Genomic DNA, 72,089 nt, shown 5'->3' on the forward strand with positions numbered 1-72,089 from the left:
AACGTCCTGTACAAACAACATCTATTTATAGTCTTTTGGGCAGAATTGGTGATACTACGTTGCCTTCTCGTCATCCACTATTGCTTGAACCTTCTTCTTTTCCCCCACTTACTGGGATCTCAAGCTAGTTTCTCTGAGTTTTCTTGTTATTGATAATCTATTTCAACAATGGTTTTTTCTTAGCTTATTAGTTATTTCAAGACTTGATATTTTTAATGACATTTGGGATTTTTGGTATCTTGTTTAAATATTTCAGATAGTTCACTGGAGAACAACTCAGTGGGTTTGGATAATATGTTTCGATCCTTGAGAAGTGGACGCCAAGCACAACATTTGCACTTGTGGACTGATAATTACCAGCACAGTGATGGGACAAGTGTTGTTGTTGTTCCTTTTTCTCGAAGAACTGTAACTATTAATGATGGGAGTTTCATTTTGCCTTTACTTCTTCTCTGCCAACATCAAAACTAGACCGATAAAAAAGGAACCATCTTGCACATTGTTTCTATGATTGTGCAAATTAGGGTTTCAACTATCAAATGAGATATATTAAAAAGACGAAAAATTTAAAGTTGCCCGTTGAAAAACTCACAACGTTCAACAATACAGACAAGAAAATACAGCCATACTTCAAAAGGGTTTTTCTATTCTGTACTAATGGTGCTCAAATCTATTAATTTTTAATTACAAATTGATATGAAAACGAATGACAAAGCAAACAGGGAAAAGTGTAGATCTGAGCGTGTGACATTACAGAACCCATGGAAGGAAGGTAAATTCTACCCACAATAACAAGAAAAGATTCAAGGATCTGTAGTTTAGTATTGAACATAGATGAAAAAAATATCATAGGATTGATAAATGCTTAATAGATAGAAGCAGAAGACTCCAATAAAGAGAAAGGACAGAGTCTACAATGGTGAAATGACTAATAATCATAATAATATTGGTAAAAGGGGTTAGTTATTTGCTTCTTCATCACTTCACAGTGCCACATAATTATCAAACAAAAAAGTTCATTCAGGTTTGACCACGGTGACATCTGCACCGTTATGATTTTAACGGCGTTAGAAAAAATGACCTTATTGAACATTTTTAAACGAAATATGGGACCTTACTGAACTTTTTCAAAAAGTAGGATCAGTTTGAACTAAACCCCCAAAAGTAGGGACCAAATGATGTATTAAACCTATTAAATATATGGGTCATTGAATGAAAATGTATCTTTTTGGGGAGTAGGGAACTAACCCTAAGGGAGAAGCGACATAGGCACATTCAAGAGGCTAGACACACTCATCATCTTCTTTATTATCATCATCTAACCTTTTTCTAGTGCTCAAAATGTCTAAGAACCCTTATTAATTGGGATTGGATGTAATTTACCTTTACTCTTTGTGATTTCTATTATTTAATATACCTCTTTTCCATTATTCTTGTATTATGTTCTTGCTATTAATTGCATGATTATTGATTGCTTATCTGATGGTATCTGCTTATTCGAAAATAATTTAGATCCTTGATTAGGATAGAACAAATTTTGCTTTTAGACATATAGTTTTATCAATTAGTCATTTTAAACCACTGAATTTTATGCAAACTTTTGGTAAAGATATCTAAAGGATTGGAGTTGACTTGTCTATAAGGAATTAGGATTTGTTAGCTTGTGGTGTAAATGTTAGAGTAAAAATTGGAAATATATTGTTTAGTGTTTTTTTCACATTGAATTGGAAGTGGTGTAAATGTTAGAGTAAAAATTGGAAATATATTGTTTAGTGTTTTTTTCACATTGAATTGGAACATGGAATCCAACATCGATGAAGTCTTAAATTTAATTCTTTTCTAGAATTTCAAATTATCTTATTAAAATTCATTTCTTTCATTATTTCAAAGTGTTTTAGCCTCAATTAGTAAATAATTATAATTTCACTAAACAAAATTTTTTTCTTGGAAAAACTATATCTAGATTTCTATTTTATTACTTGTACTTTGTTACTTGTACAATTTGGTACAATTATCAATGTTGTAACATTGGGTCAAGATAAAACAGGCTGAACTAGCCTGTTTTGCCAACACTAGCAATATAAAAAATATATTTACATATTTAACCTAAACACTTATTTCTACTTAAGCAGCCTTTATCCTCTACTAATGTGAAAATACACGATCATCAGAAGTGGATACCACAATACACAATGTAAGCTAGGGTAAATTATTAATAAACTACTTTTTATAGAAATATAATTTATAACATTCATACCACATCATTCTCAACTCAAGCATCAGAAATAATATGAACATGTCACACGCAGATAACCTTAATGGCCTAAGCCCTCATGGCATAACTTGACACAATACATAAAATTCTAATTTCAAAAGTTTAGTATATTGAATTGATTCGGGAACCTTGCACTTGTCATCGTTCGATACCTGTTAACACCGTGAACTATAGTTATACTCAAAGAAAAGTGAAACTTTGTTCTTCATCACACAAGTATGACAAGATAAATTTGTACATTAATTTTGTATGGTTCTGCCTTCCCCCATATCTAAATGAAAAGACCTCCTTCAACTCCCATAACTAAGTCTTTTCCTCTATTTAAGTCCATTACAAGTAGAGTTAGGATCAGTCCCTTCCAAAATCTCAATTCAATACACCTACTGATATGCTAGGAATATAAACATATAAACATATTAAATCACTTGTATACATCTAATATAAACATATTAAAGCATTAATCAAAGCTAAGAATCCAAGAATTTTCGCCTAGCTCCCCTAGAATTTCTCTTAATGTAAACCAAACAGGGGGCCTCTAGAAGATATGTGCCTAATGCAACTAAGGTGGTGCTCATCACCCTTCTGATGCCTAACAAAATCTAAATTATGTCCAACACCTGACTCCTTGGAGCTCATTTGAAGTTAGATTCCAAGTTGCACCTAGTGGTCACCAAGTGGCACCCAATGCTAACAAAACAATAAGCTCATTGTCTAATTGAGATAATGGGCATTGTTTGGTTGGCTTCAAACAACGATGTAGGGGTGCCTAATGCTGCATTACAAAAGTTGAGTTTCTTGGTTATCAATTTGACTCTCTTTGAGCTATTTACTACTTATTATGTTTCATTTGAATACAATATAACTCTATTTCAACTCAATAAGCACCACTTTGATCAATTTGATATCTCACGAAGAAACTCTCATCAATATCCATTCAATACATGAGTAGTTCAACTACATATTTTTAACTTCTAATCTAACATTCAAATTGTCTATCCAATATGCCTAAGTGTCGCTAATCTCTAGTCATTTGTAACTCAAAGACTATAGCAGACCACCTCAAGCAATCAGATATCCAATTAGATATATTAGATTAACACACATACAAACATATGATCAAATAAATAAATTTCATTTTACCAATCACAATTTCACAACCAGTCATCATATCAAACAAACATTTAATAGTACTATTTAAATTTAATCTAACTTCCCTTACTTAGATTGATGCTCCTAGAGTTCTCAAAGTACTCCTCCAATAACTCAACCTCATAGATAATTCTATATACACATAATCAATGATATGAACACACCACTAACACCAGACACATAGTGAGAGTCACTTTGAATATAATGGAGAGACATGCAACAAGTATATATCCACATGCAAAGAGTACACAAAATTGACTTTATAAAAAAGTAAAAAAGAACTTATTCTATTCACAAAAATCTGATTAGATAGAGTAGTAGAATTCTTTGGTGTGAGTCTAACAACAACCTCTGATCAAGAAACAAATGAAGAATGACTCATAAATCTTAGAGAAATGTTAAAGGAGGGCTTAAAAAGGTTTTTAGAGATGATAAAACTTTATAAAATGAAACTTGATTAATAAAAAAATTATTTATACTTAAAATTTTTATTATTAAATAATTGATTTTTTTTAATATATTATCACTCTAAAACTATTTTATAGATCTTTACATTAATAAATAATCATAATAATAATAATAATAATTATTGTTTTCAATGTAAAATAATTTTAAAAATACTTCTCATTTATTTTTCTTCTTTCTTCTTTTTTTTTTTCTCTTATCTACTCCTTATTTTTTTTCTTTATTTCTTTTTTTTCATTAAATATTTAAAGGAGTAGATGTTTATCTAAAATTTGCCAACAAACTTATGGTCTTACTGATCTTTTAGACCGGATGAACAATATTGTAAAAATAAAAACTTAATAACATTCTTATGTATTATTATTCTTTAATTATTAATTTATTTTAGCTTATAAAATCAAACTTGGACTCAAAAGTTTCCTATATTCTTTAAGGAAGATGCAAGAGTTTATGTATGATAAAACAAAATAAAAACTTAATAGAATGCATAACATAATAATAACAACTTTTTGGTTTAGCTAATAACAAACATTATATAAATAGAATTAATTTATTTTGTAATTTATTTGTTATTCTCTCTTAATTAGTTTATAAAACAAAAATAACAATGCTTAAATTTGAAGAAATGAATGTTTATCACTTTAGTCTAAATTTGACCTACTTAAGAGACAACTTCCAAACATTATTTATATCCATAATATTATTGATAATGTTGTCCAAAATAAAATTACTTATAACAATTTCAGTATTATTAAGAAAATAGACAAAAATTTTAGTATGGGTAAAAACAATCCAAAGTGTTGATTACCAAAAATTTTAGTATGGGCAAAACCCTCCAGAAAAGCTAACCTCAAGTGTTGATTACCAAAAGCAAAGGCCTAAGCTTGAAGAAAATTCACCATTGAAGGAAACCTATGCTATTGAACACATTCAGAAGGAGCTGAATTCTTACTATAAAGCCTATAAAAATAAAGCATCACTCTGTTTTAGAAAAATAAAATTATATCAGAACATATTTCTTTAGTCTCTTTTTAGGTTCTTTGTACTTTCAATAAAACTCTCTAAAGAGACATAAAAGATGCATAACAACTCCAAAACATATTTTATATGCATTTAAAATATTATACGCGTAACAAAACATTAACATTGGTACATTTTGGAGATAAAACTCCATACAACTTAAAATTTAAATATGCTTCTTAAACGAGATGATCGCAGATCGTGTTTACACGCGAGAGACTGGACGATCATCTATCAATCATATGCTGAACAGTTTAATTATCAAAAAATTATCATTAACAATAATTAATTTAAAGTAAGGAATGATTACCAATAATTAAATTCAGAATGAAAAGAGATCAAGACAAAAATTTTGAGACACGGACTAAGATATAAATTACACGATAAAACAGATATCTTCGATATCATAATGAGTGGATAAATTATAATAAATTTAGATCACGATTAAGTATTAGACGTAATTATTAAATTTAATTCATGTTTTTTGCGTTTATCATTTAATATTCACGCAGTTGAAATAAAAAGTAATAACCCATGATCTCCACTAATTTAGATATTTTATGTTTCCACTACTTTTTATTGTTTTTATTTGTTTTTATTTTGACAGTTAGATTTACTAATAAATAGTTAACATTTATTTAAATGAACTCTCATATTAGTTTTAACGAAGGTTATCCAAACTCAGTTACAAAAACAAATAAAGTACCAGCTTACCTCCTTCATTTTATTTTTCCTTCCTTGTTGTAGGATGGAGAATAATTAAACAGGTTGGAGAAATTGATTGCATAACATTTATTAAATATTCACAAAATATAAAAAAGAGTTTTACATCATAAAGTCATATAAATTATTATTTAATATATCACATTGATGGTGGAAAGCAACGACAGTCAATAGCTTCTCTGATCTCTTTCGGGTCTATTCAATGCACGCTTCGTAATTCTTTTATTGGGTTTCAAAATAACACGTCAAGAGTAAATGCACGCATAAAAGACACATGAGAACAAAAGAGCTAAAAAGAAAAGTTAATTATATAATATTTTTAATTATTTAATTTTGAAACAAGTTTACCATTATTTTATAAACATAAATTAATATTTTAGAGTATAATTTTAAAAATATTTTAGTCTTTTACTTTCAAATATTATAGAAATTTATTGGATAAGTTAACTTGACATCTTGTAACTACAACTATTTAGTGGTTATTGCATTCAAAATTTAGGGACGGAAAAGTAAACCGAGGGAGAAGAGAAAAGAAAAAAACTTGAATATTATTGAAAAGAAGTAAAAAAAAGGTACTGGTTCTATGTGAACTTATATAGAAAAAAAAGGAAAAACAGGAAAAATAGAAATGGGAAAACGAGAGTAACAACTATGAAAGCTCTGACTGATATGTAGTCGAATTGTGCTACCTAGTAGTGTTGTCGAGCTATACTACCTAGCTGTATTGGGTTGTACCAAACTTATCAACCACCCTCAAGTTGGGCATATATTATGCTTGCCTAGCTTGGAAAGAAGACCATGAAAAGTGGTATGGTGAAAATGTTTAGTAAAGATGTCAACAATTTGAAGGGTGGTTTATATGGAAAGTAATTTGAGGAAGTTATTGAAAATTTTATCACGTATAATGTGACAATCTATCTCAATATGTGCTTAGTATGTTCATGGAATATCGAATTTGAGGCTATTTGAATTGTTGATTGCTTTTCATAGTAAAGAAGAGCAGGAATTTGAAGAGAAACTCATAAATCTTAAAGAGGAAAGGGTCAACCAAAGAAACTTGCAAGTGGTGGTTGCAAGGGCTTGATGTTCTACCTCATACGAACTTCAAGAAACAATTTGTTGCTTCTTTTAATCTCCAGGAAATAAGAAAGTCACCTAAAAAGATAGAAGACCTGTGATAGATTTGCGAGTGTCAAGGCTCATTGCCTAGTCAGAGTCATTGAAAGCTTTAAGCTGAAGAACTGACTTACTGTGAAAGAAAATTCCAAAGCCAGAATAACCTTTTATATAACCTAAGTTTAGGTGTGTCACATGTTGATGAGAGGTCGTTGGAATTGAGAGAAAATGATTGAGATAGTGAATGGGGAAGGTGATGTCGGGACGGGTAGTAGTGAGATAACTTAATTTCTCGATGACATCTTATAACAACCTTGTTGTATGGAAGAGTTGTTAAAACCCAATGGTTGTTGGCATGTAAAGCATCAAGCCCGTCTTTCATGGCACCAACCAATTCAGAGTATCTAAATGCATTAAAGGAATTATAAAGATGATCATATGATACATAATTTATTATTGGGTATCGGGAAATAACATTTATGTGAAAATCATGAAGGTGTGTAAGTGTTTTACGTTATCTGGTGGATTAGCGAGATTTGAATTGTTATCACTAGAAATGTCAATAGGTGGGCTAATTGAAGAATTATCATAAGTAAGTTGTTCAAGAGGAAATATATCAGTAGTATTAGATGTGTCATGCAAATGAAGGTTAACAGTAATGTTAGAAGGATGAAAAATGTCACCATAGTTATGGTTATAATGATTTGGTATAGGGAGAGACAAAGAGTTATTGGTATCATGTTTTTGTTTATATGGCAAATTATGTTCATGGAAAACAATATTACGAGAATGTTGGTTGCAAAACCAACTACAAGTGCATTAATTGCAACGTAACAAATGATAAATATCATTATCTCCCAAGGTACTTGTGCAACACTTAACAACTCTTGCATTCTAACTCAAATTAGACCACAAAGTTCAAAAAAATACAAGAAACTTTTTTTGGTATTTTTATCAAATAGTTGTTGTGCAAAGAAATGTAACATAGATTATTTACAAATTGTTAAGACTAGAGTTCATCCACTTCACTCTCATGCATTAAAAAACATATCAATTCCATAATCAAGTCAAAATCAACTCACAAACATACTAAAATTCTATCCATAGTGACTTTGAGCCTATATCAAGTTTAAATACCTTGAATCTTCAATAAGAAATCATGCATTAAGTTCAAGAGTCTTAAGATTTCTATTGAAATCATGTTCTATTCTTATATACAAGCATCCTTAGGCATTTATTTTCAATTATAGATTCAAGTTATATTTCCCAATACATCAAGAACCACAAATCAAGCATTAGAATAATCCACGTCAAGCATGAAGCATGGAAATTGAATACAAACATGAATTGGAAAAACATATATAATTAATAACATAAAATTACACAAGAGTTCCATGTTTTAATACTAATTTCAACAAATAAGGCTAGACCTCCATGGTGGAGAACTTAGGGTTTTATAAATTGAAGAGATAGGGAAGAAATGAAAACCAAAGAGAAGATGCAAGCTCTCTCCCAAGGTTCTTGGTAGTTGCTCCAAGCTCTAATTGCACATCTCCTTTGCATAAACTCCTTTAATTTGTAGTTCCTCTCCCTCATCAATCCTAAAGAGGGAGAAACACCATGGATGAAGATCGAATACCCAAGGAGGAGTGGGGTAGCTTCCCAACACCCTAAACAATCTGCAGGGGTCTTTGTCAATCACCTTAGGTCGAGAGTGAAATATGGGATGAAGAGAATTTTTCGAAGCTCGCGATAAACATGTTTAAATATCTCATTTTGACATGTCAGCAACGTTGTTTCTCAACGCCATATCAACACCATTCAACACAATATCAGTTAAAACACGAAAAGGGGCTCTCTGTCAAACTAATGCAATTCCACAGCTCAATGGCAAGGCTGCTGGACTAGATGGCACGCAACACCACTTTTGTGTCGCTCATTGTCAGGCTCATCTGCAACACTGGTTGCTCTTTGACTTTGCAGCGCTTAGCGCAATTTTGGTGCCACTCAACGCGGCTATTTGATAAAAAATGATTAATTCTTTTTAAAAACATGCTCCCTTAAGTTCTAGCTTGTTGTCCTTCATAAAAAAACTTTATATCAGTTTATCTTACACTTATAAACTAGGAGATTATAGGTAAAACAAGCATAAAACATCTAAAATACAAAACAATAAAAAATACACTAAATTTAAGGATAAAAAAAGATTAAAGCTAGGAAAGAGTTGATTTATTCATGACAATAGAAACACAAAAATTGGTAGAAATGAATATTATCATAAAAACATAAAATTTATGCATTGGAAGGTTAAGAAAGAGGTAACCTTTTGTGTTTGGTTTGAAACTAAGAAAAATACTAGGTGTAGCACAGTTGTCAAACTTTATTAAATATAAATAAATGAAAATAAGTGAAACAAGTATAATTTTATTACCAATATAAATAAATATCATTTATGAAATTTTAGAAAGATGAGTATTGTTTCGTTAAAAATATAAAAAAATATATAAATATGCATTTTAAAATTAGATGTCTGAGTGTCATTCTCTTCAAGATATGTACTATTATTTGAAGGGATAGGCGAGCGGGAAGAAAAACATTTTTAAAATACATAAAAGTAATGTAATGCAAAGTTGGATTGGCAATAAAGAGTTTATATAGTTTATGTAAAGAGTTTGTATTATACTTTTGTATTGACTTAATAAAATAATAGAATATAACACTTATCTTTTACTGGGCAATTGATAGGTTCATGTTATGATATAATTATACACCATTATATTAAATTTTTTAATATTTGAAATAAATTATTTAAAAAAATTTCAACAATTTTAAATAATTAGCAACATATATTTTTCTCAGAAGAATATATTTGATACGAAAATTGACCACTGCATGAAAGATCAGATGCTGCGACGGAAGAAAGAAACAATAAATGCGTTAAAGAAATTCTGAATTCTCTTTTTGATCGCTCAATGCATGTTGCTTAATTCTTCACTTCAATATTAAAAGGACACGTTAAGAAAATAATACATGCAAAAACGACACGTGGAAACAAATATAAGGAAAACCCTAATATAAGATTCTTTCAGTCTATACAAGGTTACACTTAAGTAAGAAAACTGCCCTCTTAAACAATATTTTATGGTTCTAACCTTCAAATATTGTTAGTATTAAAAGTCCATTCGATCAACTAATTAAAAATCATATCAAACATACTTTTAATAGGAGTGAACAGGTTTAATTATATAGAACCAAATTTAATGTTATATTTTGTCAATGAAATTGCTTCAATATGATTTTCCATCAAACTCATCTATCTAACTTTAAAGTTGAAACTCTCTAATATTAGCTAAAAAATTACATTATACAAAAATAATACTAAACGACTTTGGATTCCAAATTTTCTTAAATACGTCTTTCAGAATTTGGTGGGAAAGAGACAAGACCAAACAGTTACATGCGAACAATTCTTCTGCAATGTAACTGGTGTGGTAAAGAATCTGAGACAGCTGTTGTATAAACGAAGAGTTTTTGTGGTCGTTAAATAGAGATGTTGTGGTGTGGTTTTGCTCCAGAGAGATACTTTTGAGCTATCAGAAATAATGAGTAGTGGAAAATGGAACTGTGCATGGTGGATTTCATCGGAAGACCTTCAAACGATAAAGATAGCGATATTGATTGTGCCTCTGTTCGTGCTTACAGCGATTGCCACTGCGAAGACTTCACACATTTGCAGATGGAGTTTGGTTGTAAATTGTTATCAAAGAGATACCGGAGCTGATGTTCCATCTCCTCCCACCTTTGTAAGACCTCACTTTTCTCTTTTCAATCTTTCAATCTTTCACTCTTTCACTATGCTGATTTTCTCTCATTCCATTTTTTAAATCATTATCATAATACTCAACAAATTTATTATATTTTCTTTCTTTTTTTCATGTCAAGACTGATGCAAAAGAAAAAAATAATAATCCCAAGATAAATGTCATTTTAGTTCTTTGCTTTTCTATTCATTTAATTTTCTTTACTTTATCTACTGTTTTTACTTAACACAAAAAAAAATATTAACTAAAAATATCTGAAGACAAAACTACTTAACACATTGGATAATTGAAGAAGTATATGTTTGAAAGGATAAATAATTTTCTAAAGAAAAGTCACTAATTAAAGATAGACCCAACACTAATTTTTTTTCATGCATGCATGTGCAATAAAAACTAGATAATAAAAAGGATCATTTTAATTAGATGTAAATTCAATGTAATTTGTTTTTTAATAATTATAATGTAATATGAAGTGATTGATATGTCACCTGTTTCTTTAACCTCTCATTTCAATTTTTAATTAATAGTAATAATAATAATTTTTTTGCAGTGCTATGCTTAAAAAATAATACTTTCCGGTGAGTTGTCAGACCTTTCATATTTGTGCTGCTAAAATAGTTATTGTCATAAAACATTGCTGCTGCTTTAATGATGTAGATTTAATGCAGTTGCCAACTATTTCTTTGCATATGAAAGATTTGACCTATGAAAAATTAGTTTTTATGTACTGGTCTATTTTAAGGTGACTTATTTTGTTCAGTTCTAATTTAATATAAAATGTAAAAAGAACCAGATATTTTGTATGTTAATTTATATTGATTTTTGTAATTTTATTACTGATAAATTATTGAATATATTTTACAAAATGTAACTTTTTCAAACAAAAAATATTAAATATTTTATAATAAATTTTTTAATTGAAATGACATACTATAATTTTTAAATAATAACTATTATACTTATAATTATTTTTTAATATTTATAAATAAGATATAGTTAAAAGTTATAAGACAAAATCAATTATTATATTCTAATAAATATAAATATATTGTAATTAAAATATAGTAATTTTAAAAATATATTTATATATTCTTATTAATGTTAATAATTAATTATAACATATAATTTTTTAAATATAATTAGAAATATTTTAATTTATTTTATTACATAAAATTAAAATTTAGTTACTTTTAATTATTTTTTAATAGTTCAGGTTTGATCATAATTAAAACATAAATACTTTGGTTTAAATTAATATATATATATATATATATAATCCTACATTTTGGTTTAAATTTTGTAGACCTTTGGGATTGTCTACATAACAGTTATATAAAACCTTTTATAAATATTTTTAATATTATTTTATAAAATTATATTTAATGTCTTAAAATGCATGATAAATATTTAAGACTTTTATAATAAGAAGTGTAGACAAATTTATAATTAATAACAAGTGGGTTTTAAAAAATGTGAGTCACAATGTGTGACATCTTAAATGTAGGTTTTACTACTAATGCTAAAAGAGGAATTTAAATGGATTAAAATGTTGTTAACTCAACTATCATATATTTATTTTTAAGATACTTTTTTTATCAGCATTTTTTAAAAATACTAAAAGAAACATTAATTCGTTAAATCGAAACCACATATCTAACACTTAGAAATAATCTGTAATGATTACCAGATCATCAAGTTCCAAACACTTTTTTTTAAACACTTTTTTTTAAGCTTTTATATCAACATATATAATATTAATATTTGATAGTTTAACTAAATCACTCACTTGTGTTGTTTGAACAGAATGAAACAGGAGGTTTCAATGACTCCAAACCTTCGTTCAATGAACCTTATGTGGACGAAACTAGTGAACCTCACCTACTACTGGAGAAAACCAGAAAGTCAAACATCTTAGAAAAAACCGAAATTGGTTTAGCACAAGTTCGAGCTGCAATCAGAGAAGCCAGAAATGGAAATAGAACACAAGATTCAGATTATGTTCCCTTAGGTCCAGTCTATCTGAATGCCAAGACATTTCACAGGTACAATTATTTCCATGCATTGCTGATTATAATGACCCCTTAAATGTTTAGTAATGAGGAGAATGACCAGATGTTCATTGTTCATAGCAAATTACTCATTAATCATTCTCTTCTTAAAAACTTGCTATGACAGGAGCTACTTAGAAATGGAAAAACAGTTCAAAGTATTTGTGTATGGAGAAGGGGAGCCTCGAATTTTCCTCAATCCACCATGCAAAAGCATATACTCCATGGAAGGTAACTTCATGCATGCTATTGAAAGGAATGACCATTTTCGAACTAAAGATCCAGAGAAAGCACATGTGTTTTTCCTCCCATTTACTGTAGTAACGGGGCTTCGATATGGCTACGAAAGAGTCTCACAAGACTCTAGTCCCCAAAGAAACACTGTGACAGATTATGTCAATGTCATTGCTGCAAGATATCCTTATTGGAATCGAAGTCTTGGAGCAGATCACTTCACCCTTGCTTGCCATGACATGGTAAACACCTCAGTACCACTGTTCATTTTCCTTGCATTGTTGATTTAAAAGGCATAAATATTTAGACTTAAAATTTCATTACATTTTATTATAATAGTTAGATGATTACATGCATCTGTTCATCTTTTCTGTTTGTTTAGTGCCGAGGGACATCATTATCCTTATCTGATCCGCTCAAGAACTCTATTAGAGTACTTTGTAATGCCAACACAGCTGAAGGATTTAAGCCTGCAAAAGATGTTTCATTTCCTGAAATTAATCTCAAAACTGGTTCAACAAACAGTTTCGTTGGTGGGCCATCTGCATCTAAACGTTCAGTTTTGGCTTTCTTTGCTGGGGGAGTTCAGGGCCCCATCATTCCAGATCTTCTTAAGCATTGGGAAAACAAGGATGAAGGTATTCAGGTTCAAAAGTATCTCCAAGAGGGTATTTCTTACCATGAGATGATGAGGAAGAGCAAGTTTTGCCTTTGTCCAAGTGGGTCTGAGGTGGCTAGCGCTAGAGTGGTGGAGGCAATTTACAGTGGGTGTGTTCCTGTGCTGATTTCGGAGCACTATGTCCCTCCTTTCAGTGATGTTTTGAATTGGAAGTCATTTTCAGTTCAGGTTTCGGTGAAGGACATTCCTAACTTGAAGGAGATCTTGAAGAGTATTTCTCCAGCACAATACATGAGAATGGAGAGAAGAGTGAAACAGATTAGAAGACACTTTGAAGTACATTCTCCTCCTAAGCAATTTGATGTGTTTCACATGATCCTTCATTCTGTGTGGCTTAAGAGATTCAACTTCAAAATTTTCAATGATCAAAATGTCTTAAGTCAGTAACTTTGTTATGTTTGATGAATCACTCAATACAGGTTCACTCTAGCAATAATAATGTATTGAGTTAGTCTTATTTGTTCATGTGATTTTGTCATGTTTGTTCCTATCATGTTTGTTCCTATCATGTTTGTTTTTGTGATGTTTAGTAAGAAGAGTAAATCATGAACCTTTTCAAGAACTTCACTTGTAATTCATGTTGTTTTATCTTAATATATTTGCATTTACTATAATTCTTTTAGTTTTTTTCTTTTATTTATTGCTTGTTGTTTTGTTTTTGTTATAAATTTTTTATTTCTCTTACCAAAAAATTAGTATGTACAAATTTAAGAAAATTAAAAATATAATAAATAATAAAAAACTAATGAAGTTTTAATATGATAACCACTTTTAATATGAAGATTATTAAATTGGAAGTTGTCTTTTCCAAGTCTAATTTTACATAAGAATTTAGAGAAGAGTGGAAAAAATTAGAAGACACTTTGAAGTACATTTTGTGTGGCTTAAGAGACTAACTTCAAAGTTCACCATGATCAAAATGTCTTAAGATAGTAACTTGGCTATGTTTGATGAATTACTCAATACAAATTCACTTTGGCAATAATAATATATTCAGTTAGTCTTATTTACTTATATGGTGTTTGTTTTTGTCATTTTTATTTTTATCTTGTTTGTTTCTATCGTGTTTGTTTTTATAGTGTTTAGTAAGAAGAGTAAGCTATGGAACCTTTCCAAGAACTTCACTTGTCTTTGATGTTCTTTTATCCTAATATATTTGCATTTAATTTAATCCTTTTAGTTTCTTTCTTTTATTTATTGCAACACTTGTGGTTTTGTTTTTGCTACCATTTCTTTGTTTCTCCTAAAAAACAAATTAGTATGTAAATATAAGGAAATGCTTGGTGAGCCAAATCTCCTTTCACACATAATGTGAAATTTTTGTTTTATTTTCTTCTCTTTTTTTCCTTCCTATAGATCCTATTTAGTTTCTCCTTTCATCCTTTATTTTTGGATGTTTTTTACATAGTTAGTGTAAATTTTGACTTAAAAATAATTATGAATTTAAAGCAAGTTGAGAGAACGAATTTGTGTCTCATATAATTTCTATAAAGTTAAGAAAAATAAAATAGTAAAAAAGTTAAAAAAAACTATTTTAGTTTGTGCATTAAATTATTAAAAAAGATCTCAAAGAGAAACAAATTAAAAAAAAAAACTTAAAAAGTTTTAAAAAAAATTTAATCACATTATTAAAAAAATTAAGATATGAAAGATTATAAACATTTTAATTATTAAGATGAATATCTTCAAATTTAGAAACATATATGATTATATAAATATATTAATAGTATTATAAATTTTAAAATCCAAGTAATCAAATTATTAAAAAATAATTTTACATAAAAAATAATATATATTAAAATTTTAGAAATTGTAAAAAGTAAAAAAATAAAAGTTAGGAAAGAGAAGTTAAGAAACTTTCATGTTATTTCCATAAAAATTAAAAGTATAATAAAATAGTAAAAAACTAATGAAGTTTCAATACGATAATCACTTTTAATATGAACATTATTGAATTGGAAGTCGTCTTTTCCGAGTGTAGTTTTACATAAGAATGCAAAGAAGAGTGAAATGAATTAGAAGACATTTTGAAGTACATTATACTCTCAAGCGATTCGATGTGTTTTACATTATTCTTCATTCTATGTGGATTAAGAGACACAATTTCGAAGTTCACGATGATAAAAAATTTCTTAAGTTAGTAACTTGGCTATGTTTGATGAATTATTCAATACAAGTTCACTTTGACAATAATAGTATATTGAGTTAGTCTTATTTGCTTATGTGGTCTTTGTTTTTGTCATGTTTGTTTCTAATGTTTTGTTTTTGTCGTGTTTAGTAAGAAGAGTAAGCTATGGAAACTTTTCATGAACTTCAACTATCTTTGATGTCATTTTATCTTAATATATTTTCATTTACTTTAATCCCTTTAGTTTCTTTCTTTTATTTAGGTTTAATGTCTCAATAGGTCCCTATTTTTGTTAAGAATTTGAAATAGGTCCCTTTATTTTTTGGCGTCTCAATTGGGTCCTTATTTTTGTTAATTTGATGCAAATAAATCCATTCCGTCAATTTCATCAAATGGCGTTAATGAATGTGTGACGTGGCCTGAGGACAGTATTGACACGTGTAAGGCCACCTCACACATTCATTAACGCCGTTTGATGAAATTGACGGAAAGGATTTATTTGCATCAAATTAACAAAAATAAGGACCCAATTGAGACGCCAAAAAATAAAGGGACCTATTTCAAATTCTGAACAAAAATAGGGAACTATTGAGACATTAAACCTTTTATTTATTGTAGCACTTGTATTTTTGTTTTTGTTATCATTTCTTTATTTCTCCTACCAAAAAAATTAGTATATCAATTTAAGAAAATGCTTGGTGCGCGAAATTTTGTTTCACACATGATGTGAAAGTTTTCTTTATCTTCTTCGTTTTTTTTTTCTTCCTATAGACCCTATTTACTTACTCCTTTCATCCTCCATTTTTGGATTTTTTGCATAGTTTGTGTAAATTTGACTTAAAAACATTTATGAATTTTAAGTAATTTAAGAGAACGAATTTGTGTCTCTTATGATTTCTTGTCTCATTATTTCTATAAAGTTAAGAAAAATCAAATAGTAAAAATGTTAGAACTTTTTTATTTTAGTATGTGAACTAAATTATTAAAATATAACAAATTACAAAAACTAAGAATGAAAAGTTTAATTTCTTTTAATCACATTATTAAAAAAGTTAAGATATAAAAGATATAAACATTTAAATTATTAAAATGAATATCTTCAAATTTGAAAGGATTAAATATGTTTTTATCAAGTGTTTTTGGGTTTAGTCCCTGTTCCAAAGTTTGTTTCACTTTCATCCTTCTCTTTAATGAAAGTCTCCAGAAGCAGCTAATCTTTGAGTGATGTGGCTAACAGTATGTCACATTTCATGCCATGTGTACAGTTACAAATTGAAATTGATCTTGAAGCTCATATTAGGGATTATTCAGTGGAACGAAACTTAGGGTTCTTTACTTCCAAACTTTACGATTACTTCAATCCAATTAATAAAATCATGATTAGGGTTATTTATTTCCATCAAATTGGTGTGGTTGTGGCAAAGACGTCTTCAATGGAGCTGTTATTCGAAGAAATGTGTAAGCAAGTTCATGTTTTCGTTTTCGTTTAGGGTTATTGTTATTTGAGTTAAATTGTTTATGCTACAATGTAGGTTTGGAAATAGTTTTTAAAGTCTCTTTGCATCACATGGACAAATTCGTAAAGAACAAGGGACTTACAATATGTTGGAGGAGAGGTACACATAATTAAACAAGTTGATCCTGATACGTGGTCCTACTTTGAAGCAGTGGGAATTGTTAAGGATTTCAAATATGATGGAAAACGATATGCAGGACATATAGAGGTCATGGAGAAAGAGGTCAACATCACTTAGGAAGAGACGAATGTCGCTGAGAAAAAGAGGTAAACATGGCTGAGGAAGAGGCTTATGTGGCTGAACCAAAACACTAAACAGTTTCAATTCAGTGTTATTGTATTCTGAACCAAAACACTAAACGTTGTACCTGGTATTGTGCTTCATGAAATTGGATTGCTACGGTAGAATGATCTAATTTTGGAATGAGTTGTAAACTGTTATTGTTGCATTTTGTGTCAGCAAGAATGTTTATGTTTAGATCAACTACCAATGTACTGTTTTTGGAAGATAATAAAGTAAGCAATGTACATGTTTTTCGGAGTACTCAAATTACAATTGATGACATATTATATTTAATTGAAACCCATGCAGGATCGTGTTATTAACATAATACAAATATGGTTATAACAATTTACCTTATTTTATTCATTTTGTATTATTAAAATGTTAATAGCATCAATATATACTAACCAGAAAGAAGAAACCTACATGCCAAAGATAAATTCAGCTGATAACTGTCCAGAATTATGTTACTTGTCGAATTTTGTTATTCTCTGTTTTCTGTTACTTGAGAACATTGAGGAAACTAAAGTTAAACTGCGAAAGCATTGAGTAGGTGAACGCTAAATCTTTAAGACTGAGAAATAGATGGATCCATGGCTTTAAGACTGATAAATGCCGATAACACCAATGGCCATGTACCAACAATAATAGATGGATATGAAACAGTGAAGTTTTCATTCTCTTTGCCTATGCAGAAATTAAAGTTCTGGATTTCTTTTCTTATTAATATTTAAAGACAAAGAAAAGGTACTAGCAGATAATCATCAATGCTAATATGATAGGCAACACAATTATGTTAAAAGCCAAAGTACAAAAACTCTATACGTTAAACAAATAATTATTTCATTCACACATCATATTCATGGCTTCCAAAGTTTCAATCCTTTACCTTAAATTTCATCCACTTTTTTTTTCTGCTGGGCATAATACTGATGTATTGTAATATAAAGAAGAAAAATGTTTAAATGTTGTTGGTGAGGTAGAATTTTTTTCTCGCCTTTATCTGTGTTACTGATAACCACCGGTCATTCTCAATCTTGAATAGATGGAAACAAATAAATCTATGAAAACCAGTTGAAGTGCTAAAGTTTCAGCTATAATAAGAGGACAGAAAAGTTCTACTATGGAGCTCATAAAAATGTAGCAGAACGAAAATAACTTGGACACTCATGATGCCAAAATAACTGATGTTATTTCCAATTAAAGAACCCCTAAATAATCCTAATAATCCTAATATGAACTTCCATTGAAAAAACAAAAGGAAACTTTCAATTTCAGAAAAACACTTGCAGAGCATGACACTATACGAAGCACCACAACCACACCAAACACTATAACCACACCAACTACTCCTACCACAATTTGATGGTAGAAAATAATCCTAATTGCAATTTCATTAATTGGATTGAAGATTTTGTAAAATAGCCTAATTTTTCTTATTTTATCGTGAATAACCTTCACATTCGCAATTTCTAATTGTACATATGACATGAAACGTGACACATTATTAGTCACATTACTCAAAAATTAACGTCGTTACTTTGATGGACTAAATACCAGTTTCATTGAGGAGAACGATGAGAGTGAAGCAAACTTTGGAAAAAGAGACTAAACCTAAAAACGTTTAATAGTTGAAAGACTAAATACATATTTTAACCCAATTTAAAACATATATAATTGTATAAATATATTAAAAGTATTATAAATTTAGAAATCCAATTAATCAAATTATTAAAAATTAATTTTACATAAAAAATAACATATATTAAAATTTTAGAAACTGTAAAAGGTAAAAAAAAAAGTTAGGAAAGAGAAGTTGAGAATCGTTGGCATGACTTCTGTAAAACTAAAAATTTAATAAAATATGGTGAGAATAAACTTATGGACAATAACTTCTAAGTGAAAAATTTCTTTATCCTCTTCCGTTTTTCTCCATCGCATATCCTATTTACTTTGTCCTTTCTTCCTCTATTTATTTCCGGGTTATTTTTACATGATGTAGATTTGACTTAAAAATAATTATAGATTTTAAATAAGTTGGAAAAACGAGTTTGTGTCTCACATGATTTCTGTAAAGTTAAAAAAAATAAAATAATAAAAAAGTTAGCACTTTTTATTTTAATATGTGAATTAAATTATTAAAAAATATCTCAAAAAGATAAACAAATTACAAAAAAAATTAAAAAGTTTTAAATTATTTTTAATCAAATTATTAAAAAATTAATATATTAAATATTATAAAAAAATTTAAATTATTAAAAGGAATATCTTCAAATTTAAACATATATGATTATAAATTTTAAAATCCAATTAATATAATTATTAAAAATTAATTTTACATAAAAATAACATATATATATATATATATATATATATATATATATATATATATAAATTTTAGAAATTGTAAGTCTTTACGAGTATAATTTCACTTTATCTTTTACGCTGTTGCAAAAATTGTGTATAAGGCTCGACTTATATTTTAAAATCTTTTTTCTTTCACACAACTTACTTAAATTTTGTAATATTTTTTAAATTTGTTTATATGTGTAATGTTTAGTCAAATTTGGACCAATCATGTAAAGAAAACCTTCATCTTCGTTTAAGACTCAAAAATTTCTACGAAGTTCTTGTTGTATCTTGGAGATTTGTACAACATGTTGCAGATAAGTCCTTAAGGATAGTGAATTTACACGTCTCGAGAAATCTTTGTTTGTGGTTTTATTATTTTTGCCAGCATTTTACAATAATATTAAGGACTTATGGCAGACACCAACAACATAAACCTGGAGAATCAAAACATTGTTTTCGGAACTCATATGGTCTTTGTAAACCTTTTTTGGATGTGTCAAAAATCGAAATCTTCTTTAGTCAGAATTTTTGTCACTGGCAAGAATGTTTGTCTACCCTTTTAGACATCTATAGGGTTCTTTTGCTCTTTCATCTCCAAAACCTGACTTTAGTCTTCCTTTAAATTTAAAACAAGTTGAAGATTGGATTTATGCAAACAAGGTGTGCCAAGATACTTTACTTAATGTACTTTCTAATGATTTATTCTATATGTACTGTTCCTATAAGGAAGAAAAAGATATTTAGGATTCGTTGATTCTCAAATACACTACTGAAGATGACATCACACAAAGGTTCATCATTAGGAATTACGACCGTTAGGAAATGATTGAAGATAAGTACATAAAATCTCAAATCAATGAGTACCACAAGATGCTCGAAGATACAAAGTGGAGAACATTCTTCTACCGGATGAATTTGTTTCAAAACTTCTAATCGAAAAATTGTTGTCATCCTTGATTGATTACAAACAACAATTGAAACAAAAACACAAGCAGTTGTCACTTTCAGAGTTCATTACACGCATAATTATTGAGATACCAACAGAAAAGAATGTTTGACTACAAAGGAAAAAGCCTTGTCTGGAAAAGCAAATATGATAGAAGACAAACTTGTTCAAAAAGGTATGAACACAAACCTGATCACAAAAAAAAACTAGTTTTTGAAAATCTCGTCCCAACAGGAAGAAAGGAACTTGCATTGTGTGTGGAAAGTCGAGCCATCAAACACCATAGTGCAGGCACAGAGTAAGAAATGACAATTCTCCTAGAGCAAATATAGTTGAAGGAGATAATATTATTTTTGCGGTCATTTCTCAAGTAAATTTGATGACCAATGTGAGCAAGTGGGTGGTAGACTCTGGTGCTACTAGGCATATCTGTGCAAACATAAGTGTGTTTACCTCTTACACTAGTGTAGCGGATGGAGAAGAACTCGCTTACCTTGGTGATTCCTTTACGACTTATGTTCTGTGAAAAGGTAAAGTTTTTTTCAAACTCACATCATGAAAGACTTTGGCCTTGAGTGATGTGTTATAGGTGTCATCAATCAGGGTTAATTTAATCTTTATAGCACTACTAGGAAACGTGGGGTTAAAGTATCATTCGAGTATAACAAAATTGTAATGACAAAAAATAATGTTTTGTGGGAAAGAGACATTGTGTTCAAGGTATCTCTCTTTGTACTCAACATTTCTGAAAATATTAATGAATCTTGTTTTCTAATTATATTGTTGATTCATATGACATGAGGCATGATAGATTAGGACATGTAAATTCCTCATATGTTATGAAATTACAGTGACTATGATTAATTAATGTATTAATTAATATGCATGATAAACATAGTAGCAAATGTGACATATGTGTAGAATCTAAAATAACAAAGAAAACATGTTATTCCATAGATCATCTTGTTAGAGTTAATTCATACAGATATAGTTGATTTAAAACAAACCATGTCTAGAGGCGGTAAAAATTATTTTGTAACCTTTATAGATGATTATTCTAGATACACCAAAGTGTACTAAATCAAACATAAAGATGAAGAATTTGATGTGTTTTTAACTTATAAAGCATAAATAGAAAATCAACTATATAAGAAAATTAAGAGGATTAGATCAAATAGATATGGTGAATATTTGTATTAGAGAAGGTATTATCCATGAAGTAACCCCTCAATATTCACTTGAGTCTAATGGAGTAATCGAGAGAAAGAATAGAACCCCTAAGGAAATGATGAATGTCATGCTTATTAGTTTTAGTGCACCTGATAATCTTTGGGGAGAAAGCCTGCTTACAGATGTAGAGATGTTATCAAATAATCATAAATATCTAAGAGTGTGGGGGTATCTAGCTGAGGTGATGTTACTTGATCCTAAGAAAAGGAAAATAAACTCTAAAATCTCTTATTGCATGTTCATAGGGTATAATGAACGTAGTGCTTCCTATATGTTTCTAGTTTTTAAAAGTGATATACTTGAGAGTAATTGTATAGTGGAGACAAAAAACGCTAAGGTTTTTAAACATATGTTTCCCTTAAAGGTTTGTCAGACGTATCAACCTGTAGATAATAATAATAATGATGCCTTGTGTGATGATTTAAGAAGAAGTAAAAGACAGAGGAAAGAAACTTTCTTTGGTAATGATTTCTATACTTATCGTATCGATAATGGTCCAAGTAGCTTTGTATAAATTATTAGTGCTCCTGATGCAAAACAATGGGATAAGGCCATTAGGACTGAAATTGAATTCACAAAAATAATACTTGGAACTTAGTAGATTTGTCCAAAGGAGCAAAACCCATTGATTGTAAGTGAATCTTTAAGAAAAATTATCACTCTGATGGATCTATAGAGAAGTATAAGGCAAGGTTAGTAGCAAATAACGTAGCCATGTTCATGCTGGTCAGGTCTCTTGATTCGGATATTGAAGTGACTTTCGGTTACCAGCTTCTATTGAGGCTTTTCAGGATCTTTATGTTGATTTCTTCTTTATCAAACACTTTCCCGAGAGTCATGAGGTGATTGACTATGTGTGTGAATCTCTTCTGTACTTCATAGATAGTCTCACCAGCTTTCATTCTGAACAACTCATACTCTTGTATAAGAGAGTTCTTTTTGGCCCTTTTCACTTCATTTGTTCCTTCATGCGTGACATAAGAACCTCTCACATTTCCTTGGCAGTCTTGCATTGTGATATCCTGAAAAATTCATCCATTGTTAGCGCAAAAGCAATTATATTCCTAACTTTTTAACATCATATTGTGCTCTATGGTTTTCATCCTGAGTCCACTTAGAAAAGTTTTTCAAAACAGTTTTTCCATTCACAATTTGAGTGGGTTCATATGGACCCTTTAGAGTTGCATCCCAAACTCCTTTATCCACGGATTCAAGAAAGATTTGCATCCTTATTTTCCAAAAATCATAGTTTTCTCCAGCAAATAGTGGTGGTCTATTTGTGGATGCCCCTTCACCAAAGGTTTGAGAATTGAAAGCCATTTTCCAAGATCAGTCGATTGAATGAAAATCGTAATCAACTAGTTTTTCAAATATTTTATGAAAACCAGCTCTGATACCAATTGTTAAAATAGAATGGCTCAATTTCTCACACCAAGAGAGGGGGTGAATAGATGAAGTATAAAATTTAAAACTTTCAAAATCTTTTTCACCAAAAGAGATGCCTTTATACTTTTCTTGAAACGCAAGTTAAAAGATTTTCAATGCAGCGAAAATTTAATCAAATGCGTAAAAAGTATAATCTATTGAATGTAACAGAGTAGGGATAAGAAAGATCAAACGCTGAGTTTTTATACTAGTTCGGCCAAGCCTACATCTAGTGTCCTTCCAACCACAAGAAGCCAATGCACTATAATGATCAAGGTTTTTACAACAAGGTTTTTATAGAAACCTCACGTCAAAAATATAAAACACATCTCTAACCCTCTAATCAAAATATAGGTAGTATACAAACAGACTAGTAGTAAGAATCCCTTCTCCTGTAGTCTAACCCCTTTGAGGCACCCTCAAAGTCAAGAACGCAACACGTCCTTCTTCCTGTAATCACAATAGGGAACTCAACCCAATCTTCAACAGATTGTAGAACCTGATCTTGCAGTAGACACCCAAATGTGCAGATAGATCAGACTTTGAAAACTCAGCAATCTTGCGCTTCAAGAAATCACACCTAGTTGATCACCACGGTCAAACTAGTTTCTTGGAGCTTTTTCCCTTTCTATAAGCTTTGCACTTTTCTGCAAAATAATATGAAAATGTTAGAACCACAAAGTCTCTTACAGAAATCAGACGCAACATAATCGACTTTGCTACTAATGTAATCAAATACACCAATTCAATTATAACAGATAGTAGCAGTCAAAGCACTTAATTGAATTCACAATTAATGCAGTCGAATAACATTTAATGATTGATCAACATATTTAAAAATATAGTCGTTGTAACAGTTATATCAAGTATTAATAGATTTCAAAACAGTAACAAAATTAATCGAATACATATCGCATGCAATCGATTATGCAACAGTGTTATGCAAAGTTTTGAAAACTTTTCTCTTTGAAAAACTCTCACAGCACACTTGAAAAAGTTTGTGCAAATACACGAGTTTTAATCGATTCACCCCATAATGTAATCGATTTCAAACTGTTGTTTTTCCACACATTTTAAAGTTCAACAATAGTGTTTGTGGTTTTTCATCCAAAAACATGTCATGCATTCATGTATAAAATCACATATATAACTCAGTGAAATGAAATGAACAACACAGCAATCAACACAATCATGTTCTCATATACTCATATAACATGTAAGCATAGAGCATGTAACACAAAGTACACATGTGTTATTAATTATGTGTTGTCATCATCAAAAACTCAGATATTACTAAGATTGTGGGTTCAGCTAAACTAGTTCTCCTCCTATCAAAAATCTCAACCACTTATGCCTATTCCAATGCATTTTCCTTAGATCAGCAACGACCCATTTAATTATCAACAGCAGCGACAATGCAGTGCAAGCACAAGCGGCCCAAATGTGCAGGTGCAGCAGAAAAAGCCCCTCCAAAACGCAGCATTCCACTTAGTTGAAGCCAGCCCATGCAGCAGTCCAGTTCTAAGTGTAGCTGCAGCATCCAATGTTGCATCTCTAGTGGCCCAATTCAACGGCCCAATTAAGAATCAACCAAGCTGCATCAAAAAAGTGGGACCAATTAGCAATTGAAGGGCATTTCAGCAATTCAAAATTAAAAGAAAAGTAAAGAAAAATATTTTTTTATTAAAAGATTTTCTAAAAAAAAATATTAGTTTCCTAATTATTTACAAACACTAAAAATACTCCTAAAAACCTATTTTTAACTACAATTTTACAAAACTAAATAATTAAAAGAAAAACTTAAAACTAGCCTAATTTTAAACAATTAGAAACAAAAATACACTAACAAGGACTTCTAGACACATAAAAAGATGTAAAATTGGAGAGTTATCACACCTCACACTTAGACAACTTCCCTCCTGGGTAGGGACAAACTAAAAAGAAAAAGAAAGGACTCAAAATACAAAGGAAAAGTCCAAACACATAACAAGAACTTCTAAATTTTATTCCAACTAACCCAAACCTGCCAAAACACATAACAAGGACTTCTAATAACAAGGATTGTGGGAGTATATTGTGATTGATAAACCTCTAACATATGTCAAGGGTACTTGGTTCATATAGCTTGTTATACCAACTATATTATATATTAAGTTTATCAATCTAGGACTAGTTCATATAGCTTGTTATACCAGCTCTGATGAATTACATCTTATGAAACCCAAAATATTTTGTCCTTTCTTTTCTTTTTATCTTTCTTTTTCATCTTTTGTAATATGTGGATTGTTGTAAAACCTAATAGTTATATTACAAAAGTCTACCAGAGAGTTCACATACATTATAAAAAAGTGTTGTGCATTCTCCAAAACACATTTTCTCTCATTCTCTTATTCTCTTATTTTCTTCCTTCCCTCTTTTCTTTCTAATAAGATCTTGGGTTTATTACTTTAATCTTTTTAGAGTTCCTTGCTATTTTTCATATCCTCAAAAATTTCTGGAAAGTTCTTATTGAATCTTGGGAGGTTTGCACAACACATAGCAGATGAGTTCTTAACGATAGTGAATCTACACGTCTCGGGAAATCTTTGTTCGTGATTTTATTATTTTTGTTAGCATTTTACAACAAATATTTGTATATTTGTTGAATTATTTTTGGTTATTTAAATTGTTATAATTTTATTGTTTGAAATTATTTTTTAGTATAATGTTGAGATTAAGTTCTTATTGTATGAAGTGAACCTTAGTTTTTCGTTTAAAATTCAATACAAAAGTTATGTACTATCTCAAATTGAAAAAAATTGAATATTTCTTATAGTTAAAATAAGAGAAGGTGATACTAATAATGAATGTATTGAATTTTGACTTCTCTAGTTAAACAATTTAAGACGATTAATCAATTTTTGCTAGTTTATTAGTGCATATATGTTGTAATAATATACATTTTTAAATTTGATGAATATTTTAATTGTATTTTCTATTAATCTTTGTGTGCATATTCGATTGTGATTGATTACCACTTTCATTTCGCATAACCTGAAATCCAATGCAAAATATTAAAAAAAAGTTTGCAAAATTTAAGAAATGTTGTTTACAATTTATAACTAAAAATGAACTAGAAAAATAACCTATCTTGAATGGAATATGTCACACCTTTGAATATGCAAAAAGGGAGGTTTTCATGCATTTAGGCAATGATAAAATTGTTGATACAATTTAAGAACGTACATATGGATCGAGATTAAGAAATGAGTAGTTTTGTTGCGTCGATTGTCTTATGGCAGAGGGTAGGTATGCAAGTCATAATCAAATTATGAATCTTAGGTTGTTACACTTCTAAGTAGAAAGAGTTGCATTCTAATTATTAGTTATAATTTTTGTCCTTGTGGTAAGTACTCAATCAAACAATTGGTATCAAAGTTAAGGTCATGAGTTTGATTCCCAACGGGACAATTGCTAAGGGTGAGATTTTTGCAAGGCGCATTAGTTGTCCTATGCCATAAACTAGGTGGGTCAAATTATAATCAAATTGTCTCGCTTAGGTTGTTACGCTCTTATGTAGAAAGAGTTGTGTCCTAACTATTGGTCATAACTTTAGCCTAGTAGTAACTGATCGATCCAACATGAAGAAGAATTTATATAATTTACTCAATGTAAGGTTGGTAGAAATGGTGATGATGATGATATAAAGGTTAAATATCCTTATGTTGATTGTTTGAATAAGAGAAAGTTGTATGCAACTTAACTTAAGGAACACCATCTTTGTGATGGTTTCCTTTTAAATTATACAATTTGAACATGACACGATCAATTAATAGACTTATCAAGTGTCTCCTAAAATAAATCTTTTTTTTGATTCTATCATGGAAAAGCGATTGAAAAAGATCGATTAGAGCAGATGATTCGCAAAGTTGATGCGGAAACTTTTGGTCAAGCGTATTCATACGAAATTGTGCTAGTAATGGCAAAACTTCATTGTATGTTGGATCAACTAAGTTCACATGGTTGTGAAATTTGTTAAGGTTGAGGAATTTGAAGATGATTAATGGGGAGTGATAAAAGTTTCACATAATTGTTTGTTTTGTTGAAGGACATGCTTCCATATGAAAATACACTAGCTAGTCATAATAACAAGGCTAAGAAAATTTTTTGTCTGATAGGAATGAAGTATGAAAAGATACATATGTAATGATTGAATATTATACAAGAAAGAAATTAAATGATTAGAAAATTGTTGAAGTTTGGGTTATTTTACTAGAAGAAGAAAGATAATAATGAAGATAATGCTCAAGAGATGATAAAGGATATAAAACAAGTATGTTATTACCAACAACCATAATTCGTCGATAATTCATAGTTCCTGACAAAAAATTGACAAAACAAAACATGTCGATAATTGGCTCATCTTTAAAATTTGCTGATGGACTTATCAAATATATCGATAATTATCGGTGAGACATACTCCATCATTGGTAATGATCTTCGGTTATAAGCGAAGGATAATTCTGTCAGTAATGGGAAGCAATGATGAACATGGACTTATCGACTAAATTATGATTCGTTTGTAAGTTGAAAGATTTCTTATGTGACATTATCAAAAAAAAAATTATCGATAACATTAATATATGTATCTAGTGCATTGATCTTTATTCTCCATACCAAGACAAAACCTGATAATATTTTACAACAAACAAAGACATGCAATACCTACCAATACCCAAACAACCTTGCATATTGTTAAGACTTCAGCATGTGTACCGAATCGTATCAAGTAATATAAAATGGTAAGACCAAGTATCGTATCCCAAAGAACTCACGGCCTAAACAGTTATGTGATTTCTTGATTAAATAAGACTTGAAAACAAACTCGTTTAGGTTTAGAATGCAAATACTGAAAAGTAGATATGCATGCAATTTGATCAATTGGACAAAAGTGCAAAGATGAACGAGTTTGATATTGTGGAATGAATATGTTATTGGAGTTAGATTTCACCTAGTTTACTCTCATACATATATGAATTCTACTTCTTCATTAATGTTAATGTCACTATCTAAAGTACTTAAAACCTGATTCCTCGGTGAAGAAAGCCTATCTTTAACTATTAGTTCATACGATTCATAGTATTCCTAATAATTAATTCTGAAGAACAAAAGCTTAAAACAACCAAAACTCATACCCCATTCCTGAGCAATATTGCTTCTGGGAATAATTCTCCGGCCATGAATTGTAAGATACGTTCTAGTACTCATGCAAATCATACATCATGCTAAAGAATGAATTAAACGAAGCAAGCATTACGCAAAGAAGAATTACTCTAACAATTAATGAAAGAAGCATATATAATCAAGAATCAATTCAATACATGAGAGTTTACAAAGGTTACATCATCCCCAATAACAAATAGAGTTAGTTCACCATTGACATGGTGAAACTAGAGGAACAATGAAAAAAGAATGAAAGATAAAACCCTAGAAATTGAAGATAGGAGCTTCCGCAGCCAAATCCGCCTTCAAGAGAGCAAGGACTGTGTTTCTGAGTCTATTCCGTCCAAAGATGTGAACCCTAGAACGTCCAAGTCCTTAAATAGAACATAAAAAATAACAGAAAATGGGTCCAAGCCCACGAGACTGGCGCTCAGCTCCCCACTTATGGCGCCGAGCGGTGTGCGGGTCAAAAGTTGTGCTCAAGGTCAACTCAGAACGCAAGCAAACGTGGTGCGTCTCGACGAAATTGATGAGGAGAAATTAAATTCAAAGAATCCTTAAGGATTCAAAAAGTCTGCAAAATATGACTATTTGGAACACAGTTTTTGGTGCAAATATATGGTTATCTCCTTTGAAGAGCAAAATTTTGGTGCAAATTTAAGAAACTAAACATCTCATTTGACACAGGGAAGAGACAGTTCATTAAGGAAACATAACATCTCTTTTATTTTCTTAGGATTAACACACAATGTTTCAAAGTAAGCTTATTTATAAATTATTTTTAAATAAAAATAAGACAATTATAAAATAGAAGTAATGTATACACAAAATAAAAATTAAGCTTTAGATAAGCTAATAAGAAATATTTTTTTTATTGACTTACATATAAATTAATTTCAATTTATGAATTTTGTTTTATTTTTGAAAATATATATGTGATAAAAATAATCATAAGTTATGAATTTTTGTGTTGAGGTAGATTTTCAAGTTATCCACATTTCTTACTTACCTTGAAACTTTGGATATATATAGCATTTTTGTTTGGTTTCATGATATAACGTATTGTATTAAGAATTTTTCTTTTTTTTCCGGAATAGGAGAGAACTAAGTTTTCTGTAAATTTCTTTTTCATGAGTTTAAATGAGTCGCCGAGCGGTAACTAAAAATTAAATTTTTGATATTCAAGTCTCTTGATATAGATAGATTGTGTGAAGTGTAATTCGAGTTTTAATCTTTCAAGAAAAGAAAATTATCTCATCATAGTTATATTTTTTTGTTCATTCTATCATTTAAAAAAATACTGATATTTGCCAAAAACAAATAAATGGAAAGAGACAAAATATTATAAATACTATGTAAATAAGTCCTAGAGATAAAAGAACACGAGTGTTACAATGTAACAAGGAAAAAGATACATAAAATAAAATACTGGTATATATTACTTTTGAATACTGAATTAATAATCATCATCTTTTTTTCTCTCTAAATTAAAGAAATAATACCGAGTCTGATAATGCATTTGACACATACTAAAATATAACAGTAGAAAAAAAAAAGAAATACTAATAGAATGTTTAGGAAGTTTGTTGTTCAACATTTATTACTGTCATAAAAATAGAAAAATCTCTTTCTACACCTTATATTACCTTGTCAATGTAAAAAAAATAGAAAATTATCCTTTTACAACCAATTTTTATAAACAATGAAAACTTTCATTAATAAACTCTTAATAAATAAATTAATAAAAGAAATATTATTTAAAATTTAAATTAATTATATAGTAATGATACAGAAGGTTCAAAATATGACTTGTATGTGTCATAGGAAAAAGAGTAAAAAAACACATAATTACCTAAGAATCTCTGATAAAGAACAGTGAAAGAAAAATCTTTCTGATTTTTCACCACTCCACTACAATGAACAATTAAACAAGAATCCGTATACAATCGTTTGACTCTTCGATTTGGTTACTCCTTCCCCTAACATGTGCCACGATTTTGAGATAATACTAAGCACCTTCATCAGACAATGCCAGGTTTCTAGGCGACCGAACAACCTACTAATCCTCATATATCTAGGTTAATCCCAATGCATGCATATCACATATAATATATATCCTTTACCTAACGTTAGATGTCACCACCAAGAACAATCTCATCCTAACGTGTCACTTTGCAACCATGCCTGCACCCACATGTCCACCTTGCTCTTCTTTGCACCCACGTGTCACTTTACCTTCTCCTTTCCTTTTCCATTTCTCATTCCATTCACTCGTATATAAACCATCAAATCCTGCTTCCATTCCTCAACATTTCTATATCATATCCTATATACACAGATCAAACTTCCACCACAAAGTAGTGAAAACAGTGTGAGAAAAAAAAGAACAAATTTTCAATGGCATCGGGGCAACATCAGGATCGGGCTGAGGCAGCTTCGAAAATTGCTGCCAACGAGCTTGAACAAGCCAACAGAGAGAGAGTGCGTGATGGTGTGGGTGTTGTGGATGATGTCAGTGTTGTGGATAAGCAACACGATCAAGATCAAGAAAAGCGTGGTGTGATAGGGTCCATGTTAAGGGCGGTGCAAGAGGCAGTGGCTGGGAAGAAAGAATCAGTTCCTGCGAAAGCACACACCACAGAGGTGATTCATGATGTTAATTTCCAACCCGATGACGTGACTACTGGGGAAGTGAGAGACATATCAGTAGCCAAGAATCCTGGGATCTACGATTCTTCAGCCACGGACGAAACCGGTTCCAAGGTTGGTGAATACGCAGATTATGCTGCCCAGAAGGCGAAGGAAACAAAGGATGCAGCAATGGAAAAAGCTGGTGAGTACACAGATTATGCTTCTCAGAAGGCGAAGGAAGCGAAGGACAAGACTATGGAGAAGGGTGGGGAGTATAAGGATTACGCTGCTGAGAAGGCTAAGGAAGGAAAAGATGCTACCCTGAATAAGATGGGAGAGTACAAGGACTACACTGCGGAGAAGACGAAAGAAGGGAAAGACAGTGCTATGGAGAAGCTTGGGGAGCTGAAGGATTCTGCTGCGGATGCTGCTAAGAGGGCTGCGGAATACTTGAGCGGCAAGAAAGAGGAAACCAAAGAGAAGGTATCGGAATCTGCCGAGGTCGCAAAGAACAAGGCTGCGGCGACGGCAGAGACGGCGAAGAACAAGGCTGCCGAGACTGCTGATGCAGCGATTAACAAGACTGCTGAGACGGCTGAGGCAGCTAAGAACAAGGGTAGGGAGATGAAGGACAAGGCTGCAGAAACTGCGGAGACAGCAAAGAACAAGACTGCAGAAACTGCGGAGGCAGCAAAGAACAAAACTGCTGAAACTGCGGAGGCAGCAAAGAACAAAACTGCTGAAACTGCGGAGGCAGCAAAGAACAAAACTGCTGAAACGACTGAGGCAGCAAAGAACAAGGGGAGGGAGATGAAGGACAAGGCTGCAGAAACTACTGAGGCAGCGAAGAACAAGACTGCTGAAACTAATGAGGCAGCGAAGAATAAGGCTGTGGAGATGAAAGACAAGGCTGCACAAAATGCAGAGGCAGCAAAGAACAAGACTTCAGAAGCAACTGATGCTGCGAGGTATAAGGCTATGGAGATGAAGGACAAGGCTGCGGACAGGGCTGCGGATGCCACACAGGCAGCAAAACAGAAAACTGCACAGGCTTGGGACAGAACCAACAAGGTCTAACTCTCACTCTCACTTTTAAATTTCTTGAGCCTAACATGTCTTAGAATCTGTTAATGTTTTACTGTAGTTCTGGTTTTCTTTTCTTCAAATGTGGAAAAATTTTTCAAGGAAAAATGTACTCATAAAGGATCAAAATCAGTTTAAGAATGGAACCATTGTGTATATATGTGACACAGGAGAATGTGAGAGGCGTAGATGAAGATGCAAGGAGGAAAATGGAGGAGCTACGGCTACAAGATAAAGGGTTCAAAGATTTATCTGAGGGGCGTGGAGATAATAAGAAGGTTGTGATGAAAGTGGAAGAGAGTCGACCAGGGGCAATGGCGGATACACTGAAAGCGGCGGATCAGATGGCGGGGCAGACCTTCAACGATGTGGGACGCTTCGATGAAGACGGGGTCGTGAGAAAGAAATGATGCGATACTTACTATATATAGCATCACTGTTTAGTGTGTATTTGGAGTATATGTTATGTTATAAAAGTGGTTTGTTTAAATTGTGGTTTTCTTTCAAAATATGTGTATGGTTTTGAATATTGGTTCTGTATAGGTTCATGTAGTGACCATGGAACCATTATTACATCAATAAACATTGTTCTCTTTCTTTGTATAAGTCAGAATATGCAAGCTCTTCATCTCGAACTTCCTAACTTAAATTAGGTTTGGCATGGTCTAATTGAGGATAAAGCTCTCAACTAGAACTCTTTGAAGTCATTGTGATGCATAAGTAAACTCAATTCTGATTTGACATGTTTAGTGTTAATTAATTCAATAAAAACTTTACAAATTACTAGAATTAATAATTCTGCTTACTACAGTAAAAGTCTATAAAATAATGAGGTTTATAATTATATAATATTTTGACAGTCTTGAAAATAATTACTTCATTATTTACCCTTTTATCATTATTTTACTCTATACTTTCACAAATATTTGACATTATTTTATCATTACTAAATAATAATAAAGGAAGTTAAACAAGGCCACTAGATCATCGATCAGGCATTTAATTGCTTCCTAGATAGATGCCACTTGAGTTATATAATGCTCTAGCTACGTTTCGAAGGTGTATGCAAGCAATTCAAAGGTGTATGCAGACAATTTTTTGGATCTCATAAAGAAGTGTATTGAAGTCTTTATGGATGATTTTTCGGTGTTTGGAGATTCTTTCCAAAGGTGTTTGGAAAATCTGGATATTGTCATCAAGAGATATGTTCAAACGAATCTTGTGCTTAAAAGAATCTTGTGCTTAACTGGGAGTAATGTCATTTCATGGTAACAAAAGGAATTGTGTTAGGTCACAAGATTTCTACTAGGGGGATTGAAGTGGATAAAGCCAAAGTAGAGGTCATTGAGAAACTTCCACCACCAACAAATGTGAAGGGAATTAGAAGTTTTTTAGGCCATGCTGGGTTTTATAGAAGATTTATTAAATACTTCTCAAAGATTGCCAAACCATTGAGTAATTTGCTGGTTAAAGATGTACCTTTTGTGATGAATGAAGAATGTTTAAAAGCTTTTGACATCTTGAAAAGCAAATTGATCTCAGCCCCAGTGATTGTAGCCCCAGATTGGAATCAAAATTTTGAATTGATGTGTGATGCCAGTGATTATTCAATAGGTGTTGTGCTGGGTCAGAGAAAAGAGAAAGTATTCCATACTATTATGCTAGCAAGGTTTTGAATATGAAGCTCAATTGAATTATGTCACCACAGAAAAAGAAATTCTTGCTATTGTGCATGCTTTAGAGAAGTTTAGACCTTATCTCATTGGATCTAAAGTGATCATCTACACAGATCATGCAGCTATAAAGTATTTGCTAACCAAGCCAGATTCTAAGCCGCGATTGATTAAATGGGTGCTTTTACTACAAGCATTTGATGTGGAAATCCGTGACAAGAAGGAAAGTGAAAATATAATAGTTGATCACTTATCTAGGTTGGTTAACAATGAAGTTACAAGCAAGGAAGCTGAAATCTGGTAATCTTTCTCAGATGAAACACTCATGTATATCCAACAAAGGTCATGGATTGCTAATATGGCTAATTTCAAAGTTGCAGGAATAATTGCAGAAGATCTTAATTGGCAGCAAAGAAAACTTTTTTACATAATGCCAAGCAGTTTATTTGGGATGATCCTTACTTGTTCAAGATTGGAGCTGATAACCTTCTGAGGCGGTGTGTGACAAATGAAGAAGCAGAAGGAATTCTCTAGCACTGTCATGATTCACCTTATGGGGGACATTTTAATGGAGAAAGAAAAGCAGCAAAAGTTCTCCAGCCAGGATTTTATTGGCCTACCCTGTTTAAAGATGCTCATAATCATGCCAGAAATTGTGATAAATGTCAAAGGACTGGGGCTATTTCAAGACGTCATGAGATGCCATTACAAGGCATTTTGGAGGTTGAAGTCTTTGATTGTTGGGGTATTGATTTTGTGGGACCCTTTCCACCATCTTTCAACAATGAATACATATTGGTGGCAGTAGATTATGTGAGTAAATGGGTGGCAGCTTTGGCTTGTCCCAAGAATGATGCTAGCACTGTGATTAAATTTCTGAAGAGGCAAGTTTTTTCACGCTTTGGAACTCCAATAGTACTTATTAGTGATGGAGGATCTCATTTCTGTAACTTTCAGCTTGCAAAAGTACTCAAACATTATGGTGTGAGACATAAGGTGGCTGCACTTTATCATTCACAGACAAATGGGCAAGCGGAGGTGTCTAACAAGGAGATAAAGAGGATTTTGGAGAAAACAGTTGCTTCGTCAAGAAAGGATTGATCACACAAACTGGATGATGCTCTCTAGGCATATAGGATGACAATGAAGACATCAATGGGTTTATCACCTTTTCAGCTAGTACATGGGAAAGCATGTCATTTGCCAGTGGAGATGGAGCATAAAGCTTTGTGGGCTCTAAAATTTTTGAATTTTGATCCTTCAGATACTCAAAATAAACGCAAAAGGCAGATATTAGAGCTTGAAGAGACGCAGTTGCACACAAATAAACTCGTTTTTATAATACTATCTAAATTTGTTCCTGATTTGATAGAAAATCCCCCACATTGATGGATATGAGTAATACTTGGATTTAGCAATTGGGAATGAAGATCAAAATGAGTAGGATGGCAAAAATATTCATGTTCGTAGGTATATATAGATAAAATTTGCGACGGATAGTTAGTACCCATGGATAGCAAGTATTTTAATATTAGCTTATAAACAAATCAGGTGCAAGTATTATACTATTCGTACCCACCAATATTTCTTATTCACAACAAATAAAATTAAAAAATTAATTTATATTTTATTAAGTTAAATTTAGTTAAAATTAAAATTAAATTATATTTTATGAGGTTAAATTAAATTAAAATTTAATTTAATTTATATATATTTTATATAAGCTTTGTAATTTTTTTAAAATTTATCAAATATTTGTGGGTATTCACGGATACCCGCGCATTTTAAAATATCCGTAGATATTTTTTAAACTGGTGTTCGCGCGGGTAGCGTACAGATAGAGCGTGAATTCTTTTGTTGCGAGTCGGGTATTGAGTAAGACATTATTTGTGTCTAACTGACTCGTTGTCATCTCTAGAAATTGATATGTACATATTTGTGTCGTCCTCGTCTCCATACTCGTCCTGATACTCATCCCTACCCTTATCCTCGTCCTTATTTAAATTACTAAATTATTCATAATCTACTAGATAACTCAATATATATTTTTTTTAGCTATACACTCTTTTCTTTTTCTTCTAATTGTTTGACTTATTATAAAATTCATTTACATAAGATATTTGTAAAAACCCAGAAAATAGAATAATAGAGTAGATAGAGGTATTAAAAAGACTAAAATGAGCTTTTAAGGTTGAAATACACCAACAATATAAATAGAAATTTCTAAATACTCAGTTCATTATCTTAAAATTGTTTATCTCTCTAGAACCACTATTTCCTAATTTTTCTCTCCCTTCTCTCTAGATTTCTCTCATCTCACTTCATCTGATTCAAAATCATGTTGCGCCTACGACATCCTGGTGTCAAGGGCTTCCTTTTCCACCGGTCAATTTCTTGTTTAGAGCCGGTAAGTGCGTCTCTCTTTGATTCTTGAAATTTCTGCAATTTCTGGTACATGCAAGCACTGTTCGGCTTTGCATGTGTTCATCAGCTCTTCATCTGGGTTCTGATTCTGCTTCTAGTTCGGTGGTTGGTTTCTTTTCACCGATTCAAAGTCTGTAGGATGTTCTAGGATCACTTGCGGTTTAGCAAAGCTGTGAAGAAGGTTAAAATATGTCAAGTTGTGCTGTGCGGTTGAGAGGTAAGGGAAGCTAGTTAATATAATTACGATTTTCTGAGTATGAAAATGATGTTTGATGACCCTACATGTGTATGAAATTAGATTTTTGGTGTGCTCGGCATTGTCCCATGAACTATTATATTTTGTGAACATGCTGATTTGCTTCTGTAGTGTTTTGTTATTGTGTCGTGTGAATTTCTATGAATTGGAGTAGTGAAATTGGGGAATTTAGATTGGGTATGGAGTTGGTTGACAGGAAGAGTCTGGACAAGTTGTTTTGCACCTGTTAGAGCTCTTAGAACCTTTAAAAATGTGTAAAAAGTAGGAAAACAGATTTTAGGTCTTTGAGTTGTGGATTATGCAGAATTTGAAGTGAAATCTGGAACGAGACTCTTTGAAATGATGTTAGAAAGATTTAGGTACTCTTGGATAGGTGTATATCTGTATATGATTCGTGTTTGGAAGATTAGAAGTTTGGAAAAATGTTTAGTTTTGGTAAAATTTGATGTGTTCATAATTCTGCAGAAGTTTCTACAAAATTATGCAGAAAACTGAGGGTTCGCTGTTGACCGCTGGGCCATGCGCTGATTTGGTCGTTCGGCCTTGTTCTGTGCTCGGTCATTAACTGGGTTCGGTCTCTTTGGAGTCCTCCCAATTCTTGATCGTTCGTCCTTAGTAGCGCTCGATCTCGGAAGTGCTTGTTCTGTACTAGCGCTCGGTCTCGGTAGTGCTCGGTCTTGTACTAGCACTCAGTTTTGGTAGTGCTCGGTCTTGCACTGGTACTCGGTTTGGTATTGGTGTTCGGTCTTAACTACGTTCGACCTCTGATGGGCCTTACCTGTTAACGACCATTCGGTCTCTCTTAGTGGTCGGTTATAAATAGTGTACGGCCACTCCTTCAGTCTTATCTATTATGAACTGTTCGGTCCTCTCTCTTGGGGAAGTGAGAAACTGCTCGGTTTTGTATTGTTGATTAGTTTACACAAGTGTTCGGTTTTGTACCAATGATTACTGTAGTTTTAGTAATCGGCCTTGTCCAGGTGTTCAGTAATCGGCCTTGTCCAGGTGTTCGGTATGGTCTAAGTACTCGTTCCTATACCTGAGTTTGGAATATGTTTAGGTCTGACTGGTCATTTACCGTTCGGTCGTAATTTGGGGGTTGTGTTGTTATCGTTCGGTCTTCTACTACGAAATGTTATTTGGTCTTTAAAGGTTGATTTCACTGTTTAACTCTGATTGCTTATTATAGTTTCATTGATCTATTATGTATGAGAAATTGTATTAGTATTCAAATAAGGTTTTATGTTCCAATTTGTATGAAAGAGAGTTCCAAGGAGGAATCTCTCGTGGATGGTTATGGAATTGTAAAGTATGAATGTGGTTATGCTAAGCTGACATTTATCCTAATATTCTGTGATTACTCATTCTCAAGTAAAGAATAGTAACTCATGTGCAAGAATGGTAGGAGGTCCTAGTCCATAAGGTGAACTTGGGCGAGGTATAACGGACTAACCTCGGGTGACAGTTGTTGAGGGCATCCCAGCTACTACACCATCCGGGTGCACAAACGTCGTAACTACATAATTCATACAGTCCGGACAGTCAGAGTAAAAGTGGTCGGTTATAACATGCTTGTATGATGTCTGTATATGTATGATTGTATTATATATTTGTTTGAATTATATGTTAACATCGTTAATTAAATTACTCTAGCTTACCCTTGTTTTTCTGTGGTTTGTTGTTGTATGTTGTTACTCTTTTGCGATGATCACCTTAATGGTGTGAGCTTAGGGATGTAGTGTTTTCCATGGAGCAGTCAAAGGGGAAAAAGCTAAGCTTGTAGAATAGGTAGTTATTTTTCTTATTCTGGTGAAAACTTTTATTCACCAAATTTGTAGTTTTATTTTATCATTATGCATGTAATGTTTCATTTTAGTAATTTTTACATTACTAAATTTGGGATGTTACAATATTTTTCCTCTTATCCCAACCTGTTTGCAGTTAAATATTTTTTACGTCTCACATTTAAATATTTTTACTCCCTTTTATTTATTTTTTATTTTTTTCACATGAGAATATTTAACTTTTAATTTAATTTTTTAATAGCATAAAGTTTTCATTTATTAATACAAATACTTATTTTTTTTCATTCTCTTATTTTTAATTTTTATTTTATTTAAAAACTATTTTTTTATAAAACAATTTAATAAACCATTGATATATAGAAATTCTTTTACATCTCTAAGTTATTTTTCATCTCATCATACCCTTAGTTATATACACTAGTACAGGAGGAGGATATAGCACCGGTTAAAATTGGTTATAGACACCGGTTCTACAACCGGTGCATAACCAGACGAGTTAAAAAAATATAGATTTTATGCCTCGGTCATGAACCGAGACAAAAGTGGTAAGATTATGCCCCGAATTTTAGATAACCGAGGCCGTAACACTTTTTTTTTTAATTTAGGTAACCCAGTTCAGTTCAAGCAGGAGGATTTGGTGACCGAGATTCACAAAAATGCAACTGCAGAACCCAGAAGCGCAACCCATAACCTAGAACAACAACCTGCAACCCAAAACAACAACCCAGAACCACCATAACAACAACCCAAAACCCAAATTGTGCCTCCATGATTCAATCTTCTCCACCCCAACCTGCACACAGAACCCAGAAACTCAAAAATCGGAGAAACGAAGATCAAATCACAGAAACTCAAACGGTAGGAGAGAAAACAGAGATGGTGAGGGAGATCGAGGAATTGTCGCTGCCGCCGCGTCCTCGCCGTCCCCGCGTCCTCGCCGTCGCCGCGTCCACCATCCTTTCTCTCTCGCCGGAAACCACCAATCTCGCGGCTGTGCTGGCTGTGTGGGTGCCGTCGTCGCGACGGGATCTAGACTCAAGGACGTTGGTGTCGTTGTCGCACTCGGAGCAGAGGATGTCCCCGGTGGCGCGGTCTGGGACGAGGCCGCAGTTGGAGAAGGCGATGTCACCGGTGGCGCGGTCGGGGACGAGGCCGCAGTTGGAGTAGATGATGCCGCCGGAATGGTCGAGAACGAGACTGGACGACGCGAGAAAGCGATGAAGGGAGTGGGAGGGAGGGAGTCAGATCTGGAGGAAGAAGGAAAGGAGGGAGAGCGAGGGAGCGAGGGTGGGGAGGAAGAAGGAAAGGAGGGAGAGCGAGGGAGCGAGGGTGGGTTGCAGATCTGGAGGAAGAAGGAAATGAAAGTTTACGTTTTTTGGTTAAGTGTGTGCTGCACATATGACTCGGTTCTCTCTCGCCCGAAACAATACATGCATATAGGTCTCGGTTCTACACCTGACCGAGGCATATAGTCCTCAAAAAAAAATGAAAAAAAAAAATATAAAATGACTATATACCTCGTTTTCCGTTTAAACCGAGGCATAAACACTATTTCGTACTGGTTCTGAACAAACCGAAGCCATAGACTCTGCACATAATTCAAATTTCAAAGATTGTTAGGGGACATGTGGGCTTTTAGGCTTCGGTCGGTGCTTTAACCGAGGTAATATGACTTATATACTTCGGTTGATTTTGAACCGATACATATAAGTTCGCTTAAACTACAAAAATGCCACCGTATTTTAATAGGCTTCGGTTTCACCTAAACCGGTGCCTATAACGCGAGTTTAAAACCAGTTTTTTTACTAGTGATATTTGTTTTCCTTTATATGATTTCATTCAATGGTTTATTACATTGTTTCTAAGACACTTATTTGATCATTTTTACTTTTTTAAATAATTTTATTTATTGTTTATTTTAATAAAATAAAATACTTTTCGGATACTTTTATATAATTATTTTTATTTACTAACTTATTATTATAAGTGTAATTTTATCGTTGTAATTATATAAAATATTATAATAATTTAATGTCATTATCATGAATAGGTTTTATCATCATCCAACATATATTAAAATTTTAAAAATGAATAACCTATGATAAATTTCAATTATTAATAATTCAACTTTTATTTTTTTTTAATTTTATTCAAGGTTTATTATAATTTTTATTAATGTAAAAACAAAGAGATATCATTGGAATTTAAAGAATTAGAAGTAAAAAAACATTTGAAATATTTTTTAATTAATATATATTTTTCTTTTATTGTTAATTTTTTAAAAGTATTTTTAAATTTTTTTATTAATATTTTCCAGTCAATAAGTGTTGGTTCTTTAAAATTTTAAATTTGAAATATTTATATATATATATATATATATATATATATATATATATTTGAAATATATTATTTTTAAAATATTTAATACGAAAAAAAAACAGAAATACTATTTTTTTAATTTTAAATATTTGATAATATTATGTTTTCTTTGTCATAAATTTTTATTATTTTAGAAAAAGTAATTGATTATTACTAAAACAATAAAAAAAGAAAGGATATACTTTTACCTCTTGGGAGAAAAAAAATTGATACCCATTAAGTTTAAATTTTAAGTTTGAAGATAGAAATAAATTGATTGGAGTAACTCTCCATGCACCTCCACGAGTTGTTTTGGCTGCACCTCCAAGTTTCCCATTACACTTTGTGAATTAAATGATTCTATCTAATCATCCACATTAAATGTAAATGTGGTTTAATGTAGTCTACACCCTACTACCCCTTCTTCTTCTTCTTTGCTTCTCGTGTTTGTTTAATGTTTGGAGAGTTGTGGTCCCAGTGTGTTGGTGTGGTCTTGTGCTAGTGGTCCCCGGTGATTGAGTGGTGGTCGTGTCTCGGTTATTCATCACAGTAAGCAAAGTTTAAGAGTATATTTGGGGTTAGAATAGTGGAACACCCATAATCGGCGTTCGAAATGCGGTTAAGGGGTTGTTGGCGTTCGAACTCCATTTAAGGGCCAACGTGTGCCATTTATGTTTCAATATCTCTAGCCAATTGCATGCCATTAAGGCAGGGCAAAAAGTTAAAAGTATGGATTCTGATATATTAACAACCATTTTTTGCCAACTTTTTTACAACACCATGTGTCAGCATTTGATTGGCCTGTTTGAATTGTTTTATTTTAATAAAAATCTGACATGGAAATGGTTTCAGCGTTCGGTTTTTCATGATTCCAAAAATACCCTTATTTCGTTCTCTCTCCAAATTGTGTTTCTCCATTTTGGTTCACCATTCTCTCTCCATTTTCTCATTGTCCTCTACGTTGCCGTTTCCAAAACCCTTGGCATTCTCGAACTCTGCCTCCTCTTCCACCTGTTCTCCTGGCTCCTGATTTCCGTCGAACCAAAATCTTTCATTTTATCTTCAAGTTTTGACCTTTTTGGTTTCATTTTGTTGACGGTATTGTGCGCAATGAAATCCTCCAATGACATTGATGGCTCGAGCAAGGTAAATGAGTTTTATCTTTTTCTTATTTGCGTTCTCGGTTTGGCTTTTCATTTTCGATGTTGTGTTTTCGTTATGTTGGGTTTTCTTTGTTGCTTAAATTTTTTGGTTATCGTTTTTGGGTTTTTCCCTTTTCTTATTTTGTTTTCTTTGATGCAGTTGTGTGTTCGTCATTCTTTCAAAACGAAGTATGTTTGTACTTTGAATGAAAGATTCACTAAGGAGCATAGGTCACTTATTGAGAAGATGTCATTTCAATGGTTTTTAGATTTGACTGATAATGTTAAACTTGGTAGGAATATTTTGAGTGAATTATTGGTTAGATGGGTTGATTCGAGTGGTGGGTTTTTATTTGGAGATTGAGTTGTCAAATTCAACGAAAACGATTTTTGTTTAGAATTAAGGTTGAGTTTAGATGGAGAAAATATTAACTTAAAAGAGGAAGGCGAAGGTAGTGAGTTTGGGAAACACTATGGTCAAGGAAAACATGATTTGAAATTGATATACGATTTTTTGTTGAGAAAGCATAAAAAATTCCCTTCATCACATTGTTGTAGCTTGTACATTTTGGTAGGGATATGCGAAGTATTATTTCCTAAACGAAGCAGAAAAGTGTTTCCAATTATGTTTAAATTTGTTAACAATTTGAGTGGTTTAGGTAATTATTGTTGGGCTAGTATAGTTTATCGTTATTTGTTACGTAGCTTTTGTAAAGCTTCTATAGCTCTGAAGAAAGGAAAAGGTACAAACAATGTGTATGTTGAAGGATGTGTTTAGAAGTTTCACGTAATTTTTGTTTCTTGATTAAGATGTAATTATTATGATGTTTTAGCTTGTATTTTGACTAAATTTTGTGTTTTCATGTATTTATGGTTTGGTTTTGTGAATATTTCATTCCTCCAGAAGATTCTATAGAGAAATTTCCTAGAATATTGCATTGGTTGAATAAAAATTTTAGTGACAACTTCATCAGACGTGTTATGGAGACGGGTGTGGTATGTGGTTTATTGTTTTAGTTTTGTATGTTATAGTATATTCAGTGATCTTTGGTGATAAAATCAATGTTTGTATATTATGTTAATTATTGTTAATTTTAAGGTGGCTGATGATGTATGTTATAGTGTATACTATGTTGTTGCAAAGTTGAAGAGGATAAGAAAGAGGACCAACCAACATCGAAAAGCAAACAACAAACAAAACGCAGAGAATGTTTTATGCGTGCTTTAGAGGAACAAGAATCTCTAATTGAAGAACTAGAAACAAATGTTGTTGCTTTGGAGGCAAAGTTGGCTAAAGAGAAGAATAAATAGAAGAATAAAGATGATAGTGGACACAGTACGCCTCGTCAAGAATCCCACATGAACACTCTATTTGTAAGCCCGAGAAGCATTTACATCAACCAACCCACTGCATAGAGGTTTATGAGGGTCAGCTCACAAAAGCGATACAAGAGTAAAGCCCTTAGAACTCCGTACATTGGAAATAGGGCTAAACATGAGTGATTTGTGTATTTAGTTATTATAAAAAGTAAGAGATCATTGTACATAGATGAACAAAATAATGTATTGTAACATTTTTTTTAATGTTAATAAAGATGGATCTTGATTTTCATTCATTATTGTGAATGTTATTTGAATTGTTATTCCTTTCATTATTTTCATTGTCAAATGAGCAGTTGTTTGGAATGTTAAAAAACTAAGTGTCTAGTGTCATTGACTACCATCCATCAATAAAGGAAATGACAAAAATTTATTGGATTGGAGGCATTTGTAGGCTATTATGACGGTCGTAATCTATTACAATGGCTTTGTAAACAATTATGCATACATAACTTGAGTTTTGTACATAAACTTGATCTGCAGCACTCAACTATGAGAACGTCACTCCCCTTTGTTTTTTTTACTGTTTTCAGAGTTCTTCAATGGATGACACTTGTATTCAATTTTTAAGTGTGAGTAGAGGTTCAAAAGTGATGGTTGGGCAGTCCATGGTGGAGGAAAGACCCAATGTTGATAAGACGACCATTTTAGGTGAAGTCCTGAAACAAGTGTAGGGCAAACAGTCACTCGTAATCAATTACAGTTACCTCGTAAACAATTACGTGCACAAAAATTGGGTTTTGTACACAAACATGTACTACAGGACCTAGCTGTGAGAACTGCACTCACCATAGGTAATTTTTGTATTTTTTTTTCAGATTTATTCAATGAATGACACTTGTATTTAGTGTTTAAGTTTGAGTAGAGGTTGAAAAGTGATGTTTGGGCAATCCACGGTGGAGGAAAGACCCAATGTTGGTAAGATGACCTTTTGAGGTTAAGTCCTAAAACAAGTGTAGGTTAAACAGTCACTCGTAATTGATTGCAGTAACCCTGTAAATGATTACGCACACAAAAATTGGGTTTTGTACACACATCTACTATAGGACCCAGTTGTGAGAACGTCACTCACCATAATGTTTTTTAGTATTTTTTTTTCAGATTTCTTCAATAGTTAACAATTGTATGTCATGTTTGAAGTTAAGAAGATCTTTAAAAGTGTGGTTTTCTTATATGGTTGATTGATTTAAGTATTCAACATTAGAAATTCATAAAATCTTCACTTAAACATTGATGAAGAAAACTTTCAATATTCATAAAGCACTTGAGTCTTAAAAACCTTATAATATTTAAGAAGCAACACGGTAATCATAATGTTCCTAATGAAAGTAAATAACACTATACTATCAAATCTAAGTACGAGGTTGTTCATCAAAGCGACTGCGCAAGTAATTTAGTTGTTCCTCAATGTTCCAAACTCGCGTTTCCAAGGCGTCAAATCTTGTCCCGACGTCAATGTTTCCAACTCGCGTTTCCAACAGGTGAAATCTTGTCCCCACGAAGGTCTGTAGTTGTTCGATGCGGTTTATGACATCATTAAGTGTTGCAGAAAAGTTGTCTTATGGATTACCCTCGTCTTGTCCGCCTTCATGTTGTTGATTAGGGGCGTCTTCTTTGGGAACCCATACTCCCTCAGCATTTTGGACATAACCAAATGAGGCTATAACCTCATATCTCATCCTATGTTTGAACTTAATTTGTGTAAAAGGATCACTCTTAGTAGGGACACTAAAGTGCTCGATGAATATGGTAATCAAATGAGGATATGGTAGATGGGCATTGTCCCGTAATGCCTTTTTCATCCTATATCTAATTAGATGTCCCCAGTTAATCTCAATAGAATTGAAAAAGATCCACACCAGCATAATATCCTCTTCCGATGCGTGTCCAATATTGTTTGCACGAAGAACTATTAGTCAACAAAGAACGTAATGAAGTATCCTATGTTGAACCTTCATATTCCCTGCATATATTCTACTAGTTATGTCAGCATCAGGTTTACAAATGAGTTGCCTAGCTCTTACAGAATCGTATTGCTCTTTCTAGTCATCAACAAGAGCGCCTTCTAAACAAACACCAGCAGATGAGAGGGAAATGAGTTGATGAAAAAGAGTTGGGCTTATTCTGATTTTGACCATTCTCACCAAGCTTCGAATAACTCTGCTATCAAAAATACTCATGTTGCTGTATAAAACTCTCACTAGTTCAGGGTAGAAATGTCTTCTTAAAGAAAAATTCCTTCAGCCCAACATTGACCAATATGTCGTAGAATTCAAAATTTCTTCCGTCAAAGTAACCATCCTCAAGTTATTTACTTTCGACAATTGGACGGTCAAAAAAATTGTTAGCAAACCTTTCATATTGGTTATCAGTTGAAAAAAGGTCATTGCTTGTTTGTGGTGGGGATGGTGTTGGACTGTGGCGGCGACGATGTCCACTAGTGGAAGAAGATGGCCTTTGTTTCTTGGAAGCGCGATCAGCCATTACAGATTTGTTAGGGTTTTATGTGGGGGGAAGAAAGTTGGAAGGGTATTTGAAGAGTGGGCAGTTAAAACCCAAAATGGGGGAAGTGGGTGAGAAATAAAACTGTCACGCGCAGAGTTTTGGCAGAAAAAAAAATAGGATTTCAATAGTGGGCAGTTAACAGGGCTTTTATATGGTCGCACCTTGCAGTGTAATCAATTAAAGTTTAGTCGTAATCAATTACAATTTAGTCGTAATCGATTACAAGAGGGTTTTTTGGGCTAATCATGCATTTTGAAACATTAACTTGTGTAAGTAATGAACATGTTTTAAGTAACAGTAGTAGACATCAAAGGGCTTTTTCATAATGGTCATCAAGCAATGTATTATCTTCAATTTCATGTATTGATTTAGACAACAATTACACAAAAATGTAAGGCTAACCTACATATCATATACATAGAATATGGAAGTTATATACATCAAAGAAGGTTGTTATCTAATTTGTTATGTACAACCGACAACAATGACATAATCCCAGCTCGAGGTACTTCGGATAGTTGTGATAATTGGTAAGGTTGGGATCCAAATTCGACGACCTCCTGACTTTCTCTGACATCAGTTGTTCTTGTCTCTTGATTGAACGCAGTTACAATTGAAAATACATTTAACAAAATTAAGTAATAAATGAAAGACTAAAGGAAATTAATTACTCACGGCTTCTTGTACTGATGGTGTTGAAATATTTTTTGTAGCGGTTTTCCTTTTTTTTTTCAACAGTTGACTTTAACCCGTTGGTCCGCAGTCGTCCTTTTCGCTTCACAACTACGGGGCTACCGTTATTTTTATACTTAATTTTGATATTAAAAACACCCTTTATGATTTAGAAACTAGCTTGAACTCATGTTTTTGCTTTAGTTTTGTGAATAAGAGAGTTGAGGTTATACTTGATGATTTTATCACTAAATTCCCTTAATTTTGTAGGTTATTGATATGATTTAGAAGAAGAGTAAAAGTACCAAGGAGTTGGAACCCAGAAAAGACAGAAACAACACCAGACCGAACGGTAGGATGCGGGAGAATCCAAACCGAACGGTTAAGAATCCAGACCGACCGGTTTGGTAGAGGAGAAGATAGACCGAACGGGAACGGTGCAAGGCTGGCCGAACGGCTGGAGAAAAAGCTTGACAAACCGAACGATTTTTGAAAGGAGAAGCTGAGTGAAGTGGTAGAAGATATGTCGAACGGTCAACAGTGTAAGGCCGAACGGTAGCAAAGTGAAACCGAACGGTCCATCACATTTGCTGAATGTACTCTGCACCGCATCACGCCTGGGCACCAGCGAAGTGGGCTTGGACCCGTTTTCTATTATTTAGTGGGCTTGGACCTGTTTTCTGTTATTTTTCTGGTCTATTTAAGGAGTTGGACGTCCTAGGGAATGTATCTTTTGATGGCTTGAGCACATAAACACACTTTTAACCCTTTGGGGGTAGATTTAGGGATGTGACAGCTCTCCTCTTCTCTTTCTAGGGTTTTTCTATCTCTTTCATTCTTTCATTCCATTGTTCATATAGTTTCTCCATTATAATGGGGAACTAAACCTTATTTGTTTTTGGGAAAGATGTAACATTTGAAACTCTTATGTATTGAATTGATTCTTATTATAAAATGCTTTACTTCATTAATTGTTAGGATTTTTCCTCTATACTCTATGCATGCTTTGTTTAACTCATTCAATTGCATGATCATTGATTTTGTCACTATGGACACATATGAGAAAATCTAGAACTGGGAAAATTCTCCCAAAAGCAACATTACCTAGACATAGGGATAGGAGGGTTGGTTGCCTTTAAGCTTCTGTGCGAATATAATGCATAATTAATTGTTGGGGATACAAGACAATGTGATCTAGTAATTAAGAGTAGGCTTTCTTCACCGAGACATCGGGTTTAAGGTAAATTAGAAAGTGGCATTAACATTAATGAAGAAGATGAATTCTTATATGCATGAGAGTGATTAGGTGAAATCTAAACCCCAACGACATATTCATCTCATATTTTCAATATCATCCATTCACCCTTGTGTTTAGCCTCAATTGATCAAATTTGCATTCATGTTTATTTTTATTGCATTTGCATTCAAAAATCCCAAAAAGTTGTTCTTAAGTCTTAATTGGTTAAGCGATTACATAATTGTTTAGTGTCGTGAGTCTCTTGGGAAATGACACTTGGTCTTACCATTTATAATTACTTGATACGATTCGGTACACTTGCCGAAGTGTTAACAAGTTTTTAGCCTACAGTACCGTTGACCAGATTGTCATATCTTAGTTGACCTCCCTCACTGATGATGTTACTTGTCAAGGATGAATTGAACCCAAACTTTTTAGCAAGGAAATTAAATTTTTTTTCCAACTCATCAAAAGCATCTTCCAGTTCACAAGCTACCTCAGCTATGTCATAGAATCATTTACACAAAAATTGGTATATTTGCATCGTCGGTTCATGATTCAAAGTATTGTACCCCGCTCTAATGAGCGAGTGCCTTCTACGGATATTTTTGCTCCAATGTCGTAGAACGTATTTGGAAGGCACATTGTACACATCTTGCTGACTAAATACAAATAGCGAATGACGACAAATTATACCTCTAAATTAAAACAATAGGCAAGAGCAGCTCGTATTGACTTTAAGGGCATTCTCGTATTGAACCACAAATTATTGAAGTGTGGTACTGAAATTGATAAATCCATCAAAAAAAGCATTCATTCCATCACTTCTTTGAGTAGTGGACATACCAGCCCAAAAATGATTCTTCAAGTAACAAGGTACCCATTTTTGTCTCTCATTATACAAATTACATAGTCATTAATTTTGTTGTAAACCATGTTTGGTTAGTAGTTGTTCCCAACCATTCTCAAAGTTGGTTCAACTACCATACTCATACACAAGCGCTTTTAGATCGCTCTTGATAGCCACATAATTTTTATAGCCTTGAAATTTTTCTGGCAACTTTTTCATGATATGCCATAAACACCATTTGTGCTTTGTATTGGGAAAGACTTCTTCAATGGCATCTGTCATTGCCCTACATTGGTCGATTATAATATCATTAGGGGCCTTCTTACCCATGCATCTATGCCAACACTAGAATAACCATACAAATGAAGCATGGTCCTCTAAAGAAAGCAATCCACAACCAAGTAAAATGGAGTGTCCTTGATGGTTTACTCCAACAAAGGTTGCAAATGACATGTTATACTTGTTTGTTAAGTAGGTGATGTTGAAGGACGTGACATCACCATATTCTTCGCACACAGATCGACTTCTAGCATCAGCCCAAAAGACACTACAAATTCTATTTCCTCCATCCAATTCGATGTCATAAAAGAACTCGTTATTTAAATCTTTCATGGGTTAAATATGTTTTTAGTCCTTAAACTATCAAGCGCTTTTGTTTTTAGTCCCTCTTTCAAACTTTGCTACAATTTGATCATTTTCCTTAAGGAAACCATAATATTTCGTCCTCTAAAACCAACGACGTTTAAAAGAAGCTGAGCTGGCTAACGGTGGAGTGAAACACCGTATCAATGTCGCACTGCCAAAACAATGTCGTGTCGGTCAACCACCATGTCGTTGTGAATTCGCCCCCCCCAGAAACCCTAGCTGCTGCCATCCTCCACCATCAACACCCAGACGCGAGCAACCTCATCGCGCCACCACCTAACGTGAGCAGTGCCATTACGAGTTCAATCTCTCTGCCACCACTCTCCCTTCATCATCGCGAGGTCGCCATCAAAACCTCGTCATCCTCTAAGCTCACATCGGACCACCACCATGAGCAATCATTTGTCGTCGTCGCGAGCCTCCACAGCCATAACCACTAGAATTGCAAAACCCCCAATCCTTTAGGAAACCTGCACCGTGAGACTTTTCTCTACGCCACAAGCAATGTCGTCGAACATCCAAACAGCGAAGCTCCTCGTGACTTTCTCCTCCTGACCAGTAAGACAAAACCCAGAATACGCAGCAGCCCAAAAAACCCCAAATCAAACCCAGAACAGAAACCTTAACGCATGCCTTGAGCTCACGCAACCCCCATAGCGCCTCACCACCTCCATCCGCAACGCCATCAAACCTGTAAGCAGACCCTAAATCAAAACCTCCAACGTGCTACTATAGGGAAGAAATTCCAGCGCGTTTCTCCTTCGCGACAACAGCCCTCGTCCCTCCCTTACTAGCGTCGTCTCCTTCCTTGCATTTTCGGAAAACACTGCCACTTCCTCTACACTAACGACAACCTGTTCGTGGGTGTCAAGGCCTTTGTTGTTGGGGTGATTCTGGCCACAAGATTTGTCCACATGCTCTCTGATGCCACCGAAGCGCTCCAACACCCATGCCTGCCTTCGTTCCTGTGGTCCAAGTTCCCTTTCACCGGCTTCTCCGCCATGATGGTTGCACTCTTCACTCTCCTCCTCGATTTCGTGGGAACGCAATACTACGAGCATTAGATTAATGTTTTTGTTTTGGGGAATGGGACTAGGAATAGAGAGAGTGTTGTGGTGAGGTTGCAAGAGCAAAAGGGCTGTTTTGGAGAGAAAATCGTGGGGGCCCAAGAGGTGGGAGAGACGGGTGAAGTGAGGGTTGGCGTGGAAGGTGATCAGGATTTGGATGTCGGGGGCGTTGCAAAGTTCCTGGAAGAACTGCCGACAGTGGCCCCAAAAGATTGCGTAGACCGCGAAGGAGTCGAGGCGGGTCTCGCCATGGAGGACCAAGTTGGTGAGGAGGAACTTCTTGGAGACCGCGAAGGAGTCGAGACAGCGCCAGTGAGGGTGGAAGAAAAGTTGGGGAGATTGACTCAGTGTTAGAAAAGAAAAATGACATGGCACTCCACTGTTAGCCAACTCAGCTTCCTTTTAACATTGTTGGTTTTGGAGGACGAAAAATTATGGTTTCCTTAAAGAGAATGATCAAAATGTAGCAAAGTTTGAAAGAGAGACTAAAAACAAAATCGCTTGATGGTTTAAGGACTAAAAACATATTTAACCCATATTTCTTTGTTGAAAAGTGACGTAGTAAGGCTTGACCATCACCATCCTTACATAACGATCTTCTATGTTGGCCAATGTTGTTTCTAGCATCTCGCTCCACAAATTCCATATTCTCAAATCCACCTACTTTGCCGATGATGCTAAGGAAACTCTTACTAATCCGCACTCGCGCATCATCGTTCACCTCCAATGTGTGTTTGGCTTGCATGCTTAACTTTCTATTGCTACGAATTAGTTTGGAGGTGTTCGGGCAAAGATAATGGTTATGGTCTACCACTAGAGTTCTTATAAACCAATTGTCGTCTTTTCTTACAATGGTTATTCAAGTTAGACATTATTTAGTCTGACGAGGAAGTGTTTTGACCTCAGGTCTGATGGAAGACACATACTTCCCTTCCGTTGAGGAAACCAATATCAAGTAATACACATCGTTGTTGTCATACTTTTTAGAAGTTCTTGTATGCACACCAAATTCATAAAGAAGAAGTACACGTACCTCCACACCACGATTTAGTGTGCCCATAAATGAAGGTCATCTGGTAGTCACCAACCTCTACACCAGGATATTAAAGTGGACTTTAATGAAGACGGATGGGAGAAGCCACAAAATTGACATTGAAGGGAAGAAGATGAAGTGTTTTGGAAGGAAGTAGGGGTTGTTGAAAAGAAGCTACGTTGACAATCAATGCAGTGATTTGGTTAAGGAACCATGCATTGAATGTGCTGACAAAAAAGTACTTGTGCAAGTTACTTTTCATTCCTCGTATTTAATGCAAGTTTATTCAACCAAGAAAAAAGAATTTTTCTTACATGGGATTGTGCCAAAAAGTAATTGGCATGTTATTCAACCAACCTTGTTTCATTAAATGGAACATGAAATAGGAAATGTAAGAATATTATATTATATTATTAAACTTTAAAGTTAAATGACAAATACTTAATCTAGACAGGTTTATATATGTCCATGGCACATTGTAGTATAATCAAATTGTTCAATTATTTTTGGAAGTCATGTAAATTTTTTCATTTCTTATCAATTTGTGTTACCTTCACATACATTGTTGATGTTACATAAACATGAAATTCAAATTTTTGCAGATTATTAAATTATGGATGCATGGAAAGGACTTGTTGTGGATGACGACGTTCTTGAAGCATTTTTTAAATAATGTGATGCTTCATCAACGCTTATATCTGGTCCAACTAAGAATGTTCAAGCGACATTCATGAATAGGACAATAAAAGAATAACCACAAACCACTCAAGAATTTGCTCGTGATGTTGCTCAGACAACACATGAACGAGATATCAACTCCAACGCATGGAAATAGGATGTTCATTGAACACCATGATAGGATATTCGTTACAATCATTCAAATATTATGTTAAATGAAGCACTCCAATTTGTTGTTGACATCACATTGACAATTGCAGATCTCGTCACAAATGAAAAAATGGAGAATGTGAATCCACTTAAATCTGCAAAATCATTACCGGTCCTAATTTGTAGCTTGCATTGTCAAAGAGTGTAAGTTCAATGGATTGGGAGACATGAAACTGACTATCAAGGTAATATTTGTTCCAAACACCAACTTATGTTGTTTAAGTCAACTAATGAATGATTTCATTTGACCAGGACCCAACTGTGATGATGTTGGCTTCCTTGTACAGGAAAGTTCCTGAAAAGATCCTCAATTTGGACCACATATTAGAGTTGGTTCTGTTCTATTACTCAACCTTGTAACCTCTCCTATGACTACTTAAATTAAAATAAGTTTTATTTACCTTTCTAAGTGTTTTTTATATTATTTATGACTGTTCATTTAGGTACCTTCCTTCAGTCTATTCTTCAGTCTATTGGTAGAATCCACTACCCAAATATCGTGCATCGCAACGTAGTCAAGGTTTTTGCAGCTGACATTTGACCTCCGACAAACGACCTCGTCAAGGAAACCCCCAAATTTTTAATTTGACCCCCACTTTAGGCATAAAATAATGTGGTTGACATCCTCCGCAAATTGGTTCCTCCATCTCAGCAACCATCAGCATCCAAACAACCAGAGAACAATTAGTTCTTTTATGATATTATTTTATGTTTATTTCCTAATGCAGGTGACATTATAACTTTTATGGACGATTGTAATATTTTTTTTATGACCACTAAAACAATTTCTAGGATTACTATAATATTACTAACCAAGACTTGATGATGTTCTTAAGGTTCAATGTATTAATTTTTATGTTCTTGATGTTATGGTATCATTGTAATGATCTTGTTCACCTTACTACAAATTTAATATAATGTTTGGGATTTTTTTTGCCATATATTGAATGACCCAACCTCCTAATTAGTGCACACAACAAACAACATGTGAATGGATTGACTAAAACACGTCAACAAAGGGAAACCTTGACCCACAACACACCAAAAATCTTGTTGGGTAGTGGTGTTGTCACAACTGGTACCTACAGTTGGACTTCATGTACAAACTTTCATTTTTGTTCGCGTAATTGATTACTAGCTTAATGTAATCGATTACCAAAACCCAAATTACCAGCATTGTTTTTGAAGTCAACCTCCTTAAGACCACACAATCAATAGGGATATGCTTGGAATGACTAAAACACACAACATGTCAATGGAATGACTAAAACATGTCAACAAAAGGAAACTTTGACCCTCAACACACCCAAAAGCTTATGGGTAGTGGTGTTGTCACAGCCAGTACCTGTAGTTGTACTTTATGTACAAAATGTCATTTTTGTTTGCGTAATCGATTACGACTTGAATGTAATCGATTACCAAAACCCAAATAACCAACATTGTTCTTGAAGTCAGCTCCCTTAAGACCACTGCACCAAGAGGGACATGCTTGGCCAAACATTCAATGACCCAACATGTTAATTAATGCACAGAACAAACAACATGTCAATGGATGATAATGCTTTGTTCACTTAAGATGATTTGGGGGAGAGTGATTGAATGGATTTGAGGGGATTTGAAGGTAAATTTGTTGTTGTTTGTTTGAGTGGATTTGAAGGTAATTGAGAGTGGATTTGGAAGTAAAGTTTGTGAGAATTAGTGTAAGATTTGATTCATGTGACAGATTTAAAAAAATTTGTTTAATTGATAGAAATTAAAGATTATCAAAATGCCCTTAGTTATTAAAGTAATATAAAATGATAATTATTAATGTTATATTTAATTCTAAAAAATGTTTATAAAAAGTAAAAAATTAAAAATCTTTAATAATATAAATTTTTAAAATGTAAAAAAATTAAGAGTTAAATATGTTTTTAGTCCCTCAACTATTGGCCATTTCTGGTTTTCGTCCCTCTTTCAAAATAAGGTACAATTTGATCCTCATTCTTTTCGAAACTCTAGTTTTAGTCCTCGAAACTTTGGTTTTAGTCCTCGAAAACTAACCTCGAAAACTACCACACTTTTAACAAAGTTAGTTTTCGAGGACTAAAACCAAAATTTCGATTACCAGCCCCAAATAGCCAACAATGGTGTTCAAGTCAGCTCCCTTCACACCACACCACTAAGAGGGACTTGGTTTGCCATACATTCACTGACCAAACCTTCTAATTAATGCACGAAACAAACAACAAGTCACTAGAATGACTAAAACATTTCAACAAAGGAAAACCTTGACCCAGAATAGACCCAAAAAGGTGTTTGATGAGTGGTATTGTCACAGTTAGTATTGTAGTTGGACTTTCTGTACAAAATCATTTTTTTGTTCGCGTTATCATTTATGAGCTCATTGTAATAGATTATCAAGCCACAATTTGCTCACATTGGTCTTGAACTCAGCTTCCTTCACACCACACCAATAAGAGGGACTTGGTTTGCCATACATTCACTGACCAAACCTCCTAATTAGTGTACAGAACAAACATGTTACTGGAATGACTTAAACATTTCAACAAAGAGAAACATTGTCCCATAACAAACCCAAAAGGTTGTTGGTAACTGGTGTTGTCATAGCTGGGTACTGTTGTTGGACTTTGTGTACTTAATCAAGTTTTTTTACGTGTAATCGATTACGAGCTCACTCTAATCAATTACCAAAACAAAAATTACCTAAATTGGTCTTCAACTAAGGTAATTTGAGACCAAACCAACTAATAAACAACGTTAAATAATCAGTGTAATCAATACACAAAATCATCCAAGGTAAATGAAATCAAATTGGAAACTAACATTATATTGCAATAAATATGTACATAAATATGATTGTGTCTTATAAAGCCAAAAATCCACCATTGTCTAAATACAATCAAAAAGTCTACAAATGAAATCAATCCTATAACAATCCAAAATCCTGTAGCGCTTTCATTCTTCGAATGTTGTCATTGTTGAATCCAGTCGCATACGTATTTTTTTCTCAACCCAAGCAACTTCTCCTGAAACCAAGAATTTTCACTTTAGAAATTAACACAATCATCAACTATTTCTCACAAACATAATGTTACTTACATTGGTATATTGAGGCATGATTTTCCATTGTATTTTGTCCTCACCATCCCACATTTCCATTACTTTCAACATTATAACACCACAATCGTGTCTGAAAGAATGCAACCACAACATATATCACTTGTAACAACATACATGAATGACAACACCAAATATTTAAAGACAATGATACTAAGAACTTATAAGTTTGGTTGGGATGGTATATTTGCTTGTTCAACTAACAAAGGTTCAATCATCCCTTCGGGTCTATGTATAAGATGCCAAAAAATACTTCAAGATTTTCAGCCTACCAAATACGAAGAAGAAAAACAAGTTAAATAAATCACACATTCAATGACATTAAGAAATTTATTGGGAAACAAAAATTTGTGACACATACAATAGCTTTGTCAATCCTTTTACGCCCTTTGATATCGGTGCCCAGTTAGTCAATGACAAATATCTATAATGTGCGAAGCTTCACTACATAGCACCCCCAATGATCATCATGTACAATTGGGATAAACAACTACAAAGAAACCAAACCAAATGTCAAAACATGAACAAAAAAAATCCAATAACATTGTCGTTACAAATTAAAGCTAACTCACAAAGTCAACTGTCCCAATGTTTCCAAGTCCAAAAATATCATAACGGAAATATGATCTGTAATTATGAAGTGTAAACACATGTCGATTCTAGGGACGCCTCCTATAATCATGGAGAATATGGTCCTGGAAACAATTTCAAATTCATCAAAATACAATGTCTTATACATAAATTGTACCATCAAAGATATGCTATCATAAAAATATGTTTTACCCCATATAACGGACTAAAGAGAACCATTTTTACCACACCGTACGTCCTTTTCTCAAAGTACATAAAAATAGTTGTAGCAAAAAAAAACAATCTACAAAAATATAACGTAAAGTAACATTAACATACTGAAAGTTCTTGATTCAATAACATCAATATGAACATTTAACATCAACTCATGTGACTAAATATTTACAATGTTTTCGACATATCTAGTTGGCCCTAAAGTGTAACATTCGTTTGTGTTGAAGGTTTGACCAATTATTCCGGATACAATCCTGGAAAAAAAAATATTCATTCAAATACCAATATTTTTCTTCAATGAAAAAGAAACATTTCATCAATTACCTTCGTGGAATGTAGCTTAGGTTGACTGCGTAGTACAACTTATTAACATCCAAAGTACTTGAAGGATCACCAACATAACTGTGCAAAAGGGGTATCGACAATGGTACATCATTACCATCCCCTTCATGATCCACAACATCATCATCAATTTGAATCACAACTCGTTCAATGGCACAACCACCAGCTTCTTCAACCGCTGCTTCTTCATCAAATGCAGTTGCAGCTTCTTCATTAACTCCACCTCCAACTTCTTCATCAGCTCCACCTACACGTTCTTCATCAAATGTAGGTTCTTCATCAATTTGAATAACAACTTGTTCAATGGCACAACCACCAGCTTCTTCAACCGCTGCTTCTTCATCAAATGCAGTTGATGCTTCTTCATCAGCACCACCTTCATCTTCTTCATCAAATGCATTTACAGGTTCTTCATCAACTCCACCTCCAACTTCTTCATCAGCTTCACCTCCAACTTCTTCATCAGCTCCACCTGCAGGTTCTTCATTGAGATCAGGACTTGGACGACCATCATCTCCTAGGTTTGCAGTTTGACAAATGTCACATAATTCCTGAGTAATAGGTGCAATCTTTGCATTCGATTTTCTTAGTTTTTTGTTGTTTGACCTCATTCTCTCCTCAACAGCTGCTTCCCAAATGTCATCATCTAACATTTCATTTCCTTCTTCTTCAACCGTCGATCCTTCAGCCACCAGTTCCTCATCCAAATGGAAAGCAGCACGGATGGTGGGCTCTCCACGATCCTGCTTTCTTACGTACCAATCAAAATATACCTATAACAATCAAACACAAAAACTCTACTCAAATAAGAACATCAATAGTTAAAGAAAAGAAATAACAAATGTTAACGCACTTACATCTCTTGTCTGAAACAAAACCTCAATTTTTTTCATCTTTGACTTAAACGGAAACCATGTCCATATGCGCAGGAATCTCCAATGAGAAGAATGAGCATGCAAAGAAAGTCGTTCAAACGCCCAAAGCTACAACATCAGAAACAATAGTTAGCCAAATTTACAATGTAGTCCACCACATTACTTAATCAATTATAACTCATGTTACCTGCAGCACGACGATATTGTCACTCAGACTCAACGACTCATGGATAGCTCCTGACATTATTTTCTTACAACATCTATTCAAATTATGTACAATATTTTTATGTATAGCGGTGGCCCAATCATATAGACACAAACTGTCCAAGTCATCTAACACTGCATAAGGCATGTTAGAAACATGTATAGACTTCCTAGGGAAAAAAGTACAATCAAACACACTAATATAAATACAACCGACAAACTACATCAACATCAATGTCATCATTATGCACAATCATATTAAATATGTTCATGAGCTCCTTCAAAGTAGTTGTTTTTGGATTAAACATTTCACCAACCATACCAACTACTGATTGATCAAAAGGGACGTCTAAACCCCCTATTTCTAAACCTAAGCTCATAAAAACATCAACAAATGAAACCACTTGTTGACTAACTCTAAAACCTTGATGGTGCCCAACCCACCGGCAAACCATCTCTTTCAACAATTTTAAATTCACCTCCAACGGGCTAACTATTTCCAAACACCACCTAAATGGAGTGCTACTAATGCGTGCTACATGAGGTTTTCGTAGTAAGTCATTCATTTCCAAAATGTGGGATGAATCCATCGATGTTCGCAGTCACCTCTACACAACATAAAGAAAACATGATCAATAACTAACATTCATCAATAACACATCATCTATAAAAATCAAAAAATACATTTAAACTTACTTTTCCTTTTTGGGATTCCATTGAACTTGCTGTTATGAAATATACAAAAGTTATTAAGTAAACAATACACAACAACAATTACAAAAAAAAAATAAACAATACAACATTGACGTAATGATTTCTTTTGGGTTTAATAATTTAATCAACATAAAAAATAATAAACCAACAACAAATAATCCTACCAACCTTGGATAAAGCTTCAATCCTGGGTGGCTTGCAGCAAAGAAATGCAAAAATGGTGAAATACAAGAGATGAAGGTTAGGGTTCGCACCACAAGAGCAATGGTGGAGACGAGAGCGAGACAGCCCAAGAGCAATGGTGGAGAGGGAGTGGGATACAACTTCAATGGTGGTTCGCGCCACACACGAAGAGTTGGACAGAATACCACAACAAGAAGGACCAACATCAATGGTGGAGACGGAGATGGGAGTTTAGGGTTTTAGTGACAGAAACAAAGAAGAGAACGAAAGAAGAATGGAGAAACCGCAAATGGAAGATGAATGGGAAACCGTGAAAAGGATTTTCGTCTTTCTGCCTCAGCCTTCCAAAAATATCCTCCAACAATACATTAAAAATTGTAAAACTCTTATTTGAAATGCACTAATAGCCATCCACCATGTGGCGTTGTCAAAAGGTTGACAACTTTTAGTTGTCAAAGAAACGTTTTCCTAAAAGTATGGATTCTGCACTAAATATTTGGTAAAGTCCTCTCATGAAACAGAAACCCAAATATTGCTCCCCAAGCAGCTTATTCTCAATATACTCCTCTTTACATTCAACTTTGTTAATTCCTCAAATAGATTATCAAACCCTTTTTTATTTATCGCAACTTCCCTAGTGACAATTTCTTCACAAATTGAACTAGTGTATGGTTGATCGCACCATAATTGACTTATCAGTTCCACTTTCTTAATTGTCATACGGTACTCTTCCAAATTATGGAGATTCAAATTCGACCCTTAATCTATTGTTCCATATGATTGGAATTCTCAATTTTCCACTGCTCTCTTCCATATATCCCACCCTTTAATTCAATTGCACCACTTCATTTCACACTCCTGTCAATTGTTGTTATTCTACATTATTAGATACTTTAACCACTATCAGATTAACACATAAAACAAAAACAAACTTGTGAGCTGATAATGAAGCACCAGAATCAGGTTTTGAATATTCACAACTACTTATTTTATAGTAGTGACGCTAAGAAAATTTGCTTGCAAGCATTAATGTTTATAAATTAAGTGTAGTAATCAGTTTAATAATTTTATTGTTAAGATTAGTAATATTATTTAAACATTATTTGATGAAATATAGTGGAGACATAAGAACAAATTGATGGTTTTCATGAGAGAGAATGAAGAGTGTTAAAGCAGTTAGAATGTTTTGGGAGAAACTTATACTGAGTCCAACAAATGGCAATTAAGTTGTAGAAATAAGTAAATGATAGTGTTTGGTCCAACTACTTAATCGAACTATGCGCATAAAAACCCTTCCAACTACACTAATTATATATAGTCAAAACAAATTAGATAAATGACAGTATATGGGATAAATTTTAGGGAAATCGACCGGACTGAAGTAAACTCCAGAAAATAGATCGTATGGAGGAACAATACAAATTAAAATAAGAATGCAATCATTCAAGAACGCCAATTTTGTAAACAGAAAATAAGTCAATGTGTTAGAGAATAATTATACCAACATAAACCCTAATTCATAAAAATGTACTGACCCATGGCACAACACACCACGGCAAGGGTTTCACCCACCACAGCCGAGAACTTCAACCACGACGAACAACTTCAAACGTCGAACAACAACTTCACCCAACTGGAATGACAACCGAACGAGAACAATGACAAACGTCGAACAATAGCTTCAACCAACCGAAATGAAGAAGAATGGAGGAGAATGAAGGAAAATAGAGGAGAATGGAGGAGAACGAAGGAGGGAGTACGAGAACAACAAAGAAAATTGGATAATGGAGAAGACAAAGTATTACGGGAAAAAGAATTTGAATATGTAAAATAATTCATACCTGTTATAATGTTTAATTGATATAGATCAATAATACTTGTTCTAGGGTTAACAAGTATAAAAAAAGGATTTTTATACCTATTCTGATTGCAACCGGTATAAAATTATTTGTATTTTAACACAACATTGTCACTGCACCACTTTCTATACCTATTTTTATTATAACCGATATAGAAAAGTTTCTCATATTCAAAAAACTACCACCAAGCCATTTTTTATACCTGGTGAATTTTAAAGGTATAAAAAATCGCTATAAAAAGTATATTTTCCACTAATGACACTTTGAAGTACGACTAAACCTTAACCTGCGTTCGAACGCCAACAACCTTTAACTGTAGTTCGAACGCTGGTTAAGGGTCCACTGCATTTCGAACGTAAATTATGATTTTGTCGTAATTCGAAATGTGGTTACCCTTTTATTATCAATGGAAAAGCACAAAGGAATAATGAAGAGAGAAAGAAAGTACTAACCGCATAGCACGACTGAGACACAGATAAATGCAGCAAGAAAGCAAGAGAGAGGTGCAGCGACAAAGGAAGGGAGACACAAAGCGATGAAAAAGGAAAGGAGACATAAAACAGCAAAAAAGCAAGAGAGAGATGAAGGTGGAGGGGAAAATTGGAGGCATAAGAGAGAATGGGTCTTGAGGGTGTAGAATTTGACTTTTAATTTTTGAAAAATAATCTTGATAAAAGATTCTTTCATTTGTTTTTAAAGGATCGCGATATTCTAACAACGCAAATTTGACAAAAATTTGACAACGCCACGTGTCAACTTTTAACTGGTCGAAATTTGAATGTTATTTGTAATTAAAAATCTGATTTGGAGGGGCCAGAAGTTAGGATTCCGAAAGTGCCCTCTTCATTTTCGAACTGTATGTTCTGTCCTTATCAACCTCTTCTCTCTCCATTTTAGGGATTTGAATTTCATTTGAACTTCTCTCTTCATAGCAGTGTTGTTCGTCCTCCATTATAAGGGTTTCGTTTGTTTTCAAGATCTCTCTGTCCCGCTTCCCTGTGACCATTGTTTTGGTTTGAATCTCTGTGAACATTGGGTTTGTTTGTTTGAGTTGTAGATCACCGTTGTCTCCTTCGGTGTCTCTGTGAACTCGTCTTCTTTGTTTGAGTTAGAGATTAGTGTTGTGTCATTCGGTGTGGATTTGGTGGAAGTTGTTACCTTTTTTGTGCAATGGGTTCGTCCGGTGACAATGGTTGTTCGAACAAGGTATGAACTTTTTCGTGTCTCCGTATTCGTATTTTGGGGAGGGGATTTTGGTGTTGCATGTGTTGGTAATTTTTTTGGTGTGTGTTGCTTTTGGGTTGTGACTTACGTTGGTTATTTGTACCAAAATACATTTTTTTTTGCAGTTGTTTGTTCGTCACTCATTGAAAACGAAACGTATTGCTTCTTTGAATGACATTTTGAGTGAGGAGCAGAAGTCCATAATCTCCAAGACTCACTTTCGATGGTTTTTAGAATTACATGATAATATTAAGATTGGAAGGAATATTTTGAGCGATTTATTGATTAGATGGGATGATGACAGAGGTGGTTTTAGTTTTAGAGATAAATTTGTTGAATTCAAGGAAATAAATGTCAGCTTAAGCCTAGGGTTGGGTTTGGTTGGTGAGCAAATTAAATTGAATGAAAACAAACTTAGTGAAAGTCATTGTCGGAAGTACTTTGGTGATGGAAAATATGAATTGGATTTGGTATATGAATTTATATTGAAGCAACACTAAAAGTTGCCTTCAATAGATGTTTGTAGGTTGTACACTTTGGTAGCAATTAGTGAGGTATTGTTTCCTAATCGCAGCAGAACAATATTCCCAATTTTGTTTGAAATTTTTGATAGAATAAGTGATTTGAGAACTTTTTGTTGGGGTCGTGTGTACCATTATCTACTTAGCAGTCTGTGCAATGCTTGTACAGCGTGGAATAGAGGAATAGGTGCAACCACTGTTTATGTGGATAGTTGTGTATACGTGTTCCAGGTAAATTTGTTACATGGATTGTTTGTTGTTTGTGAATTGAGATGACTAATTATGACGTATATGATGTATTTCAGGTTTAGTTTTGTGATCGTTTCATTCCTTCCAATGTTTGTTTACATAAATATCCAAGATTTTTGCATTGGATGAATATAAATGTTGGTGACAAGTTCATTAAACGTGCAATGGAGACAGGTGTGGTATGTACTTAATTGTTTTATTACATTTGTTTTACAAGTTGTTTTATGTAATGGTAATTGTGATGAAATTGCAGATGCTTGATGATTATGGTGCATCAAGGACAGAAAGTAGTGAAACATTTGTCAAAGCATCAGTTAATTCAAATGGAGAGGAATTGAATAAACAAGAAAAATCAACAATCAATACGAAACTCATAAAAGGTATTAATGATGCTTTAGAGGAACAAGATGTTGTAATTGAAGAACTTGAAGAAGAGTTATCTGGATTGCAGGCTGAGCTGCTTCAAGAGAATAATAAAGATGAAGGTGGTTACAGTACACCCTGTAACCAACATGATTTTTACAATAAGTTTGACTGTGAGGGAGGAGTTTACAGCCATGAAACCGTTATGAAGGAAAGAGTACGTCGAAAACGTTACAAAAGCCGAGTTTGTAGAACTCCCTACACTGGATATAGTCCGAAACTTGATTGATTAATGTAATTTGTGATTATTCCAGTATTAGGTTGATGTTTAATTATGGATAGTTGTATTTCGAACATTTTTCTTTTGTATTGGTGATAAAGAAAGTGGTTGTTTCAGTATTGAATGTTATATTAATTCCATTTCTTGTTTGGTAGTAGTGGGAAGTTTTAATTGTGGTAGTTATATGAAATGTCCAGGTGTGAGGATGTCGTAATCCATTACAGGGGACTTGTAATCAATTAATATTACAAAAAATCTCATTCTGTACGATAAGTATCTTTGCGCTACCCAGACATGGTTGAATAACTCCCCAGTAGTGTTTTTTGACTGTTCACAGGTTCAGAGTTCATGGGAGGGAAACCTGAGAGAAATTAAAGGTGTTGTAATCGATTAGACGGGAGTATTTAATTGCAGTGGGGTAGTGGGTGACTGTAGTAACTGTCGGGTGACAGCAGTATTTGTCATAACATTGTGCTCTGTAACAGAAAAAAAATTGGATATGAACCGTCTTCTTGATGAGCAAAAAGAACTGTCAAATACAGTGATGTAATCGATTACAGAAAATATGTAATCGATTACCACTGCATTGCATGTGCTGCGTTTTTGAAAAGGTTTTACCTGTCGAGGTTAAGGACAACATTCCAGTAACAGATGATGTAGAACCATATCATCCCAAACCCATATATATCAACATTGTGTATTATCTAAGTTGTTATGAACAGCAGATAACAATGACATAAATCCAATTGGAGCAACTTCAGATAGTTGGGAAACTTCATGGGTTTGGGTTGAATATTCCATACACTCTTGCAGTTGTGCAATAGTAGTTGTTGTGGTTTCCTGATTGCACAAAGGAACGCATTTTACCAACATGTAACAAAAGTAATGAATAATACTAGTATTACAACATTTCAAGTACTCACCGCCGGTTGAACAGTTATTGTTGAAGAATTTTTCCTTGGAGCAGATTTCCATTTTTTAGTTCTAGTTTCAACGACTGACTTCAATCTGTTAGTTCTCGGTCTGTCTTTTCGCTTCACAGCGAGTGGACTACGAACAAGTACATCACTGCTTCCATATGTATTGTACGATGGAGTATCGGTCACAGGATTCTGATACCTTAGTTGTCCTCCCTCACTTATGATGTTATTTTTTAGTGATGAAGTTAAACCGAATTTTTTACCTACACATTCCAATTCTTTTTCCAACTCATTAGAAGCACATTCAGATTCACATGCAGTCTCAGCTATGTCATAGAACCGCTTACACAACGATTGGTATCTTTGCATCTTGGGTTCCTGCTACAATTGACTATAAGATGCTCTAATAAGTGTGTGCTTTCTTCGAACATTTTTGCTCCAACGACGAAGAACATATTTCGAGGGGACATTATGTACATCTTCTTATCCGAGAACCAATAAGGAATGGCGACATATGATGCCTCTAAACTCAAACAGTAGGCAAGAGCACCTTGTATCGTTTGTAAGAGGATCAAATTGAACATGGTAATATTTTGCCCAACATTTCCCATCCGACATGTACTCTTCTTTTATTGTGTAGTTGTTCAAAATACAGTCCTTCACCGTGTTCTTGATGAAACAATTCATCCTAGACTGAAACTCAATTTGTACTTCTTCAAATTTTGCATGTGTGTACTCAACTTGAAATTGTCTCTCAATTGGTGATTGAGACCCACATGCAACATTGGTATTGAGAGAGGAGAAGTCAACTTCAATTTCTTTTTGGGCCTTGAATTTAAGAGCATTATCGTACTGAACCACAAACTGTTGAAGTGTGGTACTGGAATTGATAAATCCATCAAAGAAAGCATTCATTCCCTCACTTCTTTGAGTTGTGGACATACCAGCCCAAAAATGATTCTTCAAGTAACAAGGGACCCATTTTTGTCTCTCTTCATACAGATTACATAGCCATTCATTATTTTGTAACCCATGTGTGGTAAGTAGTCGTTTCCAGCCAATGTCAAAGTCGGTTGCATTACCAGAGTCATAGACAACCGATTTTATATCACACTTGATCCCAACATAATTGTTATACCCTTGAAATTTTTCAGGTATCTTTTTCATGATGTGCCACAAACACCACCTATGCTTTGTTTTAGGGAAGACATCTTCAATTGCATTTGCCATCGCCTTACATTGATCTGTTACAATACTGTAAGGCGCCTTGTTTCCCATGCATCTTAGCCAACATTTGAATAACCATACAAATGACAAAGTATCCTCAGCTGAGAGCAATCCACAACCAAGTAGAATGGATTGTCCATGATGGTTAACTCCTACAAATGGAGCAAATGGCATGTCGTACTTGTTTGTCAAGTAGGTAGTGTCAAAAGAGACGACATCACCAAATTCCTCACATGCAGCTCGGCTACGAGGATCTACCCAAAATACACTAGTAATTCTATTATATTCATCCATTTCTATGTCGTAGAAGAAATCATTATTGAGCTCTCTCATTTTTTAGAAGTGATGTAGTAATGCTTGTCCATCACCCTCTTTACACAGTGACTTTCTACGTTGACCAATGAAGTTCCTAGCATCCCGCTCCACAAATTCCATGTTTTCATATCCACCAGCTTCACTAACTATGCTAAGGAAACTCTTATTAATACGTACACCGGCATCATCGTTCACCCCCAAAGTGTGTTTGGCATGCATGTTCAATTTTCTATTAGAACGGATTAGATTGGAGGTTTGTGGACACAGCTCATGCTTGTGCTCTAGAACCACAGTCCTTACAAACCATTTGCCCTCTTTTCGTGCAATGGTTATTCCAGCAGGACATTGATTAGTCTGACTAGGCAGAGTTTTAACTTATGGACGAATGGTGGAAACATATTTACCTTCCCTAGAACAAACCAATCTCAAGTAGTACAATTCGTTGTTGTCATCCTTTTTAGAAGTTCTGGTTCAGACGCCAAAACCACATCTTCTCCCCTACATCGAATAAAATTTCTTTGTTTCTTCCATTGTGTCAAAACATATGTTCAAAGTAGGAACCAACTCATTACAGTTGTCATCATCGTCAATGCTTTCTCTAACCACATTGACGTTGTTGGGATAAGTGGCCATCAAAATAATGTCTTCCCTGGAAACATTGGTTAATGAATAAAATTTATAATCATAAATCAGTTTTCTTACAATAAATAAACAAACTTATTACACTATAGACATCACTAACAGTGTTAATGAAGTGTGTAGTGTTGTTTTATTTAACTAAGACGTCTTATATAAATGGTTATGTAAGAAAGACGACCTATAACGAGGGTTACCCCTACTGAAAAGGAGGAATGAAGAAATATTTAGACGACTTATAACCATGTATACTTACAGACAAGGTGTTGGAAGAAATTTACTTCTCCTTTAATGATCTTGTTGTGCTTCTTACCAACCTAGAAATAATGCCTTTAATGTGTAGTTTAAGAAAGTTGGAAGAAAGACAAATGAAAGTTGACTTCCAAATGGGGAAGAAAAAGCACCACTAATGCACATGGTAGGGATTCATTTCTTTAAGGTACGATCATTTAATGCAAAGTAGATGGAGCAGAAGTTATGGTGAAGGTACGAATTATATTGTTTAAGGAAGGAGCATTTAATGCATTGTCATAAAGTAGGTAGAAGGTGCAAAGACGTGGAGTGATGCAGTCACTTCCCATTTCCCCACATTAAATGCAATTCTGATTAATTAAGATAAAAGATTTCAATTTGCATGGGAGAGTGGGAAAAGGTATACACCACACTGTTTCATTATGACTCTTGAAAGTCAGAACAACATTAAAAGATAATTAATTAATAATTTTTAATAAATTAAAATAATTAATAAAAATTCATCCTAAATCTTTTATTCGTGTTTATATAACCCATAGTACTTAGTAGCAGCCCATAACTGGGGAGCAACTCAGTCATAACAGTGGAGCAGCCATGCACTTTCGGTACATGTCACTCGTAAGTGATTACAGCGTTCCTATAATCGATTACAGCAGCTCAATACTGCCTTCCCACCCTTGCCTGACCAAGCACCTGTAAGCACTCATCAAAACACAATGTTGGGGGCACCCTATTCCTGTCCAATTGCCTTATAACTACAGTCACACCCACAAGTTCCCAACAAAACCACCTATCAGGTCATGCTGTCTCAATCAACCCAGTGTACTTAGTAGCAGCCCATAACTGGGGAGCAACTCAGTCATAACAATGGAGCAGCCATGCACTTTCGGTACATGTCACTCGTAAGCGATTACAGCGTTCCTGTAATCGATTACAGCAGCCCAATAGTGCCTTCCCACCCCTGCCTAACCAAGCACCTGGAACCACTCATCAAAACACAATGTTGGGGGCACCCTATTCCTGTCCAATTGCCTTATAACTACAGCCACACCCACAAGTTCCCAACAAAACCACCTACCAGGTCATGCTGTCTCAATCAACCCAGTGTACTTAGTAGCAGCCCATAATTGGGGAGCAACTCAGTCATAACAATGGAGCAGCCATGCACTTTCGATACATGTCACTCGTAAGCGATTACAGCGTTCCTGTAATCGATTACACCAGCCCAATACTGCCTTCCCACCCCTGCCTGACCAAGCACCTGGAACCACTCATCAAAACACAATGTTGGGGGCACCCTATTCCTGTCCAATTGCCTTATAACTACAGCCAACCCACAAGTTCCCAACAAAACCACCTACCAGGTCATGCTGTCTCAATCAACCCAGTGTACAAATTACTCCAACGTACTAAATGGGGAGTTGTTCAATCAAAATAGAGGACAAGCGATGTAGTTACGGTAATCAATAAACTCACTCCAACAAAAAAACAAACACAATGAAAATCAATATTACGAAAACTTTAGCTGTATTCATTGAGTCGAACAACTTCACATGTACATAAATCGAACTAATAGACTTCCAATAGTATAATTGTCAACAATGTATATTCTTTTACTATAAATCAAGAATCTAAACCTAAGGACACATTTCTAATGCTATAGTAATCTAAAATGTTGCAACGTGTCCAATCTTCAGATGTTGTCCTCGTCCAGGATCCAGTCACATATATACTTTTTCCTAAACGCAACCAAGTCTTCCTGAAATTAACATATTGGAATTCAAAACCAATGTCAAGGTTCTAATAATGTAATATTGAGAAATTCATAATTTAACATACATTTGTATAATCAGGCATGCTTTTCCCATCATATTTCTCCTCTCCATCCCAAATTTCAATAGATTTCATCATGATTACACCACAATCGTATCTGTTCAAATGAAAAAATACATATATTACTTTTGTTAATGGAAACACAAAATTTTTTAACACATTGGTAATATAATATTACGTGTTTGGTTGGACTGGGATGTTGGCTTTCTCAACTAACAAAGGACACTTCGAAACTTCAAGTTTATCCGTCAACAAACCCCAAAACCGTTGAATATTTTGAGCCTGTATGGTTACAATAACGAAAACACTGACTTTAAACTAACTACGATTTAACCACTCATTTTCCAAAAAAAAATTGTAATCATGGTAAAGCTTACAATGCTTCTATCAATCCGACAACGTCCTTTGATACCATTGGCCAGTGAGTCTATGACATAAAACTGAAAAGTGCAGACCTTCAGTGCATAACACCACCAATGATCATCACTTACAATTGGGATGAACACCTACACATGTTTTGGAATATGTCAAAATAGTAACCCATCATCTAAAGACTACTATCTGCTTACAAAGTACATCTTACTCACCCAATCAGCAGATAGTAAGGCCTCAAGTCGAACCAGATCGTATCGGAAATATGGCTGGTAGTCAAGAAGTTGCCACACATGTTGATTCGCTGGTCGTTTCCTATAGTCGTGCAGCACATGGGTCTTCAATATAAAATTAAACCATCATTAAACAACCATGTCAATGTTAAATTGTACCGTACAAAAAACCAACAACGTCTAATTAAACCATTTATCCCAAACATAGGACTGAATACAATCCTCTTTATGACTCCACTCAACCTTTTCTCAAAGTACATGAACATTGTTGCTGCAAAAATTAAAGCCTACATAACAATGAACAACTTCAACATCAAATTTATGAACTTTCTAAATTGAATGACAACAGTAATTAAAGTCAACTGTATAATTACCATGTTGTCTACACATTGCCTTGGCCCTAAAGAGCTACATTCACTTGTGCTCAACAGTTGAGACATAATTTCACACACGTAGCTGAAAAAACAACATTATTAAATCAGGTACCAATATCATTGACCATAAATCAGGTACCAATAACAACAAATTATAATAAATTATTTTGTTCTAACCTCCGTGGAATGTCTCTCCGCGTAACTGCGTGGTACAACATATCCAAATCGACCACTGTTCTTGGATCACCAACAAAAGAACACAAGGGCACTACATTCAAGGGTTCTACATTCAAGGGTTCTACATCCACATCTCCGTCACCATCATCACCACCATCGCCAACGTCAATGACAAGTATTGGATGGTCACTGGTTACTCCTTCTTCTTCTACAACCGTTGTACAAGCTGCTTCTTCATCTGCACGTTCTTCATTTCCTTCATTTGCATAAGCACCTCCTTCATTACCCTCGCCTTCAACATCACCAGCAGCTTCAGCACCTGAACAAAATGGTTCTACAACGACATCTCCTTCGCCATCATGAACACCATCGCCAATGGCAATCAAAAGTGGTGGATGCTCAAGGGCTACTCGTTCTTCTTCTACAACAGTTCTACAAGCAGGTTCGTCATCTGCAGGTTGTTCATGTTGTTCATCTGCAGGTTCTTCATGACCTGAAGGAGATTGTTCCACCTTTCGAAACTTTAGACGATCACCAAGTACCTTCCTAACAGCCGCAATTTCATGTCTGAGTTTTCTTATCTTGAGGTTGTTTGTTCTCAGTTTTTCCTCAGTGGTTGATAGCCAATTTTCATCATATTCATTTTCAGGTCGTACTTCTTCACGCTTGGAACCTTCACGCCTCAATCCCTCATCCAAATTGAAAGCACGACGTATGACGGGATTTAGACAATCATTGTCATTGAGGTACCAATCAAATTGTACCTTTGACAATGACAATAAAAATACAACAATCACATAACAACAGCAAAAATCATAAAAAATAACAACATAAGTTCATAACAAAGTTACTTACCTCGCTACTCCTAAACATAACATCTATTTTTTTGGTTGTATAATTTAACGAACAAAATCGCCTAACGCGCGGAAATTCCTTGCGAGAACAATCATCATGCAAACCAAGTCGTTCATACGCCCAAAGCTACAGTTAAACCAATGAAACTAATCAAAACAGTTATTACTATGGATTGACTTAATACAAAAAACAACCACAATAAATCATACCTGCAAAACAACAACATTCCCACTTATGCTCAAAGAATCAACAATCGATCCAGAAAGTAGTTTCTTATTACATCTATTTAGACTATGTACAAGATATGTATGTACAACATTACTCCAATCATAACTAGACAAACTATCTAAGTCATCTAAGACTAAACAAGGCATGTTCGAAACATATCTTGCCTTCCTAGGAAAAAAGAACACCACAAAACAAACTAATACATACAACCGACACACCACATCTACCTCACTATCATCATTAGCTACAACCACATTGAACATATGTATGAGGTCTTTCAATTTGGTAGATTTTGAATTAAAGGATTCACCAACTTTACGCACAACTGATTCATCAAAAGGAACATCCAAACCCTCTACTCCTAACCCTAAACTCATGAACACATCCTGCACATTGAAAGGCACCAAATGTTGGCTAACACTAAACGATTGATGGTGGGGAACCCATCGACGAACCATCTTTTTCAACAATTTTAGGTTCGCCTCTATAGGATCTACAATTTCTAAACACCACTTAAACGGAGTTTGTAAAATGCGCATCTTATGTCTCGCTGGCAGTAAGGAATTCATGTTGGCAATGTACGATGTATCTATCCAAGCTCGAAGGCGCCACTATAAAACAGTTCAAAATTATAACAGTCAATTTGCTTCTCCAAAACAACAAAGAAAACATTCGTGTTTACTGTCTACTTACATTGTTATTAGAGGATTCCATTTTCAACTCTAAAAATAGCGTCTGTCAAATATTCACCTACAATAGCAAAGGCTGATCAACTTACTATTAGTCAAACTCCTCCCAAAACGCAAGTACCCATACCATGGAGTTAGGAATCCTGAACTCAGCTTTAAAACATAGATTACACAATCAAACTCACAATAAACGGGAAAACGAAACAACCACATACATAAATGGCGAAAGGAATAAATGGGAAAACACGGGTTCGCCAACAAAAAACCGTCGTCAAATCTCCTAAAAACAAAAGCGAACAAGGGCATACAAAATACCTTGCGATTAACACTCAACCCAACCAACCAAGGAACAAGAGCGACGGTCAAAAAACCACTCCTTTCAAGAAAATGTGACAACGCTTGCCCCTTCAATACACTTCCTCCCAACACTTCAATGGTGGACGGAGACAAAGGACTTCAATGCCGGACTTCAATACTTCCAAACACGATTTCGTAGGTCAAGAAAGACCATCTCGGTGGCGTGCCCAAAGTTCAGAATGGTGGACGCAGAGTTTGGGAGTTCATTTGGTGGAAAGCCAAGTTTCGAATGAATAACTTGGACACAGAGAGTTTCGGGAAGAGTATGGGCGCCAACAGGTTATTCCAAAAATGTCCTCCAAATCAGGTTTTTTCCTTTTCAAATTTCCAATTAAAACAGTAAATCACAACAACCCACGTGTCGTTGTTAATTTATTGTAAAATAGGCGTTGTCGAAGAAAAGTTTTCCTTTTTTTTAAATTGTTCAGCATTCAAAAAGACAATATGGTAAATTTGGAAGTGCAGGAGAATTCATAGAGCTGCAGGAGAACATCTCAATTTATTATTGGAAATAAGTATACAGTAACAAAACTGATCATCCGGTCCTATTGTCATTACTATAAATAATACAATCAAAGAAAAAAAACAAAATAACATTATTATTTTTTGCGTTTAGAATAAG

General features: G+C 33.8%; 3 protein-coding genes, 1 long non-coding RNA gene and 1 pseudogene across 4 annotated transcripts; 2 read left to right on the plus strand and 3 right to left on the minus strand.

The window, feature by feature from the left end:
• The first annotated feature begins 10,336 nt into the window (after positions 1 to 10,336).
• Positions 10,337 to 13,969, plus strand: LOC124844269 (putative glycosyltransferase At5g03795). The gene is made up of 4 exons (XM_047321165.2): positions 10,337 to 10,551; positions 12,373 to 12,611; positions 12,745 to 13,093; positions 13,234 to 13,969. Exons 1-4 carry the CDS (start codon positions 10,351 to 10,353, stop codon positions 13,915 to 13,917), a joined length of 1,473 nt encoding a protein of 490 aa, XP_047177121.2. The 5' UTR covers positions 10,337 to 10,350; the 3' UTR covers positions 13,918 to 13,969.
• A 16,953-nt stretch (positions 13,970 to 30,922) lies between these two features.
• LOC124844268 (uncharacterized) lies at positions 30,923 to 32,932 on the plus strand. The gene is made up of 2 exons (XM_047321164.2): positions 30,923 to 32,314; positions 32,497 to 32,932. The coding sequence occupies exons 1-2, from the start codon at positions 31,010 to 31,012 to the stop codon at positions 32,734 to 32,736; spliced, it is 1,545 nt and encodes a 514-aa protein (XP_047177120.1). The 5' UTR covers positions 30,923 to 31,009; the 3' UTR covers positions 32,737 to 32,932.
• A 31,470-nt stretch (positions 32,933 to 64,402) lies between these two features.
• Positions 64,403 to 65,479, minus strand: LOC148201671 (protein FAR1-RELATED SEQUENCE 5 pseudogene; annotated as a pseudogene).
• A 2,819-nt stretch (positions 65,480 to 68,298) lies between these two features.
• On the minus strand, positions 68,299 to 69,453 carry LOC148201672 (uncharacterized). Its single transcript, XR_015785333.1, has 4 exons — positions 69,339 to 69,453; positions 69,162 to 69,243; positions 68,560 to 69,074; positions 68,299 to 68,464 (listed from the first exon to the last, which is right to left on the minus strand). It is a non-coding gene; the product is annotated as an uncharacterized LOC148201672 (long non-coding RNA).
• On the minus strand, positions 69,451 to 70,879 carry LOC148201673 (uncharacterized). The gene is made up of 4 exons (XM_088109461.1): positions 70,403 to 70,879; positions 70,194 to 70,319; positions 69,554 to 70,102; positions 69,451 to 69,459 (listed from the first exon to the last, which is right to left on the minus strand). Exons 1-4 carry the CDS (start codon positions 70,877 to 70,879, stop codon positions 69,451 to 69,453), a joined length of 1,161 nt encoding a protein of 386 aa, XP_087965587.1.
• Between the last annotated feature and the right edge of the window lie 1,210 nt (positions 70,880 to 72,089).

The sequence above is a fragment of the Vigna umbellata genome, chromosome 3 (genome assembly GCF_029865625.1).
Source record: "Vigna umbellata cultivar VRB3 chromosome 3, Vumbellata_1.0, whole genome shotgun sequence".
Classification (NCBI taxonomy): Eukaryota; Viridiplantae; Streptophyta; class Magnoliopsida; order Fabales; family Fabaceae; genus Vigna; species Vigna umbellata.

What these genes read in the sequence shown, in the direction of transcription:
- LOC124844269 (XM_047321165.2), top strand. Translation starts at nt 10,351, where the DNA reads ATGAGTAGTGGAAAATGGAACTGTGCATGGTGGATTTCATCGGAAGAC. An exon ending in TTCCATCTCCTCCCACCTTT is followed by an intron (nt 10,552 to 12,372) that starts GTAAGACCTCAC and finishes TTGTTTGAACAG; the next exon opens with AATGAAACAGGAGGTTTCAA. An exon ending in AATGCCAAGACATTTCACAG is followed by an intron (nt 12,612 to 12,744) that starts GTACAATTATTT and finishes TTGCTATGACAG; the next exon opens with GAGCTACTTAGAAATGGAAA.
- LOC124844268 (XM_047321164.2), top strand. Translation starts at nt 31,010, where the DNA reads ATGGCATCGGGGCAACATCAGGATCGGGCTGAGGCAGCTTCGAAAATT. An exon ending in CTTGGGACAGAACCAACAAG is followed by an intron (nt 32,315 to 32,496) that starts GTCTAACTCTCA and finishes TATGTGACACAG; the next exon opens with GAGAATGTGAGAGGCGTAGA.
- LOC148201673 (XM_088109461.1), bottom strand. Translation starts at nt 70,879, where the DNA reads ATGGTTCGTCGATGGGTTCCCCACCATCAATCGTTTAGTGTTAGCCAA. An exon ending in GGAATGTTGTTGTTTTGCAG is followed by an intron (nt 70,320 to 70,402) that starts GTATGATTTATT and finishes GTTTAACTGTAG; the next exon opens with CTTTGGGCGTATGAACGACT. An exon ending in TTATGTTTAGGAGTAGCGAG is followed by an intron (nt 70,103 to 70,193) that starts GTAAGTAACTTT and finishes TCATTGTCAAAG; the next exon opens with GTACAATTTGATTGGTACCT.